Raw genomic sequence first — 63015 nt, 5'->3', positions numbered from 1 at the left:
TGATCTTTGTCCTTTCTTGAAGAAGACTATGACATTAGGGATGAGAGGCCATGACAAACACATGAATGGTATTTGAGTGGGGGGGGAGCTGTGCTAAGTCACCAACCTCACTTTCTTCAGAGCCATCTGGATCCAATGACCAGACATGGTTATGGCTGAGTGGAGATGTCCTTGGGTACTGGGCAATCAGGGTTAAGTGACTTGCCTAAGGCCATGTAGCTTAGTAAGTGTCAAATGTCTTGAGGCCAGATTCAAACTCCCATTCTCCTAAGTCAGTGCTGTCACCACTGCCCATATAAATCACATTGTGAAATCAGAACTAAGGTGGGGGGGACATGAAAAAAGAAATAAAAAGAACAAAATATGCTTTACTTTGCATTCATAGTTTTTTCTTTGGATCTGTATGGATGGAATTTTCCATAACAGACTCAGCATTGTCCTTTATCACTGAAGTTCTGGGAAAAAATGGGGCCAACAGAGGTCATCATCACTCAGTGGTGCTGCTAACTACAATGGATCTGCTCCCTTTACTCAGCCTCAGTTCATACAGGTCTTTCCAGGTTTTTCTGAAGTCCAGCCACTCCTGGAAATCAACTCCTGGATGCTGTGATTTGAAGAATCAAACTGGTAAAGAATGTGGTTCTAAACTTTAAATATTGCTAAATAACTGGATACATTTTGCTTTAAAAATAATAATAATAATAATAACAACTTACTCTTGGGAAAAGAAACAAAAATCTCTTAAATTCTAATCTGGGAAGTTCTTTGCAAATTAACCAAATGCTTTCAGAACTTTTTCTTCGGGCAACGTCATAAAATGTGATCAGAAGTAGCTCAAATAAAACCATGTCTCAAGATGCTCACGCTTAGAGATTCCACCATGCGTGTTTGCATGAGTTTTGGTGCACAGCCAGAGAGTATTCCAAACTTATATTCATCTAATCAGCACAGACACATTGCAACTTGTCTCCAATGTCATTTTGTTCCTCCAGAAAGGACAACCACCAGTTTCTTTAAGGCTTTTCTCCTATGACATTGTCTCATGGTAACAGCCAAAATAAAAATTGGAAATATGGGTTAAATCCATTTCCATTAAGCTTATTGCAAATACTCTTCATTAAATTGTGTAATATTGAATAGGACTTATTCTCTAGGCACAGTGTGTCTTAATATCAATGCCATTTCAGAGGGAAACAAACCTTTCTTCAGTCTGCATTGTCTCTTTTGACATGAAAAATAACTAAGGAATCCAGTCCCCCAAACCCATGGTTAATGGAGATAACCTTCCTTCCTCGCAGTGAGTCCATAAGGTCACTTGGTGATGAGAGAGGTCTCCATTGTCCTGTACCAGAGACATCTGCTGTTTTACATCGTCACTCATTGAGCTACTTGCTTCATCTTTACCTTAAAGTGATCATTGCATTTGGATAATACACACTGCAAGTGGTTCTCCAGGTTCTCCTCATTTCTCTCCTCATCAGTTCATGGAAGATGAAAGGGAGCACACAAGATAAAAATAATAACAGAAGCAATTAAATGTAGTGATTCAAAAAGTCAAGAAAATAAACATGCAGGGGAAGAATTTCCCTTTTGAAAAAGAACTGGGGGGAAAACTAGAAAGTGGTTTTGGTAGAAATCAGGTTTAAACTCCCAGCCTCTAACTGGTAGCTCAAATTGGGATACGGACAGCTGATTATTGTTCACCTATTTGAACCATATCCAATTCTTCATGTCCCCTTTTCGAGTTTTCTTGGCAATGATTCCAGAATACTTTGCCATAACTTTCTCTTTTTTATTTTATAGATGAGGAAATTGAGGCAAACAGAGTTAGTGTCTGTTGAGCTCAGGAAGATGAGCTTTTTAGCTTCGGGCCCTCCATTCTCTTCCCTGCATCACCTAACTTGAGGAAAGCCACCAAATGGGGTGGCTAGGTGGCACAGTGGATAGAGCAGTAGCCCTGGAGTCAAGAGGACCTGAGTTCATATCTGGCCTCAGACACTTCATAATTCCCTAGCTGTATGACTTTGGACAATTCTCTTATCCCCAATGCATTGCAAAAATCAAAAAATAAACAAAACAAAGAATCCTCATGTTTTCGCCTTGTTCAAATTTTTTCACTATGAGGAAAATTAATTGCTTTTTTTTCACTCCAGTGACCATAGGAAAGGTTTTAACCCCACAAAATTCAGCATTGCTTTAGCTTCTCAGAAATTCTTTCTTTGAAGATGTCATTTACTTATTTAAGGCTATGGGGTTAAGTGACTTGCCCAAGGTCACACAGCTAGGCAATTATTAGGTGTCTGAGGTCACATTTGAACTCCAGTCATCCTGAGTCCAGTGCCAGTGCTCTATCCATTGTTCCACCTAGCTGCCCCTCACAAGGTCTTCATGGAATTTCCTCAATCTATTATTTCTGACACTTCTTAAGTTTCCTCCAGAAATCCTCCTATCTTTCTGAGAGAACACATCACTTTCCTTCTAAAGAGATCAGCATTCCAGAGAAGAATACTTCCCAATTTTATTTCAGTTGAAAATTGCTTTTTCCAATGTTCCCTTGGACTTTTCAATATTGTAGTTCCCTGTGCTGGCTCTGAGTCTTATAAAGGGTGTGACCTTTGGGCAATTTCCTCTCTTTGCTTCTGTTTCCTTCTGTGCATTGATGAGCATTGACCTGGATCATTTCTGAAGCCCTTCTCAACTCTAAGTTCTCTGCATGTGGATGTTTTAGGAGGTGGTGGTATTCAAGGATGTGGCTGTGGACCTCACCCCAGAGGAGTGGGACCTGTTGGACAATTCTCAGAAGCAGCTACACAAGGACATCATGCTGGAGACTGCTTAGAACTGGCTTTTCCTGGGTAAGGCCCATTCCCCAGATAACTGGGAATCTTCCATTAAAAGGAATGACCTCAACTCTCTCCCTAGAGGGAGATTTGGGCCATTGATCAACTCTCAACCCCGACTACCTCTCAGTGCTAATCACCTCTCAGCACTGTCTACCTCTCATTATTGTCCACCTCGGTACTGACCCACCTCTCGGCCAGCACTGTCCACATCTCATCACTGTCCACCTCGGCATTGACCACCCCTCAGCACTGACCACCTCTCAATACTGTTCACCTCTGGACACTCTCCGGGGAGCGGATGTGTCGTTGCATCTCAGGATAAGTAGGGATTTAAGCATAGCCGTTTCATAGTTAAACTTGTTTCATTCATTTATTTGGACTAAATACGTACTGCTCAGTTTCTCACTCTGCATCGCCACCTATTTTTCATCTTTGCTGGGACATCTGATTACTTCATAGCTCAGTACCTTTGCAGTATATTAATATTATGATGATTATTTTAACTTTTCTTGCTTTCCAATTTTGCCTTCTTTATTAAATTACATCATTCTATACTCTCAAATCCTTTGATCACTTGCCTTATTGGAACTCATTTCTTGGCAAATCCCAGCACAAGGATATTGACTTCCCAAGGTACCTTGAATCCAAATCACATCCTTTTGATCAATGCTAGTAGAAGGCACATGCATCATTCTACTAAATACTTTATAAATTTATAGCAGTAAATTACATTTGGAAACTCAAAATGGCAAGAAATTGTTTAATTTAACTATAATGAACAACTCATTCCCAAAGGAATGTTCTGCTTTTAAGTCACCTATGCTTCCTGTGTCTTGTTCATCTCAGCTTCTCAACTCAATTTTGAGAATGCAGAGGATAGAAACTACAAAAAACTTCTTCTCTGAGTCAGAGAATCGTAGACTGCTTGTAAACCACCCATGAGAACCCTAAAATTTTATGAATGATTCAAGGGAAAGTCAAACTAGAAATTTACTATGTTTACACAGCAAGCAAGGTTCATTCACCACCGTCTTCAAATAAATACCTATTTCAATTATTTTAATTCATTTTAATTATGTACACTCTGACATCTCTTGCATTTTTCCTGTTTCTTTTTTAAACACTTAAGCAACACCAATCATTAAAACTCTACTGTGCTACTGTCCACAAACTGTTTTCCTTTATTTCTTTACTCTTTTTTATTCAAAATTTTAGGAGAAGGGTGAGCAAACAAACCATCTTAACCCAGTATATCAAAGACCACTCTTTTTTGCTCATTTAATACTTTCTGTGGATTCTTATGCCTTCACTGAACCATAAAAACACTCTCTAAAGTTACCAATAATATACAGTTCTCTAAGCAAAGTAAGTCAACTTCTCCAGATTCCTACTTCAGTAGCTTGCTGTGGCTTGCTTCACCTTGGGGCCCACAGCGGCAACCTCACTCCCAGAGGGGAGCTGAGAATAAGGAGTCAAGCCACTACTGCCTTATGCCTCCAGCTCAATTTTATTGCTGCTTAGCTATTACATATATAGTGTTAGGTGTTTCGGGGTTGAACAAAGGGATGATGAGGGTATGGGGGGGGAGTGCACAAGCAGGGTAACTTCAGACGATATAATAAAAATAATAATTCTACCTACATCATATTACTAATTCAGTGCCAAACCATTCAAAAAATACTAAGAAAATTGAACCGGAAGAACAAAAGATCAAGAATAAGAAATGAATTCATGAAAGAAAATAAAAAGGAAGGTGACCTAGGTCTTGCAGATGAAACAATTTAATGTAAAATGGCCATGATCATAGTCATTTCTTACTGGCTTAGAAATAGAGAAATGTATTGGAGAATAGATTGGGTACAACAGAAACATCAGAAACAGCAACATAGAAATCTACACTTAATTAAAGTCAGCGACCTCCACGTTCTCAACCAAGAACTCACTATTTCACAAAAGATGCTTGAAAACTGGAAAAGAGTATGACAGAAGCTAAGCATTGAACAACATTCTATACACTACAGCAAGAAAAGGTCCAAATGAGCATAGAATTCAGGTGTAAAAAGTGCTGCCATAAGCCCTTTAGAAGAGACAGGAATAGTATATGCATCATATTGTTGGAAAGGGGAGGGATTTACAACCATGCAAGGATTAGGGGGCATTATAAAATGCAACATGGCCATTTGATTATAATAAAAATGTTTTGTATAGAAACAAAATCAATAGACTCAAGGGAATGCAGGAAGCTAGGAAACAGTATTTTACAGCTAGTGTTTTCCATTAATTTGTGAATGAATGAACAAATCTCAGGATGTGAATATGATGGAGTACTATTGTCGTGTAGGAAATCATTAATGGTCAGTCATCAGAAAAACCTAGGAAGCGTTACATAAATTGATGCTGAGTGAAGTGAGCTGAACTAGGAAAACATACTACACACGTATAGCAAGTTTATGCAATGATCAACCATGGCAGACTTGGTTCTCAGCGGTACAATTATCAAAAAACAATTCTAATGAATTTGTGATGGAAGATACCAGTTGAGGGCATAGAATGAAGTAAGGAGTCTGAATGAAGACTAAAGCAAGATGATATGAAGGTATTTTAGCCAACCCTAAAAAATCAACTACAAAACTACTTCAAGCCAATAACTTGAGCAAAGTTGCAGGGTAGAAGATAAGCCCATATAAATCATCAGCCTTTCTATACAATCCTAATGAAATACAGCAATGAGAGATGGAAAAATTCCTTTTTAAAACACTGTAGAAAAAATGAAATGCAAGCCTACCTGCAAACTGAAAAGATATGTGAAAACAACTATAAAACATTTTTCACACAAAATCAGTTTTAAATAACTTGGCAAATGTCAGTTGCTCATGGCTTGGTTCTGGTAATACAATAACATTCAATTACTTATGCAGTGCTGTAGCATTCAAACTACCAAAAATGACTTCATGGGTAGAAAAAATAGTAATTTAATTGAAAGGAAGGAACAAAAGGTCAAGAATACCAAGGGAATTAATGGAAACATGCAAAAGAAGATGGTGTAGCCATAGAAGATCTACAAGTACGGTATAATGCGTCAGTCAGCAAAACTGTTTGGGACTAAGAAATAGAGTGGTGGATGAGTGGAACAGATAGGTGCAAAACAGCAGTAAATGACTACAGGAATCTGTTGTTAGATAAAACCAAACATCCCAGCTTCTGGGATAAGATACCACTCTGACAAAAAAACCTGCTGGGCTAACTGGAAGATAGAATGGCAGAAACTAGGCATCGACGAATATCTCAAATCCTCTACCTAGAGAAGTTCACAATGTTCAGAATTTTGACATAAAAAGTGATGCTATAAGTCTTTTAGGAGAACATGGAAGAGTTTACTTGTCAGATCTACACAAAAGGGAGGCATTCATGAACCAAAAGGAGGTGGAGATTTATTTATTTAAGGTTATAGGGTTAAGTGACTTGCCCAAGGTCACACCACTAGGCAATTATTAAGTGTCTGAGGTCACATTTGAATTCGGGTCATCCTGAATCCAGTGCCAGTGCTCTAGCCACTGCTCCACCTTGCTGCCCCTCACAAGCTCTTCATGTTATTTCCTTAATCTGTCATTTCTGACAGTTCTTAGTTTTCCTCCAGAAATGCTCTTATCTTTCTGAGAGAACACATCACTTTCCTTCTAAAGAGATTAGCATTCCAGAGAAGAATATTTCCCAATTTTATTTCAGTTGAAAATTGCTTTCTCCAATGTTCCCTTGGACTTTTCAAGATTGTAGTTCCCTGTGCTGGCTCTGAGTCTTATAAAGGGTGTGGCCTTTGGGCAATTTCCTTTCTTTGCTTCAGTTTCCTTCTGTGCATTGATGAGCATTGACCTGGATCAATTCTGAAGCCCATCTCAACTCTAAGTTCTCTGCATGTGGATGTTTTAGGAGGTGGTGGTATTCAAGGATGTGGCTGTGGACATCACCCCAGAAGAGTGTGGACAATGCTCAGAAGCAGCTGCACCAGGACATCAGGCTGGAGAATGCTCAGAACTGGCTTTTCCTGGGTAAGGCCCATTCCCCAGATAACTGGGAATCTTCCATTAAAATTAGTGACCTCAACTCTCTCCCTAGAGGGAGGTTTGGGCCATTCATCACCTCTCAGTCCTATCTCTCAGTGCTAATCCCCTGTCAGCAATGTCACCACCTCATTATTGTCCACCTCAGCGCTGACCCACCTCTCAGCCAGCACTGTCCACGTCAGATCACTGTCTACCTCTCATCACTGTCCACCTTGGCACTGACCACCTCTCATCACTGTCCACCTCTCATCACTGACCACACCTCAGCACTGACCACCTCTCAGCACTGTTCACCTCTGGGCGCTGTCCGGGGAGCGGATGTGTCGTTGCTCTCATACTTTCTTGTATGATGATTTCAACCATGTTATCAAATAGTTTCATTTGGAGGATGGAGGGGCCTCAAGGTCAGTTATCACACTGATGGAAAATTCATAAAAATGAAAAGGCATCAAGACCGCATCAAGCTGGTGCATGATCTACTGTTTGCATGTGATTGTGCCTTCAGTGCAGCCTCTGAAGCTGAGATGCAATAAAGTGTGGATCAATTCTCTGCTGCTTCTGATAATTTTTTGTCTATGAACACCAAGAAAACACAGGTGCTCCATCAGCCTGCACAACACCATCCATATGTGGAATCATCAATTACAGCAAATGAAGCTGTGAATACTAAGGACAAATTCACTTAGCTTGGTAGTGTCCTTTCCAAGGATGTTCACATTGACAATGAGGCTGACATTTGCATTGCCAGAGCTAGCTCATTATTGGGGAGGCTCTGAAAGAAAGTATGAGAGAGTCTAGGTATTAGACTGACTACCAAACTGAAGGTCTACAAAGCCATTGTGCTGACCTCATTGCTATATGGATGTGAAACCTGTTCAGCCTGCCAGCATCATATCAGGAATTTAAGTTTCTTCATTTTAAGATGTCTTAGGAAGGTTCTGCAGATCTCCTGGCAAGAGAAGATATCAGACACTGGGGTCCTTTCTCAAACTAAACTGCCTTGCATTCCAACACTACTAGAGAGAGTGCAACTGTGATGGACTGGATACATTGTTAGAATGGCAGAAGTACACTTGCCAAAGAGACTATTTTTTTCTTTTTTTAATAATTTTTTATTTATTTTCAGCCATGTTCACATATATATTTTTAAGTTACAAAATATCTTTCCACTCTCCCTTCCCATGCCCTCCCTTCAGTGGTGTACAGTCACATTAGCATTGTACATATACATTTTGATAAATGTATTTATAATTCAGTAATTTTCAGTATGAGGAATTAGAATTAAGGGAAAAAGATGCATAAGAGATAATTTTTATAAAGTGTTCATCAGCTTGAGAAGGATGGTTTCTTTGTGTGTTTCTGTGTATGTTTGTGTGTGTGTGTATTTGTGTTTTTGTTTTTCTTCCTCTGGATGGCTACAATATGTACATTGTTCTCTTGACTCTATGCCCTTCACTCAGCATCAGACCCTGCAAGTCATTCCATGCTTCTCTAGAGTTTGACCATTTATGGTTTCTTATAGAACAAAAGTATCCCATAGTATTCATGTACCATAACTTGTTTAGCCATTCCCCAATCACTGGGCCTCCCCTCAATTTCCAATTCTTTGGCTCTTCAAAAAGAGCTACTATGCATAGTTTGGAACATGTGGTTTCAAAGAAACTATTTCATAGAGAACTCACGCATGGCAAGCACACATGGGGAGGTCAGAAGAAGGGATACCGAGACACCCTGAATGTCTCCATGAAGAACTTTAAACTTTATTGAATAGCATGGGAAACTGACACAGGACCTCCCAGCATGGCACAGTGTCATCAGTGAGGCGGCTGCACTCTACGAGGAGGGCAGAATTGAAGCAGCTCAAAGGATATGTGACATCTGTAAGTTTAGAGTACCCACCCCAGGTGTTCACATGAACTATTTGTGCCCAACCTGAGTTCAAATGCAGCCTCAGACACTTCATAATTACCTAGCTCTGTGGCCTTGGGCAAGCCACTTAACCCCATTGCTGTGCCAAAAGCCAAAAAAAAAAAAAGAGAGAACAACAAGAACCAACCACATTGCATATTGTGTAATTTTCTTAAACCTTCTCCTTGCCCCCCTCCCCAAGCAAAGGACAATCTAATGAATATTGTACATATACATTTGTGTCGAATGGGCTGTCATTTCTTTTCTCTTCTTTGGTTTCGAAAATCCTTTCTGAAGGGGCGGCTAGGTGGCGTAGTGGATAAAGCACCAGCCTTGGAGTCAGGAGTACCTGGGTTCAAATCCAGTCTCAGACATTTAATAATTACCTAGCTGTGTGGCCTTGGGCAAGCCATTTAACCCCGTTTGCCTTGCAAAAACTTAAAACAAAAAAATCCTTTCTGAGCTCTTCTAAGGGGCTTTGGATTTGAATCCATTCCACAAAGTCCTTTGAGGCTTCACAAGAAGTTAAGTTGTCATTGCTTTTCTCTTCTGAGATAGCATTTTGTGGACTCTATCTGAATGTACCTTTCTTTCACTGGCATTCTTCTTATTTATTTTTGTTCATTTAGATATAAATTCAATTCCTCCCCCACCAAAGGCATAGCCCAAGCTTTATGTGCTGGGGTCAGGATCGAGTCCTTGGCTCATTGCGTGCCAAAGTGTTGCCTATGACTCCCAGCCATTGCTAATGCAGAGTTTTGTTTCCTCCTTTATGGCAAGGCTTTGCCTCTGTAGATCTTCATTCCCAATCCAGTGCCATCTGCACAGCATCCCCAGGGCCCAGACTTTATCTTCTCCTCTGGTATAGGAACCTCAGTGCTGGCTTCCTGCACCACTAACTTATTGAGTAGGGACCTGAACTGTGCTGTGACTAAGAGCCTCCCATTGCCTTTCCAGCAGACCTGCCTTCCCTGGGCCATGTTTTCCCTTTCCTCAGAAGAGACAGACATTTTTGGAAGACTCTCTATTATCTCTTGACTTGAGAAGTTCTTTTGCCCTTTTCCAGGTGAAATCTGAATCTAAATAAATCTTTTAAAAAAGAGTTTTGTAAGATAGCACTGAACAATCTCTTTTATATTAGTGTCACTGATGCCATGTATTAGTGATATCATTGTAGAATATAGAATATATGAATATGGCTGTTATAAAGAATTATATTGCATTAAACCTGGAGCTTTTTCTGGCAGTACAAACACCCCTCACTCCTGTGAATCATCACCATTGCTACCTTTTGGCATTTCTTTTTGATCACCAATTACTTAACTCCTAGGAGATTGCTGACCAAATCAACAGAAAGTTGACATCCCAGCAAGACCTCTATTGAGGTGGCAAGTGGAATCCTTTGTTTGCCTGCAGACAACCTGATATGGAACTAATGACTCAAAAGGATATGGAAATTGATGACTGATGAACCTGTGCTCAGCCAAATACAGTTTTCCCTATTTCTTGTCTCTATCAATCATGAACATGTACTGCCTCACTCTATTTTTAGTGCTCTCTTAAAGGCATGAAGTTGCTTTCACCCAAGGAAAAGAATTACTGATTCTGAGAAAGATCTTGGACCCAATCAATGAGAAACCCCAAAATCATTAATAATAAAAACTTGGAGAGCTTTAGTGTCTTTTTTGTTGCTTACTGGATTGGAATTTTGGGAAAAAATCCCCTTTCTTTTATTCATCTGTACTATTTTGTTTTCACAAGTACTATTTTCAAGTATTAATTGAAATATGGAGGAGTTAGGCTCTTTCTTCACTACATTTTTCAAAAAGAAAAGATATCTTATTCTGGTTCTAATAAAAACAAAATAAATAACAAAAGAAATGTGAAGTAATCAGCACAAAATTATCATTAATAAAGGATTAATAAATTGGGTCATTCTAAAAGGATGAGTGAAGGTGGGAACATCATGATGTTGGTGTGTGGGCCTTCAATTATTTATCCTCAAAGTAATTATGTCATGAAGGATGCTTTAAAGTTTCCTCTTAGAAAAATAATTGCTATTGTAACTTTATGGGGCCAGATGTTTTTAGTGATTATTTATAGTGTATAAGGGAATAACTATTATGATGACCTATTCCTATAACATCTTCCCAGAATAATGCTTTCTCTTCCTAAATTAAAATAAATAATTCAAAAATAAAAATTCAACTAGCAGCAATCTGGGAATTCGGAAGAATATCAATTACATATACTATTGGCCTGAGTAGAACAGCACATGAGAAAATGTAATCCATTCTGACATCTCCTTGTAAATATTTTTCATCCTTATATCTCCCAGTCATGATTCTCTGGCTACTGCAGAGGAGAAATAGATTGATATATCCTCCCTTGGCATGGAACTAGATTCCAGAGCCAGTTTTTCTGAAAAGATGGAGCCCTGAGCTGTGGTGTAGGCAAGCAGACGTGAACACACGCCCAGTAAGTATTGTAGCAGCAGGGAACAAAATCCTTGTCCAAAGACCCTTGCAGGAGAGTAGACTTTCTGGTTTTGTTTCTAGAGAAGAGTGAACTGAAGTTTGCAGCCAGAGTGTTTGCCGTGATAGCATGATTGGAGGCCCCAGTCATGGCTCAGAGGTAGAGAAGAATGTATGAGATTCATACCACAGAGAGAGCTCAGAATGCAGCAATGAGAACAATTTAGAGCCTGAGAAATAATTTCCCATACCTTGGGAGAGAATCTGACTTTTATAACAATATAAATTTAATCATATTAATTAAACAAAAAAGAAGCAATCTGACCAAAGGTAGACCATTTGGGAGAGATCTGGGTTCATATTCTGAAGAAGTTTGTAAAGTTTTAAAAAGTCACTTTCAGCTTCTATATGTCAAATACTCTCAATTTCCAAAAGGAATTTAGAAGAGCATAAAAAAAGGACCTTAAAAATGAAATGAGACATTGAGAAAAATAGCGAAAAATAAACATATGAAAAAAGTGAAAAAAATGAAAGAAGAGATTCTAAAAGATAAGAAAATGCCTGCTTTTAAACTAAAATTGGAAAGGGTGAAGTTAATGATGTTAAGACACAAGTAATCATAAAACAAAGTCAATAGATAGACTGCTTCTGCTCATCCAAGTATTATGAGAAAGACCCATTCATACCATCCGTCAATTTGAATTCTTTCTAAGAAAGGCATCATTTGGAACAGTCTATATGGGCTTGTGGACAGACTGTATTAGATCTAGATGGAGGAAAGGACTTGGCAGATAAATACCCTGGACCCCAAGAGCATGAAGATTTCCATGCTTCCTGGTGCAACAATGTATGTGAAGCATGGGCTGAGCAAATCCTCCCCTTTATCATTGTCATTGATATTCTGACTTTGTCATCTCACACTGACTTCTAGCTGATGCAGCCTCTATCAATTCCACAGTCATTGCAGGAACCCAGACTGTTCACACAGGGTCACACAGTCCTGAACACAAGCACAACTCAAGAAAAATCCCTTGGCATCCTTCCCTTCTCCTCTAGTCTACTGTGCTGAGAATACCTGAACAGGGAAAGAGAAAACAGCAAAATATGTTTATCACTGAGATATGGGAAGCCAGGTGCAGTTGCCAAGCCCCAAAGAGAGATGGTCTCAGAGCACCCATTGACTTGACTCATTCTGGTTCCATTTGGGGTGGGAGGCAGAGGTGGTAAGGATCTTTAAAATAAAGATGCCTATAGATCCAAATGGCTACAGGATTTAGACATAAAACACAATACTATAAGCAAATTAGAAAATCAAGGACTAGTTAACCTATGAGATCTATGGAAAGGGGAGCAGTTTATGACTAAGGAAGAGTTGGAGAACATATCACCAAAAACCAACTAGATGATTTCAATTACATTAAATTAAATAGTTTTTGCACAGATAAAACCACTGTAACCAAGATCAAAAGAAATGAAATGAATTGGGAAACGATCTTTACAACTAATGATTCTGACAAAGGACTCATTTCTAAAATATACAAAGAACTGAGTTGTCTGACTCTCCTCAGTCCTGCCTCCCCCCACATTGCCTATACAAAAACATTCCTAGCAGTATCATTCGGTAACTACGAAAGCAAAAAACCTAGGGTCCATTGGTTGGAGAATATGAATAAAATATATAAATTGCCAGAATAATCTAGTGCCATTGAAAATTAGAAAGATTTATCTAGAGAAATATGAACATCAAAGAAATAATAGAGAAGGAAGCAGACAGATGTCCAGAACACCATATTTTCACTACAATTATGCAGTTATGGGTAACATCAGCAGACCCAAATCATAATATTAGAGAGGGAAGGAAAAGAAGGAAATACAGAAAGAATGATGTGGGCGGGGTGAGAGTGATCAGTCAGCGGGTATTTAAAGACAAGTGTGCAATCATTTACAATCTTTTGTTGGTTGTTTCTTCTATGGTACCTACTTATGCTTATTTTCCACATTCTTTTGTATATATCTGAAAGACAGGTTATCAGAAATGTATAGGCACTAAAATTCAAGTTCTCAGCATTATTGAAAAGAGAGTAGAGAGGGTCCCCTCTGAAGTCTGCAAAGGAATGTAAACTCCTCATTCTGCAGGTGAGGAATCTGAAGACTCATATAGTTTGGTTACTGATTCGAAGCCTGACTCTCTGGACCAAAGGTGGCCAAAGTCCAGCCTGCCCAGAGAAATCATATGCAATGATACCACCATGGTAAGTACAGGCAAGACCTGAAATTCAATAAATCTAGGAGCTTTATAGGAGTGAATTAATTAAATGTTTGACTAAATATAGCAAGCTAAATTTTAAGTCAATCATTTTGTGTGGTCTGCAAAGGATGTTGTAAAGAAGCAAATGTCCCATAGCAGAAAAAATCGTTCCCCACCTTGTTCTACATAGCAGTCCTGTTTTTTCCTCTTTTTGTTCCCTTTATTTATCATTTATTTATTTGTTTTCATGTTACTACCATAATCTTGTGAAAGTAAAATAATCTCCAGTCTCCCCACAAAGATAGAGAAACCTGATGAAAAAAAAATTGAGGGGGAAAAAAATGGACACTTCAGTCTTGTGTTCAGATACCATCAGTTCTGTCTCTGGGATGGGTTGTGTTCTTTATCATAAGTCCATCAGAGAAGTTGCTTCAATATTTTTTTTCCATAGTTGCTATTGTTAACTGAATTTCCCTCCATTTTATTCCTTCCCACTCCCATGTATTCAATTCTCTCTCTCCTTTCATCCTGGCCCTGTTCAGAAATGTGTTGTATCTGAGTATTCTCTCCACAATCTTCCCTTTCTTCTATCATCTCCTCTCTCATCCCTTTCTTCTCATTTTTCTCTAGGGTAAGATACATTTCCTCACCCTATGAAATGTTTATGTTATGTCCTCTCTGAGCCATTTCTGATGAGAATGAAGGCTAACTCATTCCCCCTTGCCTTCCCCCTTTCCACTCCATTGAAAAAGTTTTTTTCTTGAGTCTCACGTGAAATATCTTAGGCCCTTCTTCCTTTCCTTTCCCTTCCTTCCAGCACTTTCCTTTATCACACATTGACCCCATCTTTTGACTATATTATACCATTCTCTATTGTCCCATGTACACATCTCCTTCCTGTGCTCCTTGTCTATATATGCCCCTTGTAAGAGGGATAAATGGGAAAATTCATGTGAGTTATCAGCACCTTCTTACCGTGTAGGAATCCAAACAGTTCAGCATCAGTTCTCATAATTAGTCCTTCTTGTCCACCCCTTCTCTGGTTCACTGAGTCGTGTACTTGAAGATCAAACTCGGTTCAGCTCTGGCTGTTTCATTAGAGAGATGTGAAAGTCCCCTGCTTCACTGCAAGTCCACCTTTTCCCCTGAAAGAGGATGCTCAGTTTTTATGGATAGCTGATTCTCAGTTGTAAACGGAGAATAGTCAAGCAAGAGAGGAGTGGAAAAGAAAGTTTATAAAGCCTTGGGGGTCTGTCAAATAGCAATGGGCTGAGAAATGGTTTCCTGTTTGGAAGCTAAGTAATAGAATTTAAATATTGATGTTTTCAGGACATCAGGGCAGCTGGGTGGTCAAAGGGCAGCCAGGAGGAACAGTGAGTAGAGGGCCAAACCTGGACTGAGGAATGCTCATCTTCCTGAGTTCACACCCAGCCTCAGATGCTTACTAGCTGCCTCACTTTTTTCATCTAGTAACTAAGCTGTATGTTTGCCAGAAAATTCCAAATGTCAACCACTTCTGAAATACCTAAGAAAAGAAATAAAAATGATGGAAGCATGAGGTCGCTTTCTCACACTCCACCTTTTATTCCCTCCTTGCCCACTGCTCCCTCCCTGGTTTGTTTCTGAGTTTCTCCCTCCTCCAGTGTCTTGACCAGCTTGGGCTCTTCACCCTTAGTCTCTTCCTCTAGGGCTCTGGAGCAGAGACAGCCCTGAAGCTGCCCCAGCTCTGGTCCCTGAGGGAGCTAAGACAAATTTGTCTCCCTGCTTCTGCTCAGGTCACAAGAGCCTTCCCACAGGGATTCCTCTCTGAATCCATCTCAGACACCTTTTCTCAGGTGACTCCTCTGGCCCAGGCCTGGTTCCAAACTTCAGGGGCCACAAAAGGCCAGTCCCTGCCCTCAAGGCCTTTCCAGGATGACTGGGGACATCCCAAATCAGTTTACTGCTGCTCATCAGGAGAAGATTGTCTCCCAGTTCACCACAAATCATCTCTCCCAGGTGGGTGGGTCCTGCCCAAAATGCAGCAGAATGTTTGCTGGGTTAATCCCATCTCAGCTCCAGACTATCTGACCTTCAAGGAGAGGTCTCTGAAGGAGGAAGGGAAAAGAGGAAAAACCTACTGTTTATTAAACTACTAATAACTGGTTATGAATAAGGAAATATAATCATTTCTTTCAATGTTATTCCTTCCTCAGTTTTCTAATTCACATCCTCAGTGGCCAGAGGATCTATCAGATCGAAATCATTTTCCTCATTAAAAACAAACTTCTCAAAACAGCCCCCTAACTCCACCCCTGGGAACTGGGAGGAGGCTGAGTTACTCAATCTGCATTGGACAATTGCAGTTTGTCCCCAAGGACTTGGCTAGATTTTTAGGACCTTTCTCAGAGAAGGTCCCCAGAAACCAGTTATAAACCCCACAAAAACACTTCCTAGACACTGAGAATTTAACAGATCTTTGGTGCTGTTCCCAAATTATCCGTATTTGATGTAAACCAAATATGCTTACAAAGTTTGTAAACATTGTACCACACTCTCAAATAGCTCAATTCACCATTTCACAGCATTAAAATCTAAAGAGGTTAATTTAGTGAAGGCATCATTCCATCACCCTTTAGAAATCAGCTTTTCATTAGCAGCATTTTATACCCAAGAGTTTCCAAAAACTTCAAATGTTAGAAATAAGAGAATAAAATGAACAATACTTTGGATTTGGATCAGGAACTAAAATGATTGCCTTTACTTGCCTTCTGCTCATTGCCCTTCATTTACAAATTTTATCCACAGAAAATCCCTTCCTGGGGCAGCAAGGTGGTGCAGTGGAGAAAGCACAGGCCTTGGAGTCACTTGTATCTGGATTCAAATTTGGTCTGAGACACTTAGTAATTACTTAGCTGTGGCCTTGGGCAAGCCACTTAACCCCATTTGCCTTGCAAAAACCTAAAAAAAAAAAATCCCTTTCAGCCTAGATGAGTTCACCAATCCAGCCATTCAGAGATCTGGGTCATCTTGTTCCAATGGCACTTTTATGATTCTTCCACTTTCTAAACAAATCCCCTTCTTATAATATTTTAGGTGAATTTTGCACCCAGATCTGACCTCCCTCTCTGTGAGGTCAGACAGTGGAAGACTCCTACTAGATCAGCAGCCAATGGAGTTTTGGACAAGAGACCATTAGTTCTAAAGGGTCACAAAGGGACCCTCAGTTTACCCTCAAACTATAAGACCTCCCCTCAGTCTGCTGCCCAAAGGGGATCAGGACATTCCTGCTCCTGAGGAGGAGGAGGGTCTAAATCTCAGGGAAGGGGGAACAGATGCAGCAGTTCTTGAAGGTGATTGCTGGGCGGGTCCAGGTAGACCCCGCAGGCTTGGGTGGAGTTTTAAGGATGGGAGGAGTCTGGAGTGGAGAAATGCTCCTTCCAGTGGGGAGAGACTTATAGGAAGGTTTTCCACCAGGTTGGGGGGCAGGGCTTGGGGAGAAGAGGAGGGGTCCTGAGCTGAGTGGGGCTCTGGGGACTTGGAGATGCCTCTAAAGTGGCCTGAGAAGAAGCCAGAACTTGTCTAGCTGAGAAACCTCTGCCCTCTTCCCTTGGAGCCCAGATCTCTCTGCCTTCCTGGACCTGAGGTCGCTGACGCCTGGAAACCAGCTCTGGGGGGGGCTGCAGGTCTCAAGTGATTAGGAGCCCACTCCCCTTCCCCACACCCCCACTTCCTGGTGTCCGCTGGCTGCCCCTTGTCTGGGGTCTCATCCTGCTCATCTGACCAAGAGGTGAGTGTCTGGAGGGAGCAGCCCCCCTCCCAGCCCTGGCTCCTGGACCCCAACCTACTGCTCTCCCAGAAGGTCCCAGGAGTTCCCCCAGCTCAGGACCTCAGGACATGGTCCTCCAGGTTTCCCAGGCTCAGGGTCCCTCTGGAGTCCTTCTGGCCATCCTGATCTCCCTGCTGGGGCCCTCTGAGACCCTCCCTCTGCTCCCCTTCCCCAGACTCCTGGGGCCCTGCCTCCTCTGCTTCCAGAGCCCCAGCTCCCTTCCAGGAGCTAGTTCCCAGAAGGGATTCAGTCTCAGGCTTCCCCTGGTCATTCCTGGGCCAGAGGGCCAGAGCCCTCCCCATGGCCAGCTGTCCCTCCCTCCTGGGGCAAGCAAGAAGTCAGTGGTCTGGATGGTGTCTGCACATGTGGGGGGTGCTGGGGGAGGGGATGGAAAGCCCCCAGGGAGTCAGTGGGAGGAGTCCTGGACCTCTGATTGTCCTCATCCCCTCTGGAATCCCAAAGCTCCCTCTGTCTCCTGAAGGGGAGTGGGGAGAAAAAGGGGAGAGGGGGCCCAGCCTGCTGCCCCTTCCTTACCTTGGAGTCTCTCCTGGAGGGCGAGGCCAGAGTCTCTCTCTGTCCCTTGTGGGGTCTCACCCTTTGTAACTCCCTCTAGGTCAACCCCCTGCCCAAGAAGACAAGGACAGACCTCTGCCCCTCTAGGATCCTTCCTTTCCCTTTCAGTCTGCAGAGGACCCAGGCCGGACCAAGCAGGGAGCCTGGAACCTGAGGGAATGGCCCCTGGGAGCCCCAGCCCCCCAGCCCAGGTGAGTGCCCTTCAATCTCAGGGTTAAACAAGATCAGCCTCAGAGCACCTTGTCTAGGAGACTGGCAGGACCTTCCTGAAGGGCCCTTTCCTTACAAAAGTGGAGAGGAGGCAGAGGAGCAACCTTGCCCTGGTCTCTCCTTCTGTTTTCTTTTGTTTCAACATCTTCCTCATTTTTCTACCACCCTCCTTTCCCTGCCCCTCCTCAGGAAGCTTCAGAGTCTGGTAAAAGTTGTACAGGGTCATTTGTGTTCCACATATTTCCATATTGGTCACATTGGGGAAGAGGAATTAGAACCAAGGGGAAAACAATGAGGCAGGAAGGAAAAACAAAAAGAAGTTAGTAAAACATGAACATGGTCTGCTTTGCTCTGCCCCCAGACTGCACAGCTGTTTCCTCTCAGTGTTTCCTCTCAGGAGTGTCCTTGGTCACTGGACAGCTGAGAGGAGCCACCTCCATCCTGGAGAACCATTATTAATGATTATTAATGTGCACAACATTCATTTGGTTCTTCTCCCTTCACTTAGCATCTGTCCATATGAGGCTTTGAAGGCTTCTCTAAAGTCTGACCTCTCATGATTGCTTGCTGAATTATAATACTCCATAATATTCACGCACCCTATCTTGTCCAGCCATTCCCCAGTGGATGGGAATCCCCACAATGTCCAATTTTTTGCCACTACAAAAAGAGCTCCTTTGAATATTTTTGAATGTGTGAGATTTTTCCATTTTTCATGATTTCTTCTGGATATAAGCCTAATAATGATACAGATGGCTCAAATGTTAGGAGCAGTTTTATTGCTCTTTGGACATAGCATTGAAGTCCCATTATCCTCTGCAACAGACACCATTTTCCTTTCTTTGTCATCTTAGTCACTGTAATAGATGTGAGATGATCCCTCAGAGTTGTTTTATTTTGCATTTCTCTAATCAATAACAATCTGGAATCACCAGTTTCGACAATGAAAAGGGGGAACTCACCACCATTGAGGAGGAAATTAAAGAGACAGTTCAGGGCTATATCGCCCAAAGTTATGTGAATCCATTTGAACACCCTGTGGGGACTGCTTGAATATTTACAAAAATACAAACTACCCAGATTAACAAAAGGAAAAATAAAATAACCGCATTTCAGCAAAAGAAATTAAAGAAGCCATCAATTAATTAAACAGGAACATCTCCAAGTTAGGAAGGATTTATAAGTGAATTCTACCAAACATTTAAGGCACAACTAATTCTTATTCTGTATAAATTATTTTTAAAAATAGAAGGTTTGTCAAATTCCTTCTATCGTGCTGATTAAACCAGGAAGAGTCAAAACAAAGACAATTATAGACTAATTTCCTTACTGAACATTAAAGGAAAAATGTTAACATTTTGGCAAAGAGATTACAGCACATTAGTACTAGGATAGTACATCATGACTGGGGAAGATTTATACCTGTTTCACAGGAATGGCTCAATATTAGGAAAACACTAAAAAACTGAATATATTTAATAACAAAACCAACAGAAATCTTATTATCTCAGTAGATGCTGAAAAAGTCTTTTAGACAATACATCCATTCATATTAAAAACTCTAGAGAGTATAGGAATAAATGGAATATTCCTTTAAATACTAAGCAGTATCTATCTAAAAACCATGAACAAATATTATATGTGTTGGGGATTAGCTAAGTAACATTTCCAGTAAAGTTAGCAGTGATACAAGGATGCCCATTGTCACTGTTATTATTCAGTATTACATTAGAGGAGCTGATATGTGGTGCAGTGGATAGAGCACTGGCCCTGGATTCAGGAGGACCTGTGTTCAAATCCAACCTCAGACACTTCATAATTACCCAGTTGTATGACCTTGGGTAAGTTGCCTAAACCCATTTGCCATTTCAAAAAAAAAAAAAAAAAATATATATATATATATATATATGTATGTATATATATATGTATGTATATATATATAGAGAGAGAGAGAGAGAGAGCATTAGAAGTTTTACCTTTAGCAGTGTGAAGGAAAATAAATTAAAGGAATTAAAATTGGCATAGAGGAAGCAAAGTTTTAACATTTTGCAGTGATATGCCAGTATACTTAGAGAACCCTAGAAAACCATTTGAAACTATAGCAATTTCAGTAAAATCGCAGGATATAAAATAAACACACATAAGTCACATATAAGTAATCAATATTTCTGTATACAAATAACAATGCCAAAGCCCAAGACAAGAGACAAGAAATTCCATTTAAAGTAACTGAAGACAACATAAATTTGGAATCTACCTCCTAAGACAAACCTAGAAACTCTGTGAACACAATTATATACACTTCATTCAAAAGGGGTCAGACCTAAACAATTGGAAAAAAACATTAATTGCTCATGGATAGGCCAAGCTAATATAATAAAAATGACGTCTTCCCCAACTAAATTACTTATTCAGTGCCAAACCCATCAAGCTATCAAATTGCTTTTACCGAACTAGAAAAGTAGTAACAAAATTCATCTGGAGTAAGAAAAGTTCAAAAATAGCAAGGGAACTGATGAAAAAATGTAAAGGAATGTAGACTAGCCGTACCAGACTTATAATTGCACTACAAAGAGGCAGTCATCAAAACTCTCTGCTATTGGTTACAAAACAGTAATGGATCAGTGGATTAGCATACTTTCAAAAGAAACTAATAAATGACTCCTGTTTGAGAAATTCAAAGACATTCACTTCTAGCCTGGGAATTCACTATTTGACAAAAACTCTTGGAAATACTGGAAAAGTTTTGCAAAAACTAGGTATAGGCCCACATCTCACAGCCTATCCCAAAATAAGGTCAAAATGGATACAGGATTTAGACATAAAGGGTGACATCATAATAAATGAATAGACTAAGAAATCCTCTGTCAGGTCAAAGGAAAGGGGAGAAATTCATGACCAAATAAGGAAAAGTCCTTTAATAATTGCCAAATGTTTGATTTTGACTTTATTGAATTAAGAAGTTTTTGCACTAATTAAGCCAATGCTTTCAAGATTGGAAGGAAAAGAAAGGTTAGAAACAATTTTCACAGGTAGGAGTTTTGATAATGGTCTCATTTCTGAAATATATAGAGAAATGAACCGAATTTGTTGGATTGCAAATCATTAATAAAGTCAAGGGATATGACCAGGCTGTTTCCAAATGAAGAAATTAAAGCTATAATTACAAGATAAAATGCTACAAATCATTCTTGATTAGAGAAAAACAGTTTAAAACAACTATGAGACACCTCATAACTCTCAGATTAGCTTAGATGAGAAAAGGCAAAACAATGTTGGAGAGATTTTGTGAAGACTGGAACATGAGTGCACTGTTGGTAGAGTTGTGTCATCATCCAATCATTCTGGAGAGTAATATGGTATTATGCCCCAAGAGCATTAAATTAAATTAAAGTGAGCATACCTTTTGACTTAGTAATACCAATACTAGATCTATATCCACAAGAAAATTATAAAAAATGGGAAAATTTCTCCATGTTCCAAAATATTTATTGGAGCTGTTTTGTAGTAGTATAAATTGGAAATTGAGGGGATGCCCATCATTTGGGGAATGGCCGAGCAAGTTATGGAATATGAATGTTAAGAAATAATATTGTTCTGTAAGAAACCATGAATCATGAACTCTAGAGAAGCATGTAATGAGTTACAGGATCTGAACCTGAGAAAAGGGAACAGAACCAAGGGAGCACTATATATACATGTATATACATCTCTAACAACGTTGTGAGATCAACAACCTTGATGGAAGCAGTTGCTCTCTGGTCCATATGAATGAACACTGTTCACTTTTTAAAAATTTCTCTTATGTTTTTCCTTCTATCCCATGTTTTTCTTTCTTTTCACTTAATACTAATTCTCCATATCAAAAATGACTAATATGTAAACATGTTAAACATAAATATATTTTGACAGCATTCACTAGACTGCCACTGAGGTGAGAGAGGTGGGAAGCAAGGGTGCCAGAAAATTGTGGGATTTCTAAATATGCAAGTATGTGAATGTTGAAAAACTTTTATAACAGGGTTAATTGGAGAATACAATGTAAAATTTCAATAAAAATGGTTTGGAGCAATTTTTCTTATGGCTAAGGAATAGTTTTGATTCCTTTATGTGAAAACTGCCTGTTCAGTTCAGAAAATCCAGGTGAGTACAGTCCATTCTCAGACTTGACCAATATCAGCCTAAGAGAGCAGTTCCATAGACCTAGATAGAGCATTGTCTATGAGCCTGGCATTACCATCCTTATGGGCCATTTTTTGATTAATTTATTTTGTTACTTTTGTAAGGCAATGGGGTTAAGTGAGTTGCACAAGGTCGACCTCAGCAATTACTAAGTGTCTGACTTGAATTCATATCCTCCTGTCTCCAGGGCTGGTGCTCTATCCATTGAATCACTTGGCTGAACCTCCCATGTGCCACCTAGCTACCCCTATGGGTCATTTCTTTACAAAAATAGATATGACATTCAATACAGAAGTAACAACATTGCCCTGCTCCCTCCTTCTGTGTTTTAAGCAGATTTTTTGGAAATTTAGGTTCTCATGCTCTGTCTCCCTACAGGGACTCCCTCCCCAAATTTCCACCCATAACCTGCTTTTTTTTTTAGTTTTCCTTCATGAAAACTTAGCTGCACATATGACCCTTTCACTCTTTCCTCTCTATTCTGTACAGTCATGTGTTTGCTGTCTCCATGCTTGTTCATTATTCCCCCCCTTTACCTCTCTCTCCCTTTTTCTCTAGCTCCAATTCTTTTTTCTTCCTCTCTCTCTGTCTCAGTCTCTGTCTGTCTATCTGTCTATCTGTCTGTCTGTCTGTCTCTCTCTCTCTCTCTCTCCTTTAGCTGCTGGACATGCAGGGAGTTTTGGTTAACATCCAATAACCCCCTGAAATACAACAAGACCCTTGGACAAAAAAGATACAGAAAAAGTGAATTTTTTTTCAAAAAACCAAAAGAGCTGGCTTAAAGGGTTGCCAGACCCTTGGCAAGGCCTTTACCATCACAAAGGCAAATCAGCATCTTCTTTAGGACTCTGCTATTTAATTAGCATTTGTTAAGCTCCTCCTGCTTGCCTAATTGGAGGATATTAGGGAGAAAGGGAATTTCTGCAATTATTCAGAGTCCATGGAGGAAATGTGGTATTCCAAGACTCCTTTTTTGTTTTTCTGATTCAATTATTTCACTCTTGCCTTTGACACTCTTTGGGGTTTTCTTGCTAAAGCTACTAGTGTGATTGACCATTCTTTTCTCCACTCATTGGATACATGGAGGAAACTGAGGCTAATTAGGTGAAATGACCTGCCCAGGGTCACCCAAAGACAAAGTATCTGGGGATGGAATTGAACTCACATCCTTCTGACTCCAGGGTCTATTCTCTGTCCTCTGTACCACCAACTGCCCAAAGAGGTCCCCAGGGCGTGTCCAAGACATAACAGATAAAAGGAATGAGTTTAAGCTCTTGTCCAAATCCACTTTTGATGATCTTTAAAGGATTCTTTTGAATTACATGCTATTATCCTTATTTCACAGGTGAGGAAACTGAAGCAAAGACTGGGTAAGTTGCCCATGGTCACACAGTGTTTGAAAGCAGATTTGAACTCAAATCTTACAGATTCCAGGTTTGGGATTCTATTCACTGAGTCAGTGCTTTCTTTTAACAAGGAATAATCTGTCCCCACCAAAAATAAACAAGCAAAGACACAAACAAGAGAGTTATTGAACTTTATTTAAAATGCCCAGGAAGAGTTTGGGACAGATATGTGTGCAGTGAGTCTACTATTAACAAGCCACCCAAACATGATCACAACTCAGGATTTCACCTGGGATCAAACCTTTTTCTCTTCTATTCTGCTTAGGGAAATGTTGAGCCTCGTGAAGATCTTCATCAAGTTAAGAATAAGAATCCAAAGCTAAAGAAGTCTTCAAGTCTTAAGTCAAAATAACCATTTCTGAGAACCTTTTCTGATCCTTTAATAGCCAATGCCTTTCCCCGTGAACTGACCCATTCTGTCTCTTCTCTGTGGGTCCTAGAGAGAGCTGGTCCTACAGTCCAGAAGACCTGAGTTCAAAAGCTGCCTCCCTTGCCCCAACATGGGCCAAGTCACTCAACCTTTGTCTCAGTTTCCTAATCTTCAAGAATGAGGAGCAACAGAACCACTGCTCTCTAGGTTGTTGGGAACTGAAATCAATCCATCAGTAAACACTTATTAAGAACCTACTTTGTCCCAATCATTGTGCTGAGTGAGAGGGATTCAAACAGAGGGAAAGACCATCCCTGCCTTTGAAGAGCTCACTAATTAGTGGAGCCCGTCTGGTCATGAATGAAGTGAAACAAGGCTATCCTTGCTCCCAGGCTCTTTAGCATAATATTTTCATCCATATTATCCCATGCCTTCACTGAGGATGAGCACGGCCTCACAGTCAGCTGCCTCACATCTTCTACTTTTAAAGGCTACAAGCAAAGATCAAAGTTGAGGGAGGGTTCGTGCAGGATCTTCTGCTTCCAGGTGATGTTGCTTCCGTGCAGCCTCTGAGGATGAGCTGCAACAAGTATGGAAATATTCTCTGCTGCTTGTGCTAGTTTTCGTCTAACAATGAACACCAAGAACACCCACCACACCATCCAGATGTTCAATTACTGATTAAAGCCAATGGTGTCTTTCCAGGAAGGTCCACATTGGCAATGAGGTTGACACTGATATTGCTAGAGCTAGTTTGGTATTTAGGAGAGTGAAAGAAAATGTGAGAGAGAGAGAGAGAGAGAGACAGACAGAAAAGGTGGTTGACTGACCACCAGACCGAAGGTCTACAGGGCTGTTGTGTTGGCCTCATTGCTCTATGCCTGTGAATCCTACATAGTCTACCAGCACCATGGCAGGAAACTGAACCACTTCCATTTTAATTGTCTTAGGAACACTCTGAACATGACCTGGCAGGAGAAGGGTCCAGATCCTGAGGTGCTTTCTCAGGTAAATTGCTAAGCATTCCAATCTTGTAGCACAGAATGCAACTACGATGGACTAGCCACATTGTTAGGATGCCAGATGTACGCTTCCCAAACAAAAGCTATTTTATGGAGAACTCACCCAGGGCAAGTGCCCACAAGAGTATCAGAAGAAGTGATACCGAGTCACCCTCAAGGTCTCATTGCAGGATTTTTTAATTGATTGTACAACATGGGAGGCCCCTGCACAGGACTGCCCAGCGTGGCATGACGTCATCACTGAGGGTCTTGAGCTCTATATGAAAAAAGGCAGAATGGAAGCAATTGAAGGAAAACATGATAACTACAAGTTTAGAGTACCCACCCCAAGAATTCCCATGGACTAAGCTGGTATGAGTGTGATCAATCACATACAGACACACTGCTATTTGTCGCAAACGTGGTGATGTTATTTTGATCTTCTTGGATAACAATGGACAGTAACCTACCAATTTATTGGAGACTCATCATGTAAACACATACGAAAGTGAGTCATATACTGGGTAACCAGGAAATAAACAACAGAGAAGGTACTAAAAGTAAGACACTTTGGGGAAGTTTTTCTAAAGGAGGTAAATTTTAGTTTGAACTTCAGAGAAACAGGACAGTCTTGAATCAGACTAAACCACATATGGCTATTGCCATAGCCCAAGTGATGTCAGAAGTGTCTGGGCTATCAAGACTAAAACATCAGTGGAGGAGCAACTAGGTGGCACAGTAGATAGAGGACTAGCCCTGGAGTCAGGAGGACCTGAGTTCCAGTCCAACCTCAGACACTTCATATTTACTTGACTGTGGGACCTCAGTCAAGTCTCTTAACACCCCTACCTTGAAAAAAAAATCAGTGACGAGAATCAGATATATTTCAGAGATACTGAGAAAATTCACATGGTAGAATGAGAAGGTTGAAGGATGACTCCTTGCTTAGGAGCCTGAGCGCCTGGAGAATGGTGTGGTCCTTCACGAGAATAGGGACCAGAAGGGGAAAGAAAATGAGTTCATTTTTACCCATGTTGAATGTAAGATATCTTGAATTAACTTCATAGTTCAGGTTGTCGAAGAGGCAGTTGAAAGAAAAAGGGGCTCAACTGGAGTGGTCTCAGCTTTTAAAGTATATTAAGAAGTATCTGAATAAGAGTGATTGGGTGGAATTATCAATAGTCAATATTTTCTTAAATGTCATTTGTGAACCAAAACCTTTATTAAGTACTAGGCACAACCATATGGACACATATAATTAGTCCATAACTTCAAGAAACTGGTATTCCAGCAGTGAAAGAGAACATCCCCCATAATGCAGAAGCTGGAGGAGAGGAGAAAGTGTGTAATTGGAAGGGAGGGTAGAGAAGTGAGTCTGAGAAGGTTCCAACAAGCTAAAGCCAGGTAACAAATGAAAATGAAATGCTATCTGAGCTGAGCTTCCTTCTAAAATGGAAGTAGGGAATCACAATCTAGCCTCAGGGTGATGAATGATATAGGAGGAAAGAAGTTGGAAATGGCTTCTCTTGGCATTCGAGTTCCATCTGGAATCAATTGCTAATCAATAAAAATTGACTTCCATCCTATATTGAATGAACATAGTGTGTGTAAATACTCTGCAATGAAGAATAGTGAATCAAGAGACCCTAATGTAAAGGACAAGGTTGTAAAGTCTCAGGGATCTCCAAAAGTGTGAATGGATTAATATATTTGTTTCTGTTCAGTGGTTACTTTATAGAAATAAAGGAAGTTAAAGACAAAATATTGGTTCTAAATAGAGCATAAATTACTTTAAAGAAGAGTGAAAGAACTTTTCCTGTCCCCATGGTGATCATTGAAAATGAATCATTAGTAAAATAAAGCAAAAATAAGCCATGGAATAAGATTTTGTTCTTTGGCACATCACCCCCAGAGCCTTTTTAAGCCCTTATTATAACAATAGATATAAGTTCCATCTTTTGATGGAAAAAGACTCATACTACTTTAATGCAGATAGCAATTATGGTCCCCTAAGAATCCTCTTCATAATATGATAAAAGTGACCAAGCTGCCTAAATTGAATTACTTATTCAATGCCATACAAATCAAGCTATGAAAAATGACTTTATTGAGCTAGCAATAATAGTGATGAAATTCATAGGGAGGAACAAAAGGTTAGGAATATCAAGGTAATTCATGAAGAAAAATACAAAGGAAGGAGACCTCGGTTTCCCAGATCTAAAATTCTATGCTAAAGTATCTGTCATCAAAACGGCCTGACACTGGCTAAGAAATATAGAAGTGGATATGTGGATAGATTGGGTACAAAAGAAATGCTAGTAAATGCCTAAAGTAATCTACTGTGTGACAAGCCCAAAGACTTCCCCTTCAAGGATAAGAACTCACTGATAAAAACTGAGGTATACATCTACATCTCACATCCTATACCAAGATAAGGTTGAAATGGGTACTGGATTTGGACAAGAAAGGTGACACCATAAGCCGATTGGGACTACAGAATAGTTTAACTGTCTGTTCTATGGAAAAGGGGAGCAGTTTATGACCAAAGAAAAGAGAAAACATTATAGAATGCAAAATTTACCATTTGGATTACATCAAATTGAAAAGTTTTTGTGCAAGTAAAATCAATGCAACCTATATTAAAACAAATATAGTAAGTTGGAAAAGAATTGTTTAATGCTAGGGTTCCTGATAAAGGACTCATTTCTAAAACTTATAGAGAACTGAGTCAAATTCATTGGAATACAAACTATTCCCCAATTCATCAGTAGTCAAAGGACATGAGCATGCAGTTCTCAGATGAAGAAATTAACACTCTACAAATATTTGAAAAAATGATCTAAATCATTGATTGATTAGAGAAATGTACATTAAAACAAGGTAGTACTCCTCACGCATCAAATTGGCTAATGCGATTAAAAAGTTAAAGGATTCCTGTTGGATAGGATGTGTGACAACTGAATACTAATGCATTGTTGGTGGAGTTGTGCACTGATCTAACTCTTCCAGAGACCAATGCTCAAAGACAATTCTAATGGACTTGTGATGGAAAATTCCATCCATTTCCACAGAAGGAACTATGGACTCTGCATACAGACCAAAGTTTAATATTTTCAATTTGTAAAATTTTTTATGCATTATGATTTTTTCCTTCTCATCCTTTTTCCTTCCATTTTTGATTTGATTTCTCTTTCCCAGCATGATTAGTATGGATTTGTGCTTAACATAATTACATAAGTGTAATAGGGAAGGGAGGGAGGGGGAAAAATGTGAACTTCAAAACTTTACAAAAAAAATCATTGTTGAAAGCTATGTTTGCTTGTAGTTCCCAAAATATATTAATAAAAAAATTAATAAAAACAATCCTCTTGGGGCAGCTAGGTGGCACAGTGGATAGAGTACTAGCCCTGGGTCAAGAGGACCTGAGTTCATATCCGGCCTAGACACTTAATAATTGCTTCACTCTGGGATCTTGGGCAATTTTCTGTGCCCCATTGCCTTGTAAAAATCCAAAAAAGAAAAACAAAATAATCCTCCTCATGTTTTCATCTTGTTCAGCCTTTCTCACTTTCAGGAAAAATAACTTGTTTTTTTTTTTTCTCTCTACTGACCAAAACCAGCACTAACTATAGTTTCTCACGCACTCTTTTTTTGGACAATTTTATTTATTTCAGGCAATAGGGTTAAGTGACTTGCCCAAGGTCACACAGCTAGGCTATTATAAAGTGTCTTGGAACTGAAGTCTTCCTGAGTCCAGGGCCAGTGCTCTACCCACTACTGCACCTAACGGCTCCTCACAAGGTCTTCATGAAATTTTCTTAATCTATCATTGCCGACAGTTCTTAATTTTCCTTAGTTTTCCTCCAGAAATCCTGTTATCTTCCTAAGAGAACACATCACTTTCCTTCTTATTAAAGAGATTACCATTCCATAGAAGAATATTTCTCATTTTCATTTCAACTGAAAATATCCATTGCTTTTTCCCATGCTCCCTTGGACTTTTCAAGATTATAGTTCCCTGTGCTGGCTCTGAGTCTTATAAAGGGTGTGACCTTTGGGCAATTTACTCTCTTTGCTTCAGTTTCCTTCTGTATGTCAATTATCATTGACCTGGATCAATTCTTAAGCCTGTCTCAACTCTACATTCTCTGCTTGTGGATGCTTTAGGAGGCGGTGACATTCAAGGATGTGGCTGTGGACTTCACCCCGGAGGAGTGGGACCTGTTGGACAATTCTCAGAAGCAGCTGCACAAGGACGTCATGCTGGAGAATGCTCAGAACTTTCTTTTCCTGGGTAAGGACCATTCCCCAAGTAACTGGGAATCTTCCATTAAACGGAGTGTCTTCAACTCTCTCCTAGAAGAAGGTTTGGGCCATTGATCACCTCTTAGAATGTCCAAAGTGATGACCTCCTGAATCCAAGAGATCAGGTCCTCCTGCTGCATAGCTTTTCTATGACAGACCTTTGTTCCATGTGACAGGAGGCTAGACACAAGTCTGCAAAATCTCCATTGATCCTGGAGCTTCTCCTTTTAGATGGGCAGTGAGGGGGACTCCCTTCCTTCCAATGCTGCCCTTCCTCTTTGGGAAGTGTTTGGTCATTAGAATGTACTTTTTGTTACTAGGGACAAATGTGTAACTCACTGCTCCTGGTGTCAATCATAGATTTCTAGCATAGCAAGAGTACCCAAGTTCTTCCTTCATATCCTGGCCAATTCCAGTAGAGATCCAGGGAAAGAAAGGAAGGGAATAAGTATATAGAGACATCTGCTGGGATCTAGACCCTGAACTAAGAGCTTTCTTCATGCATGTAATCCCACTCGATCCTCACAATTATCTTTTGGTTTGCATTTCTGTTATTATCCCATGTTATAATTGAGGAAACTGAGGCAAATAGATTGAGGGACTAATTCCTGGGTCAGCAAGAGTCTGAGGTCAGGTGATCCTGACTCCAGCCCACTATACTCCTTTCCCCTTGCAATGCCTCTAATTTCTTGGCTATGGAAGTGATGAAATGTGGACATCCTTCTATGAAGGAGACAAGCAAAGTTGGAATTTTCTGATTCCAAATTGGTTGCAGTAATGTGGCTCTGCTTTGCATCCCCCCCCATCCCTAATAAGTGAATACAAACTTCTCTCCACCCTCACACTTAATTTATCCCCCTACCTAGGATTTCCAGTTTCCAGAGAAGATTTGATCCCCCACTTGGAGCAAGAGTGTCTAAGGATCTCCTGTCCAGGTGAGTGAGGACTGAAGGGTGTGGGTTGGATCCCAGGAGGCTTTTGGATTTGTCAGTAAAGAAGTGTTCAACTCAGGAAGACCTGACTTGTTATTTCTTTTCAGACACTTTTCAACATTAGAATCCTGGATAAGGCTCTCTGAGGTCCAGTATCCTCATCTGTAACATGAGGCGATGAATTATGTGGACTTTTCAGTTCCCTTCTTTTAAAATTTTTTTTTCCAGTTACTCACAAAGATAGTTTTCAAAATTCATCCACATTTTTCTTCTTCCCTCCCTTTCCACCCTGCTCCCTATGGCAATGAGCAGTCTGATAATGGTTTTACAAGTACAATCATGTTAACATGTTTCCATAGTATTTTCCATTAGTACTGGGTTGAGGGTGTGGCAACCCTGACAAAGATAGAAAAACCATAAAGATAGTTTGAAAAACTGCCGCGAGTATTCTTTGCTCTACATTCAGTCTTCATAACTTTTCCTCTGATTCTGGACAGCATTTTCTATCACAGGCCTTTGAAGATTGTCTTTGATCTCTGAAATTCTGAGAAGAGCTGTGTTCAGCATAAGTGGTCTTCTTGTGGTGTTTCTGTTAAAATGTACAGTGTTCTCCTGGTTCTTTTAGGTTTCTTCTTTTTTTTTTTCCTTGAAGACAACGGGGTTGTGACTTGCTCATAGCCATATAGCTAGTTGTCTGAGGCAAGATTTGAATTCAGGTCCTCCTGACTCCAGGGCCAGTGCTCTATCTACTATACCACCCTAGTCCCCTTCAATTTTTCTTCTAGTCATGCTTCAGTGATCCTATTAGAGGTCTTTGTTAGGAATTTTGAGGCATGAAGCTCTCTTTTCACTTTCTAGAGAGGCTCTGTGTCTGTCAAATATGAGTCCTTTCTAAATCAATATGAATCTACTAAGTGCCCACTGGATATAAGGAAGTACAAAGGAACATTCTCTGAAAGCATAAGGCTTTCCAGTATCCCACAGTTTGGTGAGCAAGACAGCATGGACTCAGCTGTTATTGCAGCCCATCCAGCCAAGGTGGGCAGGCACTAAGGTTAAAGAAGACTGGAACAGTCTTAAGGAAACATTTCTATGCTACTTCAGAAAAGCCTGGGTAAGAGTTCTAGGCAGGAGCACCAGCCAGGGAAAACCCATGCTGTTGGATCAACAAAGAGGCCTCCGCCCCACTGCATCCTAGCCTATGTGGAGGATAAGGCAGGTGAAGTAAGACTAGTAAGGGACAAATAGGCAGAAGATGAAGAGCTCATCCCAGAATTTTATCTTTGGTCCTCAAGGCCCTGGAATTAAGTAGGGAGTGCCATGGTCAGGCAACGAACTTGAGGAAGATGATTTTAACAGGTGATGGAGGATTGAGGGACCTGGGAAGAGACGTGAGTCAGTTCTTTTAATACCTCAAACATGAAGTCATTTGGATCCCCAACCAATAAAGGGGCAATGATGGTGGAGAAAGGGAAGTGTTAGAGCAAGGTTACACAGGTGGAATCACCTGCTTCAGTGTTGGGGCAGGGGTGTGGGAGTGATAATGAGGAGTGGATGACACCTAATTTCGCCCATGAACAATTGTGAGCATTTGTTCTGTATAGCAGTAGCAAAGCAAGATTACAGGAACATTGGGGTGTGTGAGATCGGTGGGAAAGAATAAATGAGGAGTCCCAAGGAAAGTAATATCCAAGAACCTTAGAGAAAAGAAAAAAGTATCAAGAAAAAGTGGATGATTGACAGTATCCAAGGCTGCAAAAAGGTCCTTGAGATGATATGTAAGCATCAGAATAAATGATCAGAAAAGTGGATCTAACGAAAAAATTATGACAGGATAAGTAAAACAGAGAAATTTTATTTCTCAGGGTGTCATAAAATTTACAAAGAATGACCATGGGAGAAAGCATCAAAACTGGTCCATTCGGGACAGTTGGGCAATTACCTCAACATAAGAAAAAGCATTGCCAGCAACCAAAATGCTCTTGATGCAAAGAAAAATAAAAAGGAGAACATCTGTCCAGTTCAGTGGCCGGAGCGTACTCCTTCACCAGGCTGGAGTTCTAGTCTCTGGTGCTGACATTTGGGTCAGGTCACTCAGCCATTTAGAACTCATGACCGGAAGAGTAACACATCCTGACTAGGTGGCTGCGCACTTGTCTCACATTTGTGGTGAGGATCCATTGCAGTTGTGTGGAACTTTTTGATCATTAAATTGTCTTATGTGTAAGTTTATATTATTGTCAAATGATTGGTTCTGCTCATTTAAGTTTGAGGTTTTTTTCTTTTAACTGGGGACACTTTCTTCCAGGAAGAAGAGAATATCATCATACATTTATGTGTGTGTTTGTTTCCACCCGATGCAGAGACCAAGTGTGATCAAATGAGTGCAAATCTGAAAATGACCTCCTGGAATGACTTTACTGCTTCTGGTGAAGAGAGGACTCATGTTGGTAACCATGAGCTTATCTACACTACAGAGAATCATTATGAATATACTCAATATGGAAAAATTTGTCAAAGAAGTGACAGTTTCACTGAACATCGGAAAATCCACACTGAAGAGAAACCTTATGAGTATAACCAATGTGGAAAGACTTTCTTTCCTAGCTCTGTACATCAGAGAATCCACACTGGAGAGAAATCTTATGAATGTAATCAGTGTGGAAAGACTTTCACAAGGAGCTCTCATCTTACTATACATCAGAGAATCCACACTGGGGAGAAACCTTATGAATGTAATCAGTGTGGGAAGACTTTCACACAGAAGTCTGGACTTGCTTCACATCAGAGAATCCACACTGGGAACAAGCCTTATGAATGTAATCAGTGTGGAAAGACTTTCACATGGAGCTCTGGACTTGCTTCACATCAGAGAATCCACACGGGGGAGAAGCCTTATGAATGTAATCAGTGTGGAAAGACTTTTACACAGGGCTCCAATCTTACTGTCCATCAGAGAATCCATACTGGGGAAAAGCCTTATGAATGTAATCTATGTGGAAAGACTTTCAGAGAGAGCTCCTCTCTTATTCATCATCAGAGAATCCACACTGGGGAGAAACCTTATGAATGTAATGAGTGTGGGAAGACTTTCACACAGAGCTCTGTACTTGCTGTACATCTGAGAAGCCACACTGGGGAGAAACCTTATGAATGTAATGAGTGTGGGAAGACTTTCACACAGAGCTCTGGACTTACTATACATCAGAGAATCCACACTGGGAACAAACCTTATGAATGTAATCAGTGTGGGAAGACTTTCAGAGAGAGCTCCTCTCTTATTCATCATCAGAGAATCCACACTGGGGAGAAACCTTATGAATGTAATCTATGTGGAAAGGCTTTCAGAGAATGCTCCTCTCTTGTGTATCATCAGAGAATTCATACTGGGGAGAAGCCTTATGAATGTAATCAGTGTGGAAAGACTTTCAGACACAGCTCCAGTCTTACTGTACATCAGAGAATCCACACTGGGGAGAAACCTTATGTATGTGATCAGTGTGGAAAGACTTTCACAAGGAGCTCTCCTCTTGCTGTACATCACAGAATCCACACTGGGGAGAAACCTTATGTATGTGATCAGTGTGGAAAGACTTTCACAAGACGCTCTCATCTTGCTGTACATCTGAGAAGCCACACTGGGGAGAAACCTTATGAATGTAATTAGTGTGGGAAGAGTTTCACACAGACCTCTGGACTTACTACACATCAGAGAATCCACACTGGGAACAAACCTTATGAATGTAATCAGTGTTCAAAGACTTTCGCACGGAGCTCCTATCTTGCTGTACTTCATAGAATCCACGCTGGAGAGAAGCCTTATGGATATAATCAATATGAAAATGCTTTTTAAGATGCCCAACCAATTTTGTAGGTATCAGAAATTCCACCCTGGAGTGAAATGTTTGAATGTAATCAATTTGGGGAAATCTTGCCACATGTCTGTGAATGAACACTCGTGAGAAACATGAGAAATATTGATTACATTTCAAAGCTTTTAATATACAAGTTCATCTTCCTGGACATCAGAGAATCCACTCTGGAGACAATATTTATGAGTTTGGTTCATATGTAAAGCTTCTCTTAATTACTTCCACATTGCCAAACAACTGTGCCAATTCCCAGATTAATTTCTGGGTATTCATTTCTTTCATGGATAATAAATTTAGTATAACAGAATTTATTAATGGAACAGACATTTTTTTTATCTCCTGTAAACCAAAGATGAATCCTGGAAGCCTCCAAGTACTTATACGGCCTTAGATGAGTGGATGTTCCCAAAAGGTCCTGATCCGTTTTGACAGGTTCAAAATTTACGAGAATGACTATATTTTTTTTAGGTTTTTGCAAGGAAAATGGGGTTAAGTGGCTTGCCCAAGGCCCCTTAGCCAGGTAATTATGAAGTGGTTGAAACCAGATTTGAACCCAGGTACTCTTGACTCCAGGGCCAGTGCTTTATGAGAATGACTATTCTAATGAGGATTTGGGAAGCATAACACATCACCCAATCTAGACAAAAAAATTTATATCCAGACCATCCTTGAATAGGGTAATCTAGACAAAAGGGAAATCCACTTTTCCTTGAACCTGCCTGACTAAAACACAATGGACCAGAATTCACCTCTTTACCTTTTACCACTTATCTAAAGTTTTCAAGGTGGGGAAGGCTTGTCCCAAGATTTCATCTCATCATCAGCCCTCCATTAAAGACTGACTGAATAATCTAAGGGGGCTGATTTCTGAATGAGGAAATGAAAATGTGAAGAGATGTTTAGCCCTAATTCAATAATTGGTTATTAATATATGAGAACAATAATCATTTCTCTCAGAGAATTCATTCAGGACAATAAACCTCATTGATACCATCACTATGGAAAATCATCAGACCAAAATCTTCCCTTATTTCCCATCAGGGAATTCACATGAAATAGAAATCCTACTCTTGTAATGAATGTGTAAAAGCATAGAAATGGAGAACAAAGTTTGATAGTCATCAGAGGAACAAGTTCCACATGGATGTGGTTGGAAAGACATTCATCCTAACATCATCTCTTGACATCAAGGATTCATCATAGAGAGAAGACATAAAACACTTAATGAGCTCCCACCTTCTCTGGAAGATGGAGTTCAGTAGAAATCAATCTAGTCATACTAAAGAGAAGTCTTAAAATTCAGAATTCTGGGAAGGCCTTCACCCAAATCTTATCACTGTATATACATTGGAGAAGACTTCCTGCGCTTAACATTTATGGATCTAATTAGTGAGGAAAGGCCTGTCCCTTCAGCATAGACTTTATTGGATATCACATAAAACATCCAAAGCAAGAAGTCCTAAAAATGGATTGAAGTGTTTTTCTGAAATCATAAGGTTTCTCAACAGCTCTCCTAAAATATTTCATGGCACAGGTGGAAGAGGGTATTCCTCTTGGTCCTTACCCTAGGAAGGAGAAAAATCTACTATTGAAAATGTAGAATGGAACAAAGTATTGTTTGACTCATTCTTTTATAAAGCCTCCCTCATCATAGGTATATATCAAGGAGAACAAAATTGTAAACTCTTCTCACATGAACTAAAAGTGCTTGGAGTGGTTTGATGTTTTAAGCGCAGAGAGCAAATGGAAAAAATTGCATTGCAACAAATACTTTGAAGGCCAATGGATGGTGCATTTCAAAAAGACCAGTTCCCTGTTTCTGAAACGTGGCAACTCTTGCAAGATCACACCAGTAACTTTGTTTTTTTCCCCTTATCTTTTCTTACCATCTTTTGATGTCATGTCTACATCTCCCAGGAAGCTTGAGGGAAGCAAATCTTAAGGGGGAGCTAACTTAAGAAAGGACTTTCCCCCCCTCCCCCAGCTCATAGTCACTTTTGTAAAAGAGATTAAAAGCAATGCCTCCAAAGGAATAAATCCCAGATTGATCCTTAACTGGCATCATACTCTAGCATAATTGGATCATTGCAATTGAAACAAAATGTGAATAAAGTTTTAGGTTCAACTCTTGGGGAAAGGGAAACCCACCAATCATGACAAATAGATGACCTTCTCTTTGCATTTTCTAAATAGGAATTTTCAGTCCTCTGTGCTTGTCTGTTTGTTCGGAGGCATTTGAGCCCCTATTACTGTTTTGAAATGCATGCTTGTTACAAAATGAATCTCTGACTGAGGAAAAAAATAAAACTCCAAATTTTGTGTAAAAAAAAAAAAAGGTTGGCCCTCTTGCTCTACTATGGATTTCATTCTATTTCCCATTATAAGAGAACTCATTAATCATCCCATATTTCACACCGTATATGAAACCAGTAAAACCCCTCTTGAAATCCCAATGTTTTTCATTAATCTTCAGTAATAATGCTTTGAATTCATGTGTCGTCATTTCTTCAGCTATTCACCAGTTGATGAGTACTCATCTTTGTTTCTTTGATGGCTCGAAAAGCTCCAGTTATAGATATAACTGACTGCTTAGTCCGAAGTGTTAGCTGGATAAAGTATTTTCTATGTAAAATAATTTGAAAAATATATTCAGTTGCACTGTCATGTGATTGACAGGAAGATTTTGTTTCAAATCTGTTTTGTCAAAACAACAGGTTTTGTTTTAAATCTGTAATATTGCTTTTATGTTTCAGGTTTTTCTTTGTGATTTTGTTTTTACGTTTTTTGCAAGGCAAATGAGGTTAAGTGGCTTGCCCAAGGCCACACAGCTAGGTAATTATTAAGTGTCTGAGGCCAGATTGGAACTCAGGTACTCCTGACTCCACAGCCGATGCTCTAGCCACTGCACCACCTAGCTGCTCATTTTCTTTGTGATTTTGGGTGTCATTTCTGAGAAATGCTATTCATTTAAAAAATGATTAGCTAGAATGATGCAATAGTCATCTTAGGAAATCAATTCCTCTCTGTTTTTTCAAATTAATTAATTAATTCCTTTTTCTTTTTCCAATTACGTGCAAAGATACTTTCAATATTCATCCTTTTGTAAACTTTTGGGTTCCATATTTGTATACCACCCTCTCTTCCCCATGACTGTGAAGCTTCTCAGGTAGGTTGTATATTTATAATTGTATTTCAAATATTTCCTTCTTGATGATGATCTTTGTCCTTCTTTCTTGAAGAAGACTGTGACGTTAGTGACATGAGGCCATGACAAATGCATGAACTGTATTTGAGTGTGGGGCAGGGGGCTGTGCTAAGTCACCAACCTCACGTTCTTCTCCAGAGACATCTGAATCCAATGACCAGATGTATATATGGCTGACTGGAGATGTCCTTGGGTGCTGGGCAATCAGGGTTAAGTGACTTGCCTAAGGTCATGTTGCTTAGTAAGTGTCAAATGTCATGAGGCCAGATTCAAACTCCCATTCTCCTAAGTCAGTGCTCTCACCACTGCCCATATAAATCCTATTGTGAAATCAGAACTAAGGGGGGGGGGTCATGAAAAAGAAATAAAAACAAGAAAGTATGCTTTACTTTGATTTAATAGTTTTTTCTTTGGATCTGTATGGATGGAATTTTCCATAACAGAGTCAGCATTGTCTTTTATCACTGAACTGCTGGGAAAAAATGGGGCCACCAGAGGTCATCGTCACCCAGTGGTGCTGCTAACATGTACAATTGTTCCACTCCCTTTACTCAGCCTCAGTTCATACAGGTCTTTCCAGGTTTTTCTGAAGTCCAGCCACTCCTGGAAATCAACTCCTGGATGCTGTGATTTGAAGAATCAAACTGGTAAAGAATGTGGTTCTAAACTTTAAAAATTCCTACATAACTGGATATATTTTGCTTTAAAAATAATAATAATAATAATAATAATAATAACTTACTCTTGGGAAAAGAAACAAAAATCTCTTAAATTCTAATCTGGGAAGTTCTTTGCAAATTAACCAAATGCTTTCAGAACCTTTTCTTCGGGCAACGTCATAAAATGTGATCAGAAGTAGCTCAAATAAAACCATATCTCAAGATGCTCACGCTTAGAGATTCCACCACACGTGTTTGCATGAGTTTTGGTGCACAACCAGAGAGTATTCGAAACTTATATTCATCTAATCAGCACAGACACATTGCAACTTGTCTCTAATGTCATTTTGTTCCTCCAGAAAGGACAACCACCAGTTTCCATAAGGCTTTTCTCCTATGACATTGTCTCATGGTAACAGCCAAAATAAAAATTGGAAATATGGGTTAAATCCATTTCCATAGTATTTTCCATTAGCACTGGGTTGGGGTGGGGGTGCGGCAACCATGATAAAGGTAGAAAAACCATAAAGGAAGTTTGAAAAACTGATGTGAGTATTCTTTGCTCTACATTCAGTCTTCATATTTTTTCCTCTGATTCTGGACAGTGTTTTCCATCACAGGCCTTTGAAGATTGTCTTTGATCTCTGAAATTCTGAGAAGAGCTAAGTTCAGCATAATTGCTCTTCTTGTGGTGTTTCTGTTAAAAAGTACAGTGTTATCCTGGTTGTTTTAGTTTTCCTTTTTTTTTCTTCAAGACAATGGGGTTGTGACTTGCTGATAGTCATATAGGTAGTTGCCTGAGGCAAGATTTGAATTCAGGTCCTCCTGACTCCAGGGCCAGTGCTCTATCTACTATGCCACCCTACTCCCCTTCAATTTTTCTTCTAGTCATGCTTCAGTGATACTATTAGAGGTCTTTCTTAGGAATTTTGAGGCATGAAGCTCTCCTTTGACTCTCTAGAGAGGGCTGAGTCTGTCAAATATGAGTCTTTCTAAATCAATATAAATGTACTAAGTGCCAACTGCATATAAGGAAGTACAAGGAACATTCTCTGAAAGCATAAGGCTTTCCAGTATCCCACAGTTTGGTCGGAAAGACAGTATGGACACAACTGCTGTTGCAGCCCATCAAGACAAGGTGTGCAGGCACTAAGGTTGAAGAAAACTGGAACAGTCTTAAGGAAATAGATCTGTGCTACTTCAGAAAAGTCTCGATAAGAGTTCTAGGCAGGAGCACCAGCCAGGGCAAATCCACACTGTTGCAGCAACAAAGAGGCCTCCACCCCATTATATCCTAGCCTATGTGGAGGATAAGGCAGGTGAAGTAAGACTAGAAAGGGACAAAGAGGCAGAAGATGAAGAGCCCATCCCAGAATTTTATCTTTGGTCCTCAAGGCCCTGGAATTAAGTAGGGAGTGCCATTGTCAGGCAAAGAACTTGAGGAAGATGATTTTAACAGGTGATGGAGGACTGAGTGACCTGGGAAGGGATGTGAGTCAGTTCTTTTAATACCTCAAACATGAGGTCATTTGGACCCCCAACCAAAAAAGGGGCAATGATGGTGGAGAAAGGGAAGTGTTAGAGCAAGGTTACACAGGTGGAATCACCTGCTTCAGTGTTGGGGCAGGGGTGTGGGAGTGGGAGTGGATGACACATAATTTGGCCCATGAATGACTGTGAGGATTTGTTCTGTATAGCAGTAGCAAAGCAAGATTACAGGAACATTGGGGTGTGTGGGATCGGTGGGAATGAATAAATGAGGAGTCCCAAGGAAAGTAATATCCAAGAAACTTAGAGAACAGAAAAAAGTATCAAGAAAATTGGATGATTGACAGTATCCAAGGCTGCAAAAAGGTCCTTGAGATAATATCTAAGTATCAGAATAAATGGACAGAAAAATGGATCTAACTGAAAATTATGACAGGACAAATAAAAAAGAGAAAAGTTATTTCTCAGGTTGTCATAAAATTTACAAAGAATTGACCATGGGAGAAAGCATCAAAACTGGTCCATTCGGGACAGTTGGGCAATTACCTCAACATAAGAAAAAGCATTGTCTGCAACCAAAATGCTCTTGATGCAAAGAAAAATAAAAAGGAGAACATCTGTCCAGTTCAGTGGCCGGAGCGTACTCCTTCACCTGGCTGCAGTTCTACTCTCTGGTGCTGACATTTGGGTCAGGTCACTCAGCCATTCAGAACTTGTGACCGGAAGAGTCAGACATACTGACTACGTGGCTGCACACTTGTCTGACGTTTGTGGTGAGGATCCACTGCAGTTGTGTGTGGAACTTTTTGATCATTAAATTGTCTTATGTATAAGTTTATAGTATTTTCAAATGATTGATTCTGCTCATTTAAGTTTGAGCTCTTTTTCTTTTAACTGGGGAATCTTTCTGCCAGGAAAAAGAGAATATCCTCATACGTATATGTGTGTGTTTGTTTCCACCAGATGCAGAGACCAAGTGTGATGAAATGAGTGCAAATCTCAAAATGACCTCCTGGAATGACTTTACTGCTTCTGGTGAAGAGAGGACTCATCTTGGTAACCATGAGCTTATCTACACTATAGAGAATCAGAATGAATATACTCAACATGGAAAGATTTGTCAAAGAAGTGACTGTTTCACTGAACATCGGAAAATCCACACTGAAGAGAAACCTTATGAGCATAAGCAATGTGGAAAGACTTTCTTTCCTAGCTCCAAACTTGCTGTACATCAGAGTATCCACACTGGAGAGAAATCTTATGAATGTAATCAGTGTGGAAAGACTTTCACAAGGAGCTCCCATCTTCCTATACATCAGAGAATCCACACTGGGGAGAAGCCTTATGAATGTAATCAGTGTGGAAAGACTTTTACACAGAGCTCCAATCTTACTGTCCATCAGAGAATCCACACTGGGAACAAGCCTTATGAATGTAATCAGTGTGGAAAGACTTTCACATGGAGCTCTGGACTTGCTGTACATCTGAGAAGCCACACTGGGGAGAAACCTTATGAATGTAATCAGTGTGGAAAGACTTTCAGAGAGAGCTCCTCTCTTACTCATCATCAAAGAATCCACACTGGGGAGAAACCTTATGAATGTAATCTGTGTGGAAAGACTTTCAGAGAATGCTCCTCTCTTACTTATCATCAGAGAATCCACACTGGGGAGAAGCCTTATGAATGTAATCAGTGTGGAAAGACTTTCAGACACAGCTCCAATCTTACTGTACATCAGAGAATCCACAGTGGAGAGAAACCTTATGTATGTAGTCAGTGTGGAAAGACTTTCACAAGGAGGTCCCATCTTGCTGTACATCATAGAATCCACGCTGGAGAGAAGCTTTATGGATATAATCAATATGAAAAGGCTTTTTAAGATGCCCAACCAATTTTGTAGGTATCAGAAAATCCACCCTGGAATGAAATGTATGAACGTAATCAATTTGGGAAATCTTGCCCCATGTCTGAGAATGAACTCTTGTGACAAACCTGAGAAGTATCGATTACATTCCAAAGCTTTTAATATACACGTTCATCTTCCTGGACATCAGAGAATCCACTCTGGAGACAATATTTATGAGTTTGGTTTGTATGTAAAACTTCCTTAAATACTTCCACCTTGCCAAACAACTGTGACAATTCCCGGATCAATTTCTGGACATTCTTTTCATTCATGGATAATAAATTTAGTATAACACAAATTATTGGTGGAATGGACATTTTTTATCTTTTGTAAACCAAAGATGAATCATGGTAGCCTCCCAGTACTTATATGCCCTTAGATGAGTGGATGTTCCCAAAAGGTGGTGATCAGTTCTGAGAGGTTCAAAATTTATGAGAATTACTATTCTTTTTTTTTTAAGGTTTTGCAAGGCAAATGGGGTTAAGGGGCTTGCCCAAGACCACACAGCTAGATAATTATTAAGTGGTTGAAACTGGATTTGAACCCAGGTACTCCTGACTCTAGGGCCGGTGCTTTATGAGAATGACTATTCTAATGAGGGTTTGGGAAGCATAACACCTCACCCAACATGACAGAAATTTATATCCAGACCATCCCTGAATAGGGTAATCTAGACAAAAGGGGAAATCCACTTCCCCTTGAACCTGTCTGACTAAAACACAATGGAGCAGAATTCACCTAGACAAAAATCTCTTTACCTTTTAGCTCTGATCTAAAGTTTTCAAGGTGGGGAAGGCTTGTCCCAAGATTTCATCTCATCATCAGCCTTCCCTTAAAGACTGACTGAATAATCTAAGGGGCTGATTTCTGAATGAGGAAATGAAAATGTGAAGAGATGTTTAGCCCTAATTCAGTAATTGGTTATTAATATATGAGAACAATAATCATTTCTCTCCTATCAGAATTCATTGGGGAAGATAAACCTCATTGATACCATCACCATGGAACATCATCAGGCTAACGTCTTCCCTTATTTCCCATCAAGGAATTCACATGAAATAGAAATCTTACTCTTGTAATGAATGTGGAAAAGCATATAAATGGAGAACAAAGTTTGTTAGTCATCAGAGGAACAAGTTCCACATGGATGTGGTTGGAAAGACATTCAGCCTAATATCATCTCTTTTCATCAATGATTCATAGGTCCCAACTTCTCAGGAAGATGGAAGTCACTAGACATCAAACTGAGGAACAAGTTCCACATGGATGCTGCTGGAAAGACCTTCAGCCTAAGGTCATCTCTTGACATCAAGGATTCATCATAGAGAGAAGTCATAAAACACTTAATGAGTTCCCACCTTCTCTGGAAGATGGAGTTCAGTAGACATCAATCTAGTCATACTAAAGAGAAGTCTTAAAATTCAGAATTCTGGGAAGGCCTTCACCCAAATCTTATCACTGTATATGCATTGGAGAAGACTTCCTGAGGTTAACATTTATGGATCTAATTAGTGAGGAAAGCCCTGGCCCTGCAGCACAGACCTTATTGGATATCACATATCACATCCAAAGCAAGAAGTCCTAAAAATGGATTGAAGTGTTTTTCTGAAATCATAAGCTTTCTCAACAGCTCTCCTAAAATATTTCATGGCACAGGTGGAAGAGGGTATTCCTCTTGGTCCTTACCCCAGGAAGGAGAAAAATCTACTATTGAAAATTTAGAATGGAACAAAGAGTATTGTTTGACTCATTCTTTTGTAAAGCAGCCCTCTTCATAAGTATATATCAAGGAGAACAAAATTGTCAACTCTTCTCACATGAACTAAAAGAGCTTGGAGAGGTTCTATCTTTTAAGCGCAGAGAGCAAAGGGAAAAAATTGCATTGCAACAAATACTTTGAAGGCCAATGGATGGTGCATTTCAAAAAGACCAGTTCCCTGTTTCTGAAACGTGGCAACTCTTGCAAGATCACAACAGTAACTTTCTTTTTTTCCCCTTTTCTTTTCTTACCATCTTTTGATATCATGTCTACATCTTCCAGGAAGCTTGGGGGAACCAAATCTTAAGGGGGAAGCTAACTTAAGAAAGGACTTTCCCCCCCTCCCCCAGCTCATAGTGACTTTTGTAAAAGAGATTAAAAGTGATGCCTCCAAAGGAATAAATCCCAGATTGATCCTTAACTGGCATCATACTCTAGCACAATTGGATCATTGCAATGGAAACAAAATATGAATAAAGTTTTAGGTTCAACTCTTTTGGGGAAAGAGAAACCCACCAATCATGACATATAGATGACCTACTGTTTCCATTTTTTAGATAGGAATTTTCAGTCCTCTGTGCTTGTCTGTTTGCTCAGATATGTTTTAGACCCTATTACTGTTTTGAAATGCCTGCACATTACAAAATGAATCTCTGACTGAGGAAAAAAATAAAACTACAAATTTTGTGTAAAAAAAAAAAAGGTTGGCCCTCTTGCTCTGCTATGGATTTCACTCTATTTCCCATTATAAGAGAACTCATTAACATCCCAAATTTCACACTGTATATGAAACGAGTAAAATCCCTCTTGAAATCCTGATGTTTTTCATTACACTTCAGTAATAATGCTTTGAATTCATGTGTCGTCATTTCTTCAGCTATTCACCAGTTGATGAGTACTCATCTTTGTTTCTTTGATGGCTTGAAAAGCTCCAGTTATAAATATAACTGACTGCTTAGTCTGAAGTGTTAGCTGGATAAAGTATTTTCTATGTAAAATAATTTGAGAAATATATTCAGTTGCACTGTCATGTGATTGACAGCAAGATTTTGTTTCAAATCTGTTTTGTCAACAACAGGTTTTGTTTTAAATCTGTAATATTGCTTTTATGTTTCAGGTTTTTCTTTGTGATTTTTTTTTTAGGTTTTTGCAAGGCAAATGGAGTTAAGTGGCTTGCCCAAGGCCACACAGCTAGGTAATTATTAAGTGTCTGAGGCCAGATTGGAACTCAGGTACTCCTGACTCCAGGGCCTGTGCCTAGCCACTGCACCACCTAGCTGCCCATTTTCTTTGTGATTTTGAGTGTTATTTCTGAGAAATGTTGTTCATTTAAAAAATGATGAGCTAGAATGATGCAATTGTCTTCTTAGGAAATCAATTCCTCTCTGTTTTTTTCAATTAATTAATTAATTAATTCCTTTTTATTTTTCCAATTTCATGTAAAGATACTTTCAATATTCATCCTTTTGTAAACTTTTGGGTTCCATATTTGTCTACCACCCTCCCTTCCCCGTGGCTGTGAACCTTCTCAGGTAGGTTGTATATGTATAGTAATGTTTAAAATATTTCCTTCTTGATGATGATCTTTGTCCTTCTTTCTTGAAGAAGACTGTGACATTAGTGACATGAGGCCATGACAAATGCATGAACTGTATTTGAGTGTGGGGCAGGGGGCTGTGCTACGTCACCAACCTCACTTTCTTCTCCAGAGCCATCTGAATCCAACGACCAGTTGTGGATATGGCTGACTGGAGAAGTCCTTGGGTGCTGGGCAATCAGGTTAAGTGACTTGCCTAAGGTCATGTAGCTTAGTAAGTGTCAAATGTCTTGAGGTCAGATTTGAACTCCCATTCTCCTGAGTCAGTGCTGTCACCACTGCCCATATAAATCACATTGTGAAATCAGAACTAAAGGGGGGGGGTATGAAAAAGAAATAAAAAATAACAAATTTTGCTTTACTTTGCATTTATAGTTTTTTCTTTGTATCTGTATGGATGGAATTTTCTATAACAGAGTCAGCATTGTCCTTTATCACTGAACTGCTGGGAAAAAATGGGGCCACCAGAGCTCATCATCACCCAGTGGTGATGTTAACTTATACAATGGTTCTGCTCCCTTCACTCAGCCTCAGTTCATACAGGTCTTTCCAGGCTTTTCTGAATTCCGGGCCAGTCCTGGAAATCTACTCTTCTTTTTAACTGGATGATGTGATTTGAAGAATCAAACTGGTAGAGAATGTGGTTCTAAACTTTAAAAGTTGCTAAATAACTAGATATATTTTCCTTTAAATAGAATAATAATAATAATAATAATAACTTTTGGGGAAAGAAACAAAAATCTCTTAAGTTCTAATCTGGGAAGTTCTTTGGAAATTAACCAAATGCTTTGGGAACCTTCTCTTCAGCCAAGGTCATAAAATGTGATCAGAAGTAGCTCAAATAGAGGGCGGCTAGGTGGCACAGTGGATAAAGCACCATAGTCAGGAGTACCTGGGTTCAAATGTGGTCTCAGACACTTATTAATTACCTAGCTGTGTGGCCTTGGGCAAGCCACTTAACCCCATTTCCCTTGCAAAAAAAAAAAAGTAGCTCAAATAAAACCATATCTCAAGATGCTCACGTTTAGAGATTCCACCCCAGGTGTTTGCATGAATTTTTGTGCACAACCCGAGAGTATTCCAAACTTATATTCATCTAATCAGCACAGACACATTGCAACTTGTCTCTAATGTCATTTTTTCCTCCAGAAAGAAGGACAACCACCAGTTTTCATAAGGCTTTTCTCCTATGACATTGTCTCATGGTAACAGCCAAAATAAAAATTGGAAATATGGGTTAAATCCATTTCCATTAAGCTTATTGCAAATACTCTTCATTAAATTGTGTAATATTGAATAAGACTTATTCTCTAGGCACAGTCTGTCTTAATATCAATGCCATTTCAGAGGGAAACAAACCTTTCTTCAGTCTGAATTGTCTCTTTTGACAAAGAAAATTAACTAGGAAAAGGAATCCAGTCCCCCAAACCCATGGTTAATGGAGATAACCTTCCTTCCTAGCAGTGAGGCCACAAGGTCTCTTGGTGGTGAGAGAGGTCTCCATTGTCCTGTACCAGAGACATCTGCTGTTTTGCATCTTTAGTCATTGAGCTACTTGCTTCATCTTTACCTTAATGGGATCATTGCGTTTGGATAATACACACTGCAAATGGTTCTCCAGGTTCTACTCATGTCTCTCCTCATCAGTTCATGTTAGATGAAAGGGAGCACACGAGATAAGAAAATAACAGAAGCAAGTAAATGTAGTGATTCAAAACTGGATAAAGTCAAGAAAATCAACATGCAGGGGAAGAATTTCCCTTTTGAAAAAGACCTGGCGGAAAAACTAGAAAGTGGTTTTGGTAGAAATCAGGTTTAAACTTCCAACCTCTAACTGATAGCTCAAAATGGGGTACTGATAACTGATTATTGTTCACCTGTTTCAATCATATCCAACTCTTCATGTCCCCTTTTGGAGTTTTCTTTGCAATGATTCCAAAATAGTGTGCCATATCCTTCTCTTTCTCATTTTACAGATGAGGAAACTGAGGCAAACAGAGTTAGTATCTGTTGAGCTCAGGAAGATGAGCTTTAGCTTCAGGCCCTCCATTCTCTTCCCTGCATCACCTAACTTGAGGAAAGCCACCAAATGGGGTGGCTAGCTGGCACAGTGGATAGAGCACTAGCCCTGGAGTCAAGAGGACCTAAGTTCATATCTGGCCTCAGACACTTTATAATTCCCTAGCGGTGTGACCTTGGACAATTCTCTTAACCCCAATGCCTTGCAAAAATCAAAAAAGAAACAAAACAAAGAATCCTCATGTTTTTGTCTTGTTCAAATTTTTTCACTATGAGGAAAATGACTTAATTTTTTTGCACTCCTGTGACCATGGGAAATGTTTTAACCCCACAAAATACAGCATTGCTTTAGCTTCTCAGAAACTCTTTCTTTGAAGATGTCATTTATTTATTTATTGCTGTGGGGTTAAGTGACTTGCCCAAGGTCACACCGCTAGGCAATTATTAAGTGTTTGAGGTAACATTTGAAATCGGGTCATCCTGAGTCCAATGGCAGTGCTCTGTCCACTGCTCCACCTAGCTGCCCCTCACAAGCTCTTCATTGAATTTCTTTAATCTATCATTTCTGACAGTTCTTAGTTTTCCTCCAGAAATCCTCCTGTCTTTCTGAGAGAACACATCACTTTCCTTTTGAAGAGATTAGCATTCCAGAGAAGAATATTTCCCAATTTTACAAAGGCCTTTGATACCATCAGTCATAAGGATTAATGGAAAATTATCTCTAAATTTGTTTGCTCAAAAAAATTCAACAATATTGTACATCATTTCCATGATGGCATGTATGCCCTGGTGTTGGATAGAGGATGATGTTCTCGAGAATTCCTGATCACCAGTGGAGTAAAACAAGGATGTGTCATTGCTCTCATCCTTTTTTATGATATTTACAATGATATTATCTAATACTTTAATTTGGAGCATGAAGGGGCCTCAGTTAACAAACTGAAGGCATATGTGTAAAAATGAAAAGTCTATAAGATCAGATCAAGTTAGTGCATGATCTTCTGTTTGCATGTGATTGTGACTTCATTGCAGCCTCTGAAGCTGAGATGCATCAAAGTATGGATCGATTCTCTGCTGCTTCTGCTAATTTTGGTCTGTGAACACCAAGAAAGCACAGGTGCTCCATCAGCCTGCACAACACCAACCATATGTGGAATCAACGATCACAGCAAATCAAGCTGTGTATACTATGGAATACTTAGGCCAAAGTGTTGCCTATGACTCCCAGGCATTGCTAATGCAGAGTTTTGTTTCCTCCTTTATGCCAAGGCTTTGCCTCTACAGATCTTTATTCCCAATCCAGTCCCACCTGCACAGCATCCCCAGGGCCTAGACTTCATCTTCTCTTCTGGTATAGGAACCTCAGTGCTGGCTTCCTGCACCACTACCTTACTGAGCAGGGACCTGAACTGTGCTGTGACTCAGAGCCTCCCATTGCTTTTCCAGCAGACCTGCCTTCCCTGGGCCATGTTTTCCCTTTCCTCAGAAGAGACAGACATTTATGGAAGACTCTCCATTATCTCTTGACTTGAGAATTTTTTTTGCTCTTTTTCAGGTGAAATCTCAATGTAATTATATCTTTTAAAAAGAGTTTTGTAAGATAGCACCAAACAACCTCTTTTATATTAGTGTCATTTATGCTATGTATTCGTAATATCATTGTAGATTATAGAATATATGAATATGGTTATTATATAGATTTATATTGCATTAAACTTGGAGCTTCTTCTGGCAGTACAAGCACCCCCTTGCTCCTGTGAATCATCACCATTGCTACCTTTTGGCATTTCTTTGTGATCACCATTTGCTTAACTCCTAGGATATTGCTGACCAAATCAACAGAAAGTTGACATCCCAGCAAGACCTCTATTGAGGTGGCAAGTGGAATCCTTTGTTTGCCTGCAGAGAACCTGATATGGAACTAATGACTCAAAAGGATATGGAAATTGATGACTGGTGAACCTGTGCTCAGCCAAATACAGTTTTCCCGATTTCTCGTCTCTATCATTCATGGACGTGTCCTGCCTCACTCTATTTATAGTGCTCTCTCAAAGGCATAAAAGTTGCTTTCACGCAAGGAGAAGAATCACTGATTCTGAGAAAGATCTTGGCCCCAATCGATGAGACCCCAAAATACTTAATAAATAATAAAAACTTGGAGGGCCTTAGTATCTTTTTTGTTGCTTACTGGATTGGAATTTTGGAAATCAATCACCTCTTTTATTCATCTGTACTATTTTGTTTTCACACGTAGTCGGTAGAGAAGAATATACAAGATTCAGACCACAGAGAGAGCTCAGAAAGGAGCAATGAGAACAATTTAGAGCCTGAGAAGAAATTTCCCACACCTTGGGAGAGAACTTCACTTTAATAACAATATAAAATTAATCTTAATAAGTAAACAAGTCTTTCCAGTCTTTTTTTTTTAAATCCCATCCTTCATTTGATCAGCCATTCCCCAGGACAAAGTATTGGTCAGCCATATTCCCCAATTGATGGACATCCCCTCAAATACCAATTCTCTGCCACTACAAAACAGAGTTGCTACGAATATTTTTGTGCATGCGGGATTTTTGCCCTTGTTCATTATCTCTTCAGGATATATGTCCTGTAATGGTTTTGTTGGATCAATGGGCATTCACATTTTTGTGGCCCTTTGGGCTTAATACCAAATTGCTCTCCAGAAAGGTTGGATCAGTTCACAGCTAAACCAATAATGCATTAGTATCCCAGATTTCCCACATCCCCTCCAACACTGATGCTTTAAGTTGCATTTCTCTAATCAATAATGATTTAGAACAATTTTTAAATATGACTATCGAGAGGTTTAATTTCCTCACCTGAAACATGCCTTTGCATATCCTTGGATCATTTGTCATTTGGGGAATTGCTTCTTTTTTGGACAAATTTGACTCCGTTCTTTATATATATTAGAAATGACTCCTTTCTCAGAAACACTAGTCGTAAATTTTCCCCCCAATTAATACATTTCTTTTTATCTTGGCTACAGTGCTTTTGCAAAAACTTTTTAATTTAATGTAATCAAAATGATGTAATTTTATAGTGTTCTTTATCTCTTCCTTGATCATAAATGATGCCCTGACAGGTAAACTACTCTTTGTTCTCCTTAATTAGCTTGCTTTAATGTCTAAATCCTGTACTCACTTTGATTTTATCAGTATAGGCTGTGAAATAATGGTCTAATGCTAGTTTCTGCCATATTATCTTCCAGTTGTTACAACAGGTTTTTTTTTTTTATCAAAAAGTAAGTTCTTATCCCAGAAGCTGGATTCTCTGGGTTTATTATAATCATTTCCTGCTGTCTATTTTGCACCTAATCTATTCCACTGATCTACCACTGTACTTCTCATTTGGTACCAGACAGTTTTGATGACTGATGCTTTATAATATAATTTTCGCTCTGCTAAGCCTCAGTTGCCTTAATTTGCACTATTTTTTTCATGAAATCCCTAGATATTATTGAGTTTTCATTTCTCAATATGAATATAGTTACATTTTTTCCTAGCTCACTAAAGTTTTTTGGATGTTTGATTGCTATGGAACGAAATAATTAGAATTTAATTGATGTAGAATTGTCATTTCTTCTTATATTGGCTCAGTCCATTTATGACCAATTTTTATTTGCCTATTTAGGTCTGATTTTATTTGTGTTTTATAGTTGTTTTCATGGGGTTTCTGAGTCTGCCTTGGCAGGTAGACTCTCAAATATTTTATTTTGTCTGAAGTTATTTTAAATTAGATTTCTTTCCAACTCTTGCTGCTGTATCTTGCTAGCAATATATTGAAATGTTCCAGAGTATGTGAGTCTATTCTATATCCTCCAACTTTGCTAAAGTTGCTAGTACTTTCCATAGTTTTTGGATGATTTTTTATGGTTCTCACTATCATCATATCATCTGCAAAGAGTGAGAGTTTCACTTCTTCCTTCACAATTCTAATTCCTTCAATTTCTTTTTCTTCTCTTATTGCTAATGCTAACATTGCTAATACAATATTGTATAGTCGAGGGGATAATGTGCATCCTTGTTTCACCCCCGATCTTATTGGGAATGCTTCTGTCTTATCTCCATTTTAGATAATGCTTGTTGATAGCTCCAGATCCAGACTGCTTATCATTTTAAGGAACAATCCATTTATTTCTATGCTCTCTAGTCTTCCTGGAAGTAATGGATGTTAGATTTTGTCAAAGGTTTTTTCAGCATCTGCTGAGATGATCATAAGACTTCCTTTAGCTTTGCTATTCATATTGTCAATTATGCTGACAATTTTTCTATTATTAAACCAATCCTGCATTCCTGCAATAAATCCTGCTTTGTCATAGGGTATTATCCTAGTGATAACTTGTTCTAATTGCTACCCTTAAAACTTTATTCAAGATTTTGGCATCCATATTCATTAGAGAAATTGGTCTAAAATTTTCTTTCTGTGTTTTGTGCGGGGGTCCAGCCTTGTGGAGTCCTTGGAACCTGACAGGAGGAATAGAGTCAGCAAAATGAGTTGAGTCAGCAAGTGGGTAAAGGCAGGAGCAGGTTGAATGAGTCTCAGCTCCTTGGATTTATTTTTATAGTCTCAGAATCATGTATGTTTCAAGCAAGCAAGCTGAGATCATTTCTTTGATTGCCAGAGTGTACAATTTACAACATCAATCATATAGTTCATATGGTTACAAGTTTTAATCATGTGATTACAAGTTTAAGTTATAATCATATAGTTAATTGATTTCTTAACCCTACTCAGACCATGATGACCTCAACCTGTCTGTTGCCTTATTTATTACTACATTGTATAATTGTTCATTCATTTAAAGTTATTAATTACACAATTATTTTAATGGAAAGTTTTTTATATTTTTTGTGTAAGTAATGTTTTTTGATACACTCCTTAACAACCTATAGTGAGGGTCTTTATGCTTGTCCACCTATCCGTTAACTCTTACAATAACCAATTTTTTCTTTCAGGCCTTGTTGGTGGAAACCACAATTTCTGTGATTTTTTTATTCTTTCCCATGAAACTAAGGCTGCTGGAGTTCATATATCAGTCAACTGTACTATATCTTCACCATCTTTTTCATATATTCCTGTGTAGGGTAAGGGGGCAAAACTATTAATTTCCCTGGAATTCTATCTGACCCATCTTGTATCTGTTCTCCCTGTCTATATTTTGACATCTCCTTGGAATTCCCAGTGTTGGGTTTTCCAGAGATTTCATAATTTTGAAGCCTTTTGTATGCCTCAGGGAGAGACAGTCCTATTAAATTTGGACAGAGGTTACAATCTGTTTTATTCAAGGAATTTCTCTGAAGTCCTTCCTTTATAGTCATTATAGTATTAGGGTGAGTAAATATTGTAATCAATAATAAACCTATATAGAGCACTGGCCGTGGAGTCAGGAGTACCTGGGTTCAAATTTGACCTCAGAAACTTAAAATTAACTAGCCATGTGGCCTTGGGCAAGCCATTTAACCCCATTGCCTGGAAAATAAAAAAAATCTATAATAATAATAACAATAATAAACCTATAAATATTGGTATGAATGAAATTCTTATTATATATATATACATATATATGTACAGCTATATATATACAGCTATATATATATATACAGCTATATATATATACAGCTATATATATATACATATACATATACATATATATATATATATATATGTATATATATATATATACACACACATATATGTTGAAGAAGGAAATGTTCCATCAGGCAGTGTGACTGCCTTGAGTCTTCTTGCTGCAACTGTGTCAAACAGCTTAGAGACCCTGGCTCCCAACAGTTTTGACTCTTTTTGGTTTAGCTATCAGCAGCATAGTGTTGTCATAGAAGGAATTAGGCAGAGTTCTGTCTTCTCCTATTTTTCCAGATAGTTTATATAGAATTGGAAGCAATTTTTTAGAATTCACTTGTGAATCCATCTGGCCCTGGAGAGTGTTGCTTAGGAAGCTCATTGGTGTAGGGTGGCTAGGTGGTGCAGAGGATAGAGTACTGGCCCTGGAGTCAGGAGTACCTGGGTTCAAATCCGGTCTCAGACACTTAATAATTACCTAGCTGTGTGGCCTTGGGCAAGCCACTTAACCACATTGCCTAGCAAAAACCTAAAAAAAAAGGAAGCTCATTGGTCAATTGTTGAATTTTTTTTCTGAAATAGAGTTATTTAGGTTTTAATTTTCTGCTTCATTAAACCGGGGCAATTTATATATTAGTAAATATTCATCCATTTCACTTAGATTTTTTATTGCCATACAGTGGGGCAAAATTGTTCTGAATTATTAGCCCAATTTCATCCTTATTGGTGGTGAAAATGACCAAATATGACTATTATTTGCTTTTCTTCTTTAGTTTTTTAATCAAATTGAAAAATAGTTTATCTATTTAACTGATGTTTTTTTTCATAAAACCAACTCTTGGTTTTATTTTATCTGTTCAATAGTTTTCTTGCTTTTGAGTTTAATAATTTCTCTTTTACTTTTTAGAATTTCTAGTTTGGTACTTAATTGTGGGTTGTTATTTTGTGCTTTCTATAACTCTTTCAGTTGCATAATAAGTTCAAAGATTTCCTCTTTCTCTATTTTATTCATGCAAGCATTTAGGGGATATAATATATTCACTAATAAGTGCATTGGCTGAAACTCATAAGTTTTGTGGTGTTGGTGTGTTGTCTTGTTGTTGTCAGCCCTTGGATGAAATCATTAATTCTTTCTATGATTTCTTGCTCAACTCACTCATTCTTTAAAATGAGGTTATTTAGTTCCCCATTTCTTTTAGGTCTGTCTCTCCATGGCCCATGATTTCACATGATTTTTATTTGCATTATCGTCTAAAAAGGAAGTATTCAATATTTCTGCATTTGCTCATCAGGTCTTTAATGCCCTACTACATGGTCAATTTTTGTGTAGGTGCCATGTACTCCAGAAAAAAAGGTATATTCCTTTCTTTCCCCTTTCAGTTTTCTCCAAAGGTCTATTGTGTCTAAGTTTTGTAACATTTTATAAACCTCCCTAATTTCCTTCTTGTTTAGTTTATGGTTAGATTTATCTAATTCTGAGAGGGAGGTTGAGGTCTCCTACTGGTAGAGATTTTCTGTCTGTCTCTTCCTGTAACTCATTCAACTTCTCCTCTAAGAATTCAGTTGCTATGCCACTTGGTGCATACATATTTAGTGTTGAAATTACTCAGTTGTCTATGGTACCTTTTAGGAGGTTACAGTTCCCTTCCTTCTCTTTTAATGAGATCTCTTCGCCTGAGATAAGGATTGCTACCCCTGCCTTTTTCTCTTTAGGTGAAGCATAATATATTCTGCTCCAACCTTTTCCCTTTACTCTGTATGCATTTCCTGTAAGCAGTATCTTTTGAGCTTCTAGTTTTTAATCCTCTCTGCTATCTACTTATAGGAGAGTTTTTATAGGAGAGTTCATTCCATTTACATTGAAAGTGGTAATGACTAACCTTAATTGGCCCTCCATTTGTGTTTTCTCCTTTTTTCCCCTTATCCCCTATTCCTCACTATTTGCTTCTGAATACCAGTGTGTTTGCCCCCTTCTATCTGACCCCCTTCCCCTTTCTTTCCTCTTTCCCCTTGCTCCTTCTTCCTTCCCTTCCATCAGTTCCACTTTCTCTCCCCCCTCTCCCTTTCCCCTCTTAATATTTGAAAGGTAAGATAAGTTTCGAAAGTCAACTGAGTGTTTTTGTTTGTTCTGGAGAGACTCATGGCCTCCTAGAGTAACTGGCTAGGTGACTCAGCTGGAAACACAGGGACTCCACTGAAAACATGGGGGGCCGGATACCTCTAGAGGATGGAAATGGAGGGCTGGAATGATTAAATCAGCTCTTTGTCTGATATGTCTCAGGGGTAGAGGCAGAAGAGGAAAGGGGTATAAGCAACTGGAAATCATTCCCATGTTGGGGGGGGGAGGGGGAGAAACAGAGAAATATTATAAATTAAAGTGTTACTATTAGCTATTATAAATTTGGATTTGGTTTTATTTAAGCCAAAATTCAGTCCTAAAAGAAATAGAGTAGGAGTCACATGATATTTTTTATTTGACATTAAGAAATATATTAGTTATAAGTCCCAGTCCCTAGAAAGTTTTATCTATTTCAGTTTACTGTCCTGTAAGGAAATAATAATGAGATCCATCTCCCAGGGTTATTCTGAGGATCATATGATTGTAAAGTGCTTGGCAAAAGGAAAATGCATTAAGAATTATCTCTCTAATTGAATGTTAGTGCTTCAAAACTTTAAATGAGTTTTAGATGTCATTAGCATAAAATGCCAGTATTCTTGAAATGAATGATTTTTTTGTGTAAGGTAATCTGAAAGTACGTTTAACTAAAATAAGGTCATTTGATAATTAATGAATTTGTTTCAAGTTTTAAGTATATAATATTTATGGTATTATGATCCTAAATTTTCTTATTGGAAATTTGATAACAATTGTATCTACGATAGAGCAATATCTCTTATAACTAGATGGAGTTAGATTAAAATTATACTGTTGAGAAATTAATTGTACTGTGTAGAGACTAAAGGAGGGAACAAATGGATTAGGAAGCTGTGGGGTAGTTCATTCCTATTGGCCATGTGATGTCATGCTAAAGTATTAGAATTTAAGAAACATGTTTTCCCTGTATTGCAAAGAAATTCACCTGAAGTTATTTTGCTATTACTTATGAAAATGATGAGATTGTTAACTAAGTTATTTGGAATTATTGTTTTGCTTAGAACCATCTAATCAGAGTTTTCTTCGTTGTGGACTTCCTACTGAGAAAATGGAAACCCTTGCACAAGATAGGTATTTTCAGGCTTGCTTCATCTAAGAATATATATAAACTAATTTGGAGTTTACACAATTATTCTGTTATTCTAGGGGCTCAAGTAAACTATAACATCATAACACTACCTATATGGGATTATTTCAAGTGGTTTATTAAATTTGTTACTGAGATTCTTCTCCCTTCCCAGGTGAGCCTGCAGAGGATCAAAGCCTATTTCAAAGAGAGAACCTTGAGCCTGAGAAAGTCCCCTGGGATCCAGAGACCCTCATCCCAGGTGAGTATAGTCCATCTACAGACCTGACCACCATCAGCAAAGATGGAATCTTTTATTATTATTATTATTATTATTATTATTATTATTATTATTTACTTTTTAAAAATTATATAAATATTTTATTTGTTTTCCAATTACATACCATGGTAGTTTCTACCAAGCATTCTTTTATTGTAAGGTTTTGACTTTTACAATTTTTTTTCTCCTCCTCTCCTTTCTTTCCCTCCTTTTTCCCTCCAACAGAAGGCACTCGGATATGGTCTTTACATTTGCTTCCATGATACACATAGATCCACGTTGAATATGTTGAGAGAAAAAACAGATTTAAAAGGAACAAAGAAAAGATTAGAGACAGCAAAATTATATGATACATATGACAGCTTTTAAAACTTGAAGTTCAAACACCATAGTTTTCCTTCTCTTGGTACAGCTGGCACCCTCAATCACAAATCCCTTAAAATTGTCCTTGATCATTGCATTGATGGAGTGAACAAGTCAATCAAGGTTCATCATCACCCCCATGTTGCTTTTACTGTATAATGTTCTTTTGGTTCTTTTCATCTCACTCAGCATCAGTTCATACAAGTCTTTCCAGGCTTCTCTGAAATCCTATCTCTCATGATTTGTAATAGAACAATAGTGTTACAGCACACATATACCACAATTTGTTCAGCCATTCCTCAATTGATGGACATTCACTCAATTTCCAATTCTTTGCCACCACAAACAAGGCTGCTATGAATATTTTTGTACAAGTGATATTTTCATGCTTTTTCATGATCTCTTCAGTAGTGGTATTGCTGGATCAAAGCAAAGTAATTCCAAATTGCTCTCCAGAAAGGTTGGATGGGGACAGCTAGGTGGCACAGTGGATAGAGCACTGGCCCTGAAGTCAGGAGGACCTGAGTTCAAATGTGGCCTCAGACCTTAATAATTGCCTGGCTGTGTGACCTTGAACAAGTCACTTAACCCCATTGCCTTAAATAAATAAAAATTAAAAAATAAATAAATAAAAAACAGAAAGTTTGGGTGAGTTCACAGCTCCATCAAAAATGCATTAGTGTCCCAGGTTTCCCACATCCCCTCCAACATTGATCATTGTCCTTTCTGGTCATATTTGCCAATCTGAGAGGTATGCAGTGGAAACTTAGAGATGCTTTAATTTATATTTCTTTAATCAATAATAATTTAGAATAATTTTTAGATGATTATAGATAGCTTTGATTTTCTCATCCAAGAGTTGCCTTTGCATTTCCTTTGACCATTTATCAATTGGAGAAGCAAAGGTGGAATCTAAGAGAGCCTAGAAGACTTCCTGCTGTTAGACTTAGTTTATCTTTTGCAGTGCTGTCAGCAGAGTAGAGATTGTCTTCCTGGTTCTATTCCTCTTGCCTCAGTTCACATATGTCTTCCCAGGTCTCTTTGAATCTTCATTTGTCATTTTTTAGGTCAGATTGATAAGCATTTAGAAAGTGGCTCCTCTTTGCCCAGCACTGTGCTGACCTACTGGGTTTGCAAAGGAAAGTTTTTAAAAATAACAGTTCCTGCTCTCAAGGAGCTCACAGTCCCAATGGGAAAAACCACTTCTGCAAAAGGTTTGTTGCCCTGAAACTGCCCTACTGATGCTCTGCCAGGCATTACTGTAATGCCATCAGCAACCTGGCTATATGCTGAAGGCCAAGGTTGCCCACCCTATCCAGACCATCACCAAAAGTTCTGTTTCCTATTAGATCAGGCCATAAGGTGAATACTGTTCTGGAAGAGGCAATGAGAATGATATCTTTACACAATAGTCCCCTCTTTATAATCAACATAATGTGCAAGTCATGGCATCATTTCATTTAATGTCATGGACTTCTTTGATTAGGAAGGACAACAATCAATTACTTGTGTTCAAACAAGTTCTCTAAAATACAGAGGGAGGCAATCTGAGAGGTTGTCTCTAACAATTTCAGGTATTAGAAAAAACTTGTTTTCAGAAGGTGAGATTTTAGTTAGTTGAAATGTAAAGGAAGCCAGGAAATCCAAGTGAAAAGGGAGGACCTTCTAAGCATGAGAGACAGTCATTGTAAAAGGCTCCCAGGCAGGGGATGGAGGGAGCAGCCAGGAGCCTAAAGTCCCTGGGTTAAAGAGGAGAAGAGTTCCAAGGCATAAGATTGGAAGAGTTTAGGGGTGATCATATGGTGTCTGATGTGGACCAAGAGCTATAGAAAAAATCTTATTTGGTCCTGTTAGAAGAATTGTGAGAGGGTCACCTAGGTGGTACAGTGGATAGAGCACTGACCCTGCAGTCAGGAGGACCTGAGTTCAAATTTGACCTTAGACACTTAATAATTACCTAGCTGTGTGATCTTGGGCAAGTCACTTAACCCCATTGCCTTGCAACCCCACCCCAAAAAAAAATTCAGTAGAATAATTGTGAAGTTCCTTGGAAGGGACAGTCATAATAAAGCAGCACAGATTATAGCAAGATAGTGAACTGTAGTTTACTTATTCACGCAAGAGAGAGGGATGAATAGATTACAAAGACCAGCCTATGATACAGAACCTATGACCAAATACTTAAACCAAATTTTGTAATACAGAAGGGTAAACAACCAGAAAAAGAAAATGAAAAAAATCAGACTTCTGGTACAAAGGGCAAGCCAAAAATTTTTACTCAGATTTTCCAGGTTCTGGGAGTGAAGCTCCCCTAACTCTTGCAAAGAAGGGACAACTAATTACAAATCAGTAAATGGCTGGCCAACCTATAGTGAGTGTCACACTATGAATAAGTAGAATCCACTAAAGAATAATGAGTAAGTGGACACAGTGAAAAGAAAATATTTTTTAATTCTTAGAAATCTTTAAAAAAATGGGAAAAGGCTGATAAATTCTTCAGTTGTTTAGAAGTTCAAAAACAAAAATAAAGAGAGCTAAAGGTTAAATCTAGATTGTAAATAGAAAATTAATTAGATGTTTTTAATAAGAAGACAAAATGACCAAAAAATGGTCAAGAGAGTTATTACCCAGGAAAATTGAGCACACTCTTTCAAGGGGAAAAGATGGATATTCATTGAAATAGAGGACTTTCAAACTTTCCTGGTGAAAAGACCAGAGCTTGAACATAAAATTTGATCTTCAAATATCAGATTCATGTGAAACATAAGGGAAATAGGAAAGAGAAATCATAAGGAACTTAGTGATATTGAACTGTTTTTATTCCTGCATGGAAAGATGATCCTGATGACTTATATAAATGTTTTCATTTATTAGGATAAAAGGATACAAGTAGAATTTGAATATGAAGGGATGATATATTAAATAGATGGAGCTAAGGGGTAAGGGAGGAATATCCTGGGAGAAAAGGAAAGGAGGAGATAGAATGGGGTAAGTTATTTCCCATGAAAGAGGTAGGAAAAAGCTTACATTGGAGAGTGAGCCTTATTTTCATCAGAATTGACTCAGAGAGGAAATAACATAAACACTTGGGTATAGAAATCTATCTTAGCCTGCAAGAAAGTAGGAAGGCAAAGGGATGGCAAGAAAGAGGGGTGGAGTGACAAAAGGGAGGGCAGAATATGGGAGAGGGTGGCCAGAAGCAAAACTTTTGAGGAGGGACAGTGAAAGGAGAAAGAGAATAGAATAAATGGAGGTGGGAGGAATAAGATGAAAGGAAACAAATATTTTCTTGCCAAGGAATTGGAAATTGAGAGGATTCCCAACAGTTGGGCATTACTGATCAAACTGTATAGATGATAATAATGGAATGCTATTCTGCTTTTTAAAAAATGATGAATAGGATGCTCTCAGTAAAACTGGAAAGACTTACATGAGCAGATGCATTGTGTAAAATACTATATACAAAACAAAAGCAAGTAGGATGATAAGCTAAGAATGACTTAGCTTTTCTCAGCAATGCTATGACCTAAGACATCTCTGAAGGACTTACTTGTTATTTTAAGTAGTGAAATGGATAGATCAGTCGCCCTGGAATCAGGAGTACCTGAGTTCAAATCTAGCCTCAGACACTTAATACTTAGCTGTGTGAACTTGGGCAAGTCACTTAACCCCATTTCCTTGCAAAACTTATTGCCTTTCAAACCCCAGAGAGAAAACCGATGTCTAATTACAGATTGAAGCATACTTTTTTTTAACTTCAAAAAAATCCAGCAATATTGGGAGATAATCAGCTACGATGGACGTAGCTCCTTCCAATTCAATGATCAAAATCACATCTAAAAGACTTATGGAAAATGTCATCCACATCCAGAGAAAAAACTATGAGTCTTAATGCAGATAGATGCTTACTATTTTCAATTTTTAAAACTTTTTTATTCTTTATTTTCCTCATGCCTTTTTCCGCCTAAGTTCTGATTTTTCTTTTCACAAGTTGACTAATATGGAAATAAGTACCTAAGTGGTACAATGGGTAGAGCACCAATTCTGGAGCCAGAAGGACCTGAGTTCAAAGACATTTGATACTTAGTACTGTGTGACTTTAGGCAAGTCATGTAACCCTAATTGCCTTGCATCCAGGATCATCTCCAGTCATCCTGATTCATATTTGGTCACTGGACCCTTAGCACAGTACCCCTCACTCAAATCTAATTTACCTGCTAGTCATGGCATCACCTCCCTGATATCATGATCTTCGAGAACAAAGGACAATATAAAATCAATTGCTATGGAAATATGTTAAACATGTTTGTACATGCATAACCTATATCAGATTACTTGCTGTCATGGAGAGGAGGGAAGACAGAATATGGAATTCCAAATCAAAAGCTAACAAAAAGATGAATGTTGAGAACTATCTTTACAGGTAATCAAAAGAGCAAAATAATATTCAAAAGAAAGACAAGTGTTCCAAAATATTTGATCAGAAAAAGTGAGTCAAACTACTAGAAATGGAAGATCATCAAGTGCCAGGTACTTTAGCCAATTACACATTTTACATGTAGCAGGGTTGAAAAATAGATGATTCCTCTCACATGTCAAAGGATTTACAGGTGCATTCACTCTCTTGTATCTTATCTCAGTCTGCTTCTTTTCTTGACTGCTGATCCCCAGTGTTCAGAATTTCAAGCAGCATGTTTAAATAATTTATTTTTCATAAATAAACTCAGTGTGTTTCCTGTACATTAGCTCCATTTCCAACCTTAGTTGATAAAATATTACATTTTGGGGGGAAATTTGATGGCACAATGGATAGAGCATCAACCCTAGAGTGAGGAGGACTTGTTCAAATTTGACCTCAGCCATTTAACACTTACTAGTTATGTGACTTTGGGTAAGTCACTTAACCCTGATGGTCCTGAAGAATAAAAAAACCACATAAGAGAAAATATTGCATTGTCAATGAATGAGGAACTCTCCTTACATAGTTGCTTATTTCTCTATAATTGAATATTGAAATAGAGGGATAATAATTTGCCCAACCTAAAGAAATGGAGATAGAGCTTTGAGCCAGTGATGCTTTATTAATGGTCCTTGGCCTTCTGTAATGAAGGGCACCTCAGCTCTTCCTCATTCTCTGAACTCTCTTGTTCCAGGGTCTTAATTTTACCGTGCTTGATGCCCAGACATTACAGATGAAGCAGACCAAAAATACCGATTCTTAATAGTGGATAGAGCTTGTCCATAACCCTTTAGGAGGCTCTACACAAAATACAGAATCCTATTGCTTGACAAACAATCTAATGAGCAGACTTTCACAGAAAGAACTTGATCTCACAGGAGGTCATGATGAACACACCCATGGATTGGGAGAAAGGCAGCTCACAAACTGCCAACCAGAGTCACTCTCTGACCACGTGCTCATGGTCATCTGTCCATGTTGAGCAATGAGAGGGATGATAAGGTATAGAGGGGCAATAGGAAAAATCTGGAGAACTTTCCAACCCCACCTGGATCACCACATGTGTATACAATGTTAATGAGTGCAGTGATCACCAGAACAAGGAAAATCAGGTGGAAGTTCTATAGTTATCTTCCTCTGATTAAACAAGTGAACTTAGAATCACATTTCTGAGGCTTAATATACAGGACTTGTTATTACTACACCCATGGAATGATCTCAAACTGATTAATGCTCATTGGGATTAAATAGGAATTCAGTAAAATAAGGATCCAATTAATCCTCTGTCACAGAACATATTCTATGAACAAGTAAAAGTAATTATAATGCAATCACACCATTTGTTATGGCTTTGATACATCATATCCAGTGTCACCCCAAGCCACTGCTTCACTTGCCTGAAAACACTGTCATACTCTTCAGCTGAAGCTAGATTGTCAGGAATATCTCTTTAGGGATCTTTTCATGCTTTCATCTACTTAAGATTTCATGGGGCAACTAGGTGGTGCAGTGGATAGAGCACTGGCACTGGAGTCAGGAGGACCTGAGTTCAAATTCGACACTTAATAATTATCTAGGTGTGTGCCCTTGGGCAAGCCACTTAACCCCATTACCTTGCAAAAACTTAAAAAAAAAAAGATTTCATTTCAGATTTTTAGGAAATTTACTAGATAAGTTCTTTGCTTTCTCCTCAGTGATCACTATTAATATTTTCTTCCCCTGAATACACAATACTTAGGAGCTTGTCACAAATTCTTCATAAAATTTATTGTATGGTATTTTTTTCTAATTGTATGCAGATAGTTTTCTATTAATCTTTTTGTAAACTCTTGATTTCTACATTTTTCTGTCTTCCTCCCCTCTCTCCATAACAGCAAGTAATCTGATATGTTATAGATGTACAATTATGTTTAGCATGTTTCCATATTTATTCATGTTGTAAAAGAAAACTCTGAATCCATTCTTTGGCTGTGGATGGCATTTTCCATATTAAGCCTTTTATATTCCCCCTTAAATCATTCATTTTTTAATTTAGTTTTCATCATTCTTTTATTTTTGGTAAAGTTTTAAGTTCCACATTTTTGTCCTTCCCTTCCTTCCTTCTTTCCCCTATCCCCTTGATGGCAAATAATCTAAATTAGATTATATATATGCATGTGTGTATGTATATATATATATGTATATATATATATGTATATATATATATATATATGTTAAACTTATTTCCATGTTAATCATGCGATGAAAAAAGAATCTGAACA

General features: G+C 38.8%; 1 protein-coding gene across 1 annotated transcript; it reads left to right on the top strand.

Moving 5' to 3' along the window:
• The first annotated feature begins 4411 nt into the window (after positions 1–4411).
• On the top strand, positions 4412–41425 carry LOC141510009 (uncharacterized). Its single transcript, XM_074219954.1, is given in 10 exon segments — positions 4412–4417; positions 6771–6889; positions 7050–7229; positions 17518–17679; positions 17824–18106; positions 29252–29378; positions 30256–30324; positions 32685–32777; positions 32937–34165; positions 40733–41425. Coding segments are annotated over 10 exon segments (2961 nt in total).
• The last annotated feature ends 21590 nt before the right edge of the window (positions 41426–63015 follow it).

The sequence above is a fragment of the Macrotis lagotis genome, chromosome 1, assembly GCF_037893015.1.
Source record: "Macrotis lagotis isolate mMagLag1 chromosome 1, bilby.v1.9.chrom.fasta, whole genome shotgun sequence".
In the NCBI taxonomy this organism is placed as follows: Eukaryota; Metazoa; Chordata; class Mammalia; order Peramelemorphia; family Peramelidae; genus Macrotis; species Macrotis lagotis.
The sequence above is the reverse complement of the archived record's forward strand: the minus strand, read 5'-3'. Positions and strand labels throughout refer to the sequence as shown.